Here is a 72,089-nt window from a genome sequence, read left to right on the forward strand (position 1 = left end):
GTGGATGAAATTAAGTCGGAACTCATCAAATACAGTGGAATTTCAGGTCTTAAATGACTATACAGGATAACTGAAATGGCCTGGGAGTCGGGACAGGTTCCATCAGACTGGACAAAAGCAGTAATCACACCAATCTTTAAACATGGAAGCAGAAAGGATTGTAACAACTACAGGGGTATCTCTTTAATCAGCGTTGTGGGTAAAATCTTCTCAGGTATTGTTGAAAGGAAAGTGCGAGTATTAGTTGAGGACCAATTGGATGAAAATCAGTGTGGGTTTAGGCCTCTTAGAGGTTGTCAGGACCAGATCTTTAGCTTACGGCAAATAATGGAGAAGTGTTATGAATGGAACAGGGAATTGTATCTATGCTTTATAGATCTAGAAAAGGCATATTACCGGGTTCCTAGGAGGAAGTTATTGTCTGTTCTACGAGATTATGGAATAGGAGGCAAACTTTTACAAGCAATTAAAGGTCTTTACATGGATAGTCAGCAGCAGTTAGAGTTGACGGTAAATTGAGTTCATGGTTCAGAGTAGTTTCAGGGGTAAGACAAGGCTGCAACCTGTCTCCACTGTTGTTCATATTATATATGGATCATATGCTGAAAACAATAGACTGGCTGGGTGAGATTAAGATGTGTGAACACAAAATAAGCAGTCTTGCACATGCGGATGACTTAGTTGTGATGGCAGATTCGATTGAAAGTTTTCAAAGTAATATTTCAGAGCTAGATCAGAAATGTAAGGACAATGATATGAAGATTAGCATCTCCAAAACGAAAGTAATGTCAGTGGGAAAGAGATATAAACGGATTGAGTGCGAAATAGGAGGAACAAAGTTTGAACAGGTGGAGAGTTTCAAGTACTTAGGATGCATATTCTCACAGGATGGCAACATAGTGAAAGAACTGGAAGCGAGGTGTAGCAAAGCTAATGCAGTGAGTGCTCAGCTACGATCTACTCTCTTCTGCAAGAAGGAAGTCAGTACCAAGACTCAGTTATTTGTGCACCGTTCAATCTTTCGACCAACTTTGTTGTATGGGGGCGAAAGCTGGGTGGATTCAGGTTACCTTATCAACAAGGTTGAGGTTACGGATATGAAAGTAGCTAGGATGACTGCAGGTACTAGTAGATGGGAACAATGGCAGGAGGGTGTCCACAATGAGGAAATCAAAGAAAAACTGGGAGTGAACTCTATAGATGTAGCAGTCAGGGCGAACAGGATTAGATGGTGGGGTCATGTTACACGCATGGGAGAAGCAAGGTTACCCAAGAGACTCATGGGTTCAGCAGTAGAGGGTAGGAGGAGTCGGGGCAGACCAAGGAGAAGGTACCTGGATTCGGTTAAGAATGATTTTGAAGTAATAGGCTTAACATCAGAAGAGGCACCAATGTTAGCACTGAATAGGGGATCATGGAGGAATTTTATAAAGGGGACTATGCTCCAGACTGAACGCTGAAAGGCATAATCAGTCTTAAATGATGATTACGATGATGATGGTTTTGAACGGTCCCTTGTGGTGTATGCGGGAGCAAAACTGCGACCGCGCTGCACTCCAGAGGGGTCCAATCACTTTCAATAGGGATGCAGCCCCCCATGTCCTTCGGGAAAGGTAGGACAGCAGTGTCAAAGATTGTCAAGAACGCCATCCTGTTGCTCACCACACTGCGAACAGTCATTTTCAACTGTGGAATGTATGGGAATCTACGCCGCAGGTAAAGTGGTGGTTCCATTAACGGCCATTCTGCCACTGCGTGAGGCCATTCCTTGCCAGTTCTGAGCGGCGTTATGTCTTTAATTTTTCTCTTGGCCACTCATAAGAAAAACGCGTGTTTTCAACGCTGGGTGTCGCGGTTCTAACCTCAATCGCAGTGGCATCAAAAGAATGGTTGAAAGGTGCGTAAGAAGGGTTTTGATGACCTTCGCATCATGTGACCCGTCCACGGTGGCGTTGGGCAGAATTTTGGTGACGTTCGGTGCCAACATGACATAATTAACCCACCTTACACGTCATATGAACTTGTGAGCTGTGGCCTTTCTTTCACGTTTGTCGAGACCTTCCTGTCTGAAGTGTCGTCACAGGGCACGTCTTTGCGGCATGAGAAAGGAGCCAAATTTAGAATGTATGTATGGAATGGGAGACAGTTATGGGATTTATAAAAAGTGATTCTTTAATCCTGTTGCACAAGGTGATCACTTCCCATATATGCTGTACTTTTTAAAAGTATTTTCTAGTTTTGAATAAAGTTATGTATTTCTATGGCTGACTGTACCTATTACTAATGCGACGTGTCTTTTATCTTGGACACATTTTAGTATAGGGACGCACTGGCCATTGCGTTTATTTAGTGGTACATATGGTGTATAACCATCCACGATTGTGGATTGACATGACAAAAAATCGTCTTTTGTTAGGAAAACACGCACTCGTAGACAGCAGTCTCTGGAACTGAATATACACCAATCTCGGCACTGTCAGATAGGTGCGTGGACTTTTGGAACTTCCGGCACACTTTCTACAGCTGTGAGGCGGAAACTCCACGCAGCAAAGGTCACAGGAGACGTTTTGGCGACCTATTACGAGACAAAATGTCAGGAACTTTCGCTAGGGTGCAGCCGATCCCGAAACCAGGCAGTCTGCTTGAATGTCTGTCTGGTGTGGAGGCGGGCCGAACCACAGCCGAAAGCGTCTGGCACTGTGTCCACCCACCCGCCAGGCGGGTGTGGGCTCGCCAGTTCGCGTTCTTTCTCTACCCCCGGCGGTGATGTCGAAAACAGTGATGACTTGCCGAAACCGATAATCAGCACGTCGGTAAAACACACACAATCACTCGCGTGCGCGCGCGCGCGCGCACACACACCCACACACACACACACACACACACACGCACACAGACACACCTACACAGACGCAAGCGAGCACTCCCCCTCCCCCCATCCAACATAAACACACACACACACACACACACACGCAAAGTGCAACTCGTTGAAGAGACCATTAAGAAAGCCAGACACTAACGCAACATTCGACTAAAGGTCATATCGTAAACGATTAACTTTCCATTCGTCAGAATTGATTTGCAATCGAAAAAACTGTAATTTGTTTCGTTACAGTAAGCTTAAATGACATCAGATTACAGTTTGTTGCGCTCCTGAAATCCCACCTGCCACACTGTTAGAACTCCAACCTCCATCTTTTTTTCCTATAGACAGCTAGATATACTAATAGTTCACTTACCGAATGACCTCTTGGTATACAAGTGGTAAAATGGAAATGAACGTTTGGCATCATTGGCCGGCAGGCCCCTTACGGGGCAGGTCCGGCCACTTTGGTGCAGGTCTTATTACATTCGACACCACATTGGGCGACCTGCGCGCCGGATGGGGATGAAATGAAGATGAAGACGACACAACACCCAGTCCCTGAGCGGAGAAAATCTCCGACACAGCCGGGAATCGAAACCGGGCCCGTAGGACGGCAATTCGTCACGCTGACCACTCAGCTTTTTTTTTTTTTTAATGTCATTTTGTTCGTTTTTGTTCGTTGCATCTGCTCGGGACGGACGTCGCAAGACATACGTTTAAGTTCGTCGTTGATCAATAATCCAGTTTTTTTATTACAGAGGGCAGATAACCCTCTGACTGAACGCGCTGAGCTACCGTGCCGGCTACTAGCACATTTGTTATGTTCTGCAGAAATGTTTCATTTCAAACGAAAACACCTTCATTTCAAACAGGGGAACTATAGTATTGACAAACAAAGGAAGTATCACACAGATTGTAATTATATAAGAGAAGTGGAAATGTTTCGGGACCATCGTCTTTCCACTAAAAAAGACATGAGGCACGGCATCTGCAGCTATGATGGTAGCAAATTGATTAATGTTCCACCAATTTAACAAACTTCACAAAACCTGTGCATGTAAATGGCTTTAGACCCCTGAGTACTGCTACGATAAAATTTGTGGATTTTTGAGGAACCACACCAGCAAAGACACATACTTTCACAGAAATAAAAAAAATAGTTTTATCGTCTACGTGGTCTGATTATAAAGGACTTGGCTGAAGTCTTGGTTGGTAAATTTCTATCTGTTTCAGGCGCAATGATTTATCCATGTCTGTACGAAGATGTTGTCGGAAGATAACCAAGTGCTTTGAATTATTCGGTAGTATATATTTCTAAATGTCGAGGGAAAAAGACCAAGAGGAAGACCACGACTGAGGTACATGGATCAAATCGTGAAAGATGTGGGATGTAACACCTGTGAAGAAATTAAGAGAAAAGCTGAAAGACGCACAGAATGGAGACAAGCTGCCATTGTAGCTGTTGCAAACCAATCCTTGGATTGACCACTACAGAAGAAGAAGAAGAAGAAGAAGAAGAAGAATATATTTCTGCAAAAAGGAAAAATAGCTTTCAAAATTACATCATCAGAATGTCTTGCAACAATTAAGTAGGGAATAAATCAAAATAAACTGCAAACTATTAATTACATAGTTATCCATTAACATAGCTATACCACGAAGGCGCCATGCAACAAACGGCAAATAGGCATGGCTTGTGCTACGTATTTGGATGTGCAAATGACTAGGACTTGGACGAAACCACATAATGTAGGTAGTAGTAACTATATCTAAGTTCTGTACGTAAGGAAATATTACATAGTGGATTCTTCAGTCAGAAATCATATTTGAATGTCGGTTGTTTATGAGAAGATCGTGTTAACGTCGGGAATAGGGATGAGAAACATTCAACAGCGGTAGGATTGTCGACTATTAAGACTGCATTTTATCTTTCTACGATATTTCTGCTCGCATTGGTCAGGATCACACGATTTTCACGCGAATGTAGACTCGGTGTGCCCAGGAGGATCATACTCAGCGCCATGCAATGTATCAATGGCCTACGTGACTAATGCCCGAGAGGACGGACATGATGTTCGTTTGGCTGTGCGGCCTTCGAGCGATGTGAAGGGAGATTGTAAAAAGTCACTCGTGAGTTACAAATTATTACGAACAGGACAATAACTGTGTGTAGGAAGCTTTTAAGCACCATAAAGGACCACATCCTAATGACAAGAACAACATCGTTATACCGTACCACCACCTCCTACAGAAATGTGTGCCTTATGAGGAGCTGCACGTTTCTGTAGGAGGTGGTTGGGGGGGGGGGGGGGTTGTTTTGTGGAAGGAGACGAGACAGCGAGGTCATCGGTCTCTAGGAGGTGGTGGTACAGTATGGGGTTGGTTTTTGTGGTTAGGGTGTAGTCCCTTATGGCATTTCAAATCTCTAAATGCAGAAGGAAATGAACACATGTCACAGTATTGTGTAGAGTGGACAGTAGACGATAATGATGATGAATGGTTTGTGGAGCGCTCAACCGTGCGTTCATCAGCGTCCGTGCAAAGTCCCAATTTTGACACAGTCCAATCTATCCGCTGCCACGAATGATGATGAAGCTGATGTAATGATGAGGACAACATAAATACCCAGTCCTCGGGCAGAGAAAATTCCCCAACCGGCCGGGAATCGAACACAGGAACTCGTGCTCCAGAGGCAACAACGCTAGCCACTAAACCACGAGATGCGGACGAAGACGATGATGGTTTGCGTCAGAGTGACAATCACCCTGTCGTAAAGCAGCATCTGTGGGGCAACGGTGTGTGGACAATAACATTTCTCTAAGGAACTGTGGAACACCTTAGGGTTGAGTTGGAACGTAGAATTCACTTGCGACTCCAAGGTCCGATATTACTACATTCTCTGGTTTCTACTCTTGAGGAAGAATAGGCTGCTATTTCTCCACATATATTCAGTTACCGCAGTGAAAGTGTCCGCACCAGAGTTCAAGCCCTCATTAAGACGAAGGTTGACACGTGGCATATTAGTGCCCTCTTATAGAGTCCGGATACTCTTGGTCGGATGATGTACGTGAATGGTCTGGAGTCCACGGATTGTCACCACGGCGACCATTGTTGCGGCTTCCATTGAGAGTATCACGATGGACATATCCATGTGTAGATGCTCCGAGGAGAATGAACTTTGTCCGTTTACATGTTATTGTCACACAAGTCCAGCAGGTGGCGTAAAGTTATGAGGTGCCATTGGATACACAATCCGATCACCATTGGTTCACGTCGCTGTTATCTGGATAACAGGCACTGCTTTCCGAGTTGTTAAGGCCGATGGCTGTGTCTTCTCTATGAGGTCTCTGAGGTGTTGTCTTCCAAGAAGATAACAGAATATTGCCCATGCTGTACTTACTTACATCGCCACATACAATATTAGTCTTTTGCCTTGATCAGCACGTTCTCCATGTTTCTCACTCACTGATAACACTTGGTCGTGAGTTGTCGTGTGACTGGTGCTCACCCACAAATGAAGCAGTATGGGCAGCATGGAGTCCCTAAACCGCTCATCAATGATGCAAATGCCCGCAGCAGGAATACGTGGTGTCGGCCAAGGCAAGTACGACTCAGTGCCCAGACCAATTAGAGTCTTGTGCGCTAAATTTGTCACCCTGTATACCTCAAATCATTTACAGGTTTAATGATTTTCTAACTATACTATACGTAGATAATAATTAAAATTTCGTTATTTGCTACCGTTCCTGTTATTGAAATTTTAACGGCCATAAGTGTTTTTTGCGCCAAAAGAGATACAAACATGTACAGGGATTGGACAGAAGTACGGAAACACCGCATGAGATAAGTGCTGCATCTTTGTATCTGGCCACGTGTGGCACATGTGGGATTTTCGCAACACGCTGTGTCACTCGTGTGTAATTGTGAGTGCATTAGGTCGAACCGATGTGAATTAGAATGTGGGTAAATTGTTGGCGTTCGTATGTCGGATGCTTCCGTAACCAAGGGAGTTGAAGTGTTTGGTGTTTCAAGAGGCACGGTATCGAAAATTTACACTGCATACGGGCAAAGCGGAGAAACATCGCCCGCTAAGCTACAACGCGTGATGGAGACTCAGTGAAGAGGATTGTGACGAAAAGTAAAGGGACGGTTGCTGCAAACGTCACTGTAGAACTGAATGTCGCACTCGCCAAACCTCTCAGCACCCCAACGACAGGAAGGGAGCTCTGTAAGGGCGTGATTGCAGGGAGAGCTAGAATTCCAAAACCACTCATCAGTCATGCAGATACCCGTCACAGGAAAACGCGGTGCCGAAGCCATAAAACCTGAACTGTAGAACAAGGAAAGTAAGTCTTGTTTCGCAACTTTTCAAACTTCTGGCCAAGTTTATGTCACAAGAGTGAAACAGGGCGTGGTTTCGGTGACGATTTGGGCAGCCATATCGTCATATTCCATGGGCCCCTTGGGTACTCCGCAAGGCAGCGTTACTGCCAGGAATTATGTGACCATTTTGCTGATGTGGTCCATTGCATGATACAGTCTTTGTTCCTCAATCGTGATGCTGTGTTCCATTACGGCAGTGCCCCTGTTCACACAGGACTGGTTTTGTGAGCACGAGGACGAAATGGCGCATCTCCTTTGGAAATCACAATCACCGGATCCCAGTATTATTGACCCTTTGTGATCTACTTTGTAGAGAGGGGTGCGTGGTTACTGTCCACCTCCATCATCGTTATTCCCTTGAAGACCACACAGGACCTGTAGTTATCCATCTCGAGACGACTGAAAGCTGCTCTGAAAGCCACAGGGCTCCCCACACAGTATTAGGCTTAGTAATGTGCTGTATTTTTTGAGTTTCCATATTTTTGTTCACTCTCTGTACCCTGCGTTGCTTTTGAAGTATTATTGTCTCAGTATCTAACCATATCTGAAACTTTCTGACACAATGAAAAATTCAAATGCCTGTCCATCTACCTTTAGGTCACAGGTAGTACGCAAATTGAGCGCTGTGATATCCTCGATGTTTAGAAACGTTTGAGGAAGACTGAGTGTTTTTGGGTGTACACAGATAGCGGCTGAGGTAGGCAACGCATGCCTGTGCGATGGAGCTCAACTGAATGAGTGTATGTGGCACTGAAGATAGTGATCGTCCGTCGGATGGGTACGTTAAGCTCGGAAACCCCCTTGGTGCCATTCGAGAGGCGTAGGTTATGTTCCGGCACCGGGTTTCACTATCTCCGTCTCTCATTACCATCATACAATGCGATCATAACACTACAGTATACGCACATCCATTACACTCACCTGCACTCTACAAATACACATACGATACATCTCTCCCATGTCCACAAAGAAAGTGGCTACAGTGTGTGGATGGGTAACACACTACCCACTAGGCAGCTGAACCCATCCCTCGAGATACGTCAGCCAACAAAGCCATACAACTTTGGCATTTCCTTTTACCTAGATGGTGCAAGTCAAGGTAGATGTTCGGGTTCAGTCTCCTACGAAATTTAATTCTCCCTCTTCCTCAAGAATGAAACCGACATACTCCATTCTACAGCATAGCGTCCAATCGCTTGCACTGTGACCATTCTCTCTGTTATACACACATTAAAAATGTTTTGCATCACTCTAGGATCCCAGAACTCTTGAAGACAGACGTTGACTGTGGATACTGCATCACAGACACTGTCCCATTCACTGTTCAGAGATGTGGATACTGCATCACAGACTCATTCCCTTTGACTGTTCAGAGATGTTACTAAGTCCACCCAAATATGTAAAAAACTATGCATTAGCAGTGTCTCTTAGACGGAGGGAGTCAGACAGCCGATCAGTTCCAGTCATTCCACCAGGAAGGAGGTCCACTGCTGGTGTTGTCTGTAGTTCAACCGTGCTTAGACGGTCAATACCGCGGTTCGATCGCTTCCGCATTGTTACTTTGTGCCAGTAAGGGCTCTCAGCAAAGGAAGTGTCCAGGCGTCTCGGAGTGAACCAAATCGATGTTGTTCGGACATAGAGGAGATGTAGAGAGACAGGAACTGTCGATGAAATGCCTCGCTCAGGCCGCCCAAGGGCTACTATTGCATTGGATGACCGCTACCTACGGATTATGGCTCGGAAGAACGCTGATAGCAACGCCATCATATTGAATAACGCTTTTCGTGCAGCCACAGGACGTCGTATTACGACTCAAACTGTGCGCCATAGGCTGGATGATGCGCAACTTCACCCCAACGTCCATGATGAGGTCCGTCTTTGCAACCATGACACCATGCAGCGCGGTACAGATGGGCCCAACAAAACGCCGAATGGACCGCTCAGGATTGGCATCACGTTCTTTTCACCGATGAGTGTCGCATATGCCTCCAACCAGACAATCGTCGGAGACGTGTTTAGAGGCAACCCAGTCAGGCTGAACAACTTTGACACACTGTCCAGCGAGAGCAGGAAGGTGGAGGTTCCCTGATGTTATGGGGTGGCATTTTGTGGGGCCGATGTACGCCGCTGGTGGTTATGAAAGGCGCTTTAACGGCTGTACGATACGTGAATGCCATCCTCCGACCGATAGTGCAACCATATCGGCAGCATATTGGCGAAGCATTCGGCTTCATGGACGTCAGTTCGCGCCCCCATCGTGTACGTCTTGTGAACAACTTCCTTCAGGATAACGACGTCGCTCTACTAGAGTGGCCAGCATGTTCTCCAGACATTAAACCTATCGAACATGCCTGGGATAGATTGAAAAGGGCTGTCCGAGGGATCTACGCCGAATTTCCGTTGAGAATTGGGACCATCTAGAGCAACTGTGCCTTGATGAACTTGTGGATAGTATGCCACGACGAATATCTTCATGCATCAATGCAAGAGGACGTGTGTACACCTCTGAACGTCTCGCTGTAGGGTGGTACAAGATGCAGTGCGTGGATTTCGTGAGCAATAAAAAGGGCGAAAATATTGTTTATGTTGATCTCAGTTCCAATTTTCTGTACAGGTTCCGGAACTCACGGAACTGAGGTGATGCAAAACTTTTTTTGACGTGTGTAATATTTGCATTTACACCCAAAATACGATGGTATCTATCATCCATGTAAAGGGGTCTTTGTGCAGTATCATATCTCATGGGTTTTATTTATCGAATGCCTGCAATAACACAATATAAGAGAGATTTGAAAGGTGAGAAGAGCAGACTGGTACAGTCAAATGGCAGTTTCCACTAAAACAAATGGTTTTCGGTTACACCGCTTTTTTTCGTCTCCATTTCAACTTGAACGCTAAAACCGCTCAAAATAATCGGTTTCTCAAGTAAACGATTGTCGGTTTTTTATTGGCTACTTCCAGTAATAAAGGTAAATTTCGAACAAAGACTGAAAAATTCTAATGAAGGTGGAGGAGAAAGAGTTTACGATCAATATGTAAATTTCGAACAAAGACTGAAAAATTCTAATGAAGGTGGAGGAAAAAGAGTTTACGATCAATATGGGGTTGAGGTTGCGGCAGAATTCGGTCTCGTTGTCTCCAGCAAATATTGTGGAGGTGAAGGAGACGGGCGCGGCGACAGCGAGAGCGGAAGTTAACAAGTTGACGACTTCCCTACATCCTCGATATTGGATGGTATCAGTTTTCTCCGTGAAGAAACCACAAAAATTAAGGATTCAGTTACTATCCCAAGTTTACAGCGCTTCAATAAAATTATGGATATATCGATCAAATTTACCTTCTCTACCAAGGAATAAGAAATGGCTCTGAGCACTATGGGACTTAACTTCTGCGGTCATCAGTCCCCTAGAACTTAGAACTACTTAAACCTAACTAACATAAGGACATCACAGACATCCATGCCCGAGGTAGGATTCGAACCTGCGACCGTAGCGGTCGCGCGGTTCCGACTGTAGCGCCTAGAACCGCTCAGCCACCACGGTCGACTACCAAGGAACATTACGGATGTTTTCTTCTTGTATGGTGTCGCAAATTAATTACGCCTAGTTCCATTTTCAGTCTTTTAAAACAAATGGAGCGTTGTACTTTACTGATATCACACTTCTTAAAAATACTTCCACAAACTAGGAATGGTAACATTCTCTAAGAATACCGATGTCTGAGGATGACAGCTAGTTCTATAGATCAAGCTTGATCTATAATCAACTGAGGGCAAGTATTGCACACTACACATACACACGTACCGTCTAATAATCCATGGCACAGGGCAACATGTACATTATTGTCTCTGCAATGCTCTACCAATTCTTATGTAATGTGCTTATTGCTGGTTTCTGACTGCAGGAAGCGTAAAATAAGACTGATCGCTTTTCCCAATTTCTACAATAGTCAAATATTTTAAATCAATGGAAATTTTATGAATAAGCATTCCTCCTGATTATGCTCATCACGGGTATGCTGCCGTATATGATCGTCTTCACTACAAGATATTTCGGTGATCCATCTGGTTGCCATGTTCAGGTGCAGAGGAAATTAGACAGGAAGTTTCTTATCATCTTCGTCGTGCACCGCCACCACAGAGTCATATTTCTTCCAGTGAAAGGAAGGGCATTCAGTCATCGAGGAAAGATAAGGATCTTTTAGTTCTTCCTGCTGATAAAGGTAGTGCCACTGTTCTTTTGTCTCATGACGTTTATTTGGCTAAAATGTCCTGTTTATTGGCTGATTTTGCTTACCGTAAACTTCGGAGCGATCTTACAGACCGGATAAAGTGGAGGACCATTTCACTTATTAAGAAGAGCTCCCTGCCAAAGGACACCATCAAAAAACTTCATCCAGGGGCGGCAGTACCACACAGATTCTATGGTTTACCGAAGATTCATAAACCTGGAACTCCTCATCGTCCCATTGTCAGTAATTTGGGCTCTCCTACTTATAATTTAGCTAAATATCTAGCTTCCGTCCTCAGCCCTTATTTTGGGAAACGTGAACATCATTTATCCAAGTCGACTGATTTTATTCAACGTTTGAAGTCTTTATGCATTGGAATATCTGACCTTTTAGTTAGTTTTGATGTGGTTTCTCTTTTCACCCAGGTACCTTTGGAAGAGTCCCTGTTGTTAATTAGTCAACTTTTGGATGATAAAACTACTGAGCTTTGTCACCATTTGTTGACATCGACATATTTTTCATTTAATGACGTATTTTTTGAACAAACCGACGGTTTGGTTATAGGGAGTCCTTTTTCCCCTATTGTCGCCATTCTTTTAAGGAAGATTTTGGAGATACCACACTCAGGACTTCTTTTCTTCAACCTACATGTTTTTGTAGATACATGGATGATATTTTCATTGTTTGGCTACATGGAATGGAAGCTCTTAGTCGGTTTTTAGATCATTTTAACTGTCTTCATCCATCCATCAAATTTTCGATAGAAATTGAAAAAGATGGCAAATTACCATTTTTGGGTATCGTAGTACACAATAAAGAAAATGGTACCTCTGGGCATGGCGTATACTATAAAATCACACATATGGACCGCTATCTTCATTCTACGGGTTGTGATTCATCACATCAGCGCATGGAAGTTCTATGTACGTTGGTGAATAGAGCTTATGCCATTTCTGATTCCGAAAACTTGACACAGTAACTGGATCATCTTAAAGCTGTCTTCATGCTCAACAGATATACTGATCATTAAATTAATCATGCTTTTCAGCTTGGACCATCAAGTGAACCAGCGCCGGATACTACTAAATCAGTTGCTTTTCTACCCTTTTCTGGGAGTATTTTTTTTTTTTTTTTTTTTTTTTTTTTTTTTTTTTTTTTTTTTTTTTTTTTTTTACTATGGGACTCAACTGCTGTGGTCATAAGTCCCCTAGAACTTAGAACTACTTAAACCTAACTAACCTAAGGACAGCACACAACACCCAGCCATCACGAGGCAGAGAAAATCCCTGACCCCGCCGGGAATCGAACCCGGGCGTGGGAAGCGAGAACGCTACCGCACGACCACGAGATGCGGGCCGGAGTATTTCTTCAAAAATTTCTAGAATTCTCAGGAAATGTGATATTAAAAGTGTTCTTTTGACTTTGTCCAAGACTAGATCCCGTTTCGATCTGTTAAATACGATTTGGGATTGAGAAAGCTTGGAGTTTATAAAATTCCCCGTCGTTACGGAGAGGCCTGTATTGGACAGACTGTTCGCACTGTTCATGACCGATGTGTGAAACATCAGCGTCACATACGTTTTCTCCAGTCTGAAAAACCTGCCTTCGCCGAACAGTGTCTGAATGAAGGGCGTAACATGTCGTTTAAAGAAACGCAAATTATTGCTCCGGCTTCTCGTTACTGGGATTGTGTGCTCAAGGAATCCATCGAAATACAATTGTCTGATGACATTAACAGAGATAAAGTTTTTCCTTTAAGCAAGGTATGGAACCCTATTTTATCTGATATGAATCAACGACGGTCTGGTTTTCGACCCTCTACGTCTTGATTTGCAATTTATCACTTTCGCCAGTTTCTACCGCCGGCGGCGCTGCTATTCTTCGCTTCGCTGGGGGCAGCTCGTCCGCTTCTCGCGCAGGCGCAGTGGAGTATAAAGGAGCCGCCGTTTCTGATATTCTTCAGTTCGGGGTGATTGTAAACATGGAGGCCGGATTGATCGCCGAAATATCGAGTAGTGAAGACGATCGTATCTGGCAGCCTACCCGTGAAGAACATTGACATATAAGACAGGAATAGAGATGGGCAAACTGAAACACGTAACAGTTTCGAAACAAATGAAACAGTACAATGCCAGATTGATCGCCGAAATATCGTGTAGTGAAGACGGTCATATCTGGCAGCCTACCCGTGAAGAACATTGACATATAAGACAGGAATAGAGATGGGCAAACTTAAACACGTAACAGTTTCGAAACAAATGAAACAGTACAATGTAATGTTTCGATACGCTGTTTCGAAACAGTGAAACAATTTGTGTTTCGTTATCTAATAAACCTACACATTTTATCATCTTGAATGTCTACTGTCTAACTGTTTCGAAACAAATGAAACAGTACAATGTAATGTTTCGATACGCTGTTTCGAAACAGTGAAACAATTTGTGTTTCGTTATCTAACAAACCTACACATTTTATCATCTTGAATGTCTACTGTATAAGTATGCCCATATAAACACAAATGAGGTGCGAGAGGGCTAATCATATCACAGAAAGTATGAAACTATCACTTAGGCATATTGGCAGTTTCGTATTTCCTGCAGCAAATGCGCTGCTTTCGTGTCGTGTGACTTGAATACTTTTCAATTGGCTGAGGACAGCCATAGCCTAAGACAGAAGAACAACCACGACCGGAACTGGAGGTGGGAGCAAACTGCAGAAACAGCGGATATGCTACTGGGATTCCCACATCCCGTTAGTATGGGTAATATACCCATCCTGCTAATTTTCATGCACACAAAGGAAATCATTGTGGATAATAGGCACAGTGACTATAGTCACAAATAATGCCAAATAATTCGAATAAATAACAAAATATAACAGAAAAAAATTTTGTCTTTCAAGGTGTTTCGAACCATTGTTATAAATTCACCTTCCCGTTCACCATTACACTATCCTTTTTTTTTTTTAATCTCATTTTGTTCGCTTTTGTTCGTTGCATCTGCTCGGGGCGGACGTCGTAAGACATCTGTTTAAGTTCGTTGTTGAATGGCTCTGAGCACTATGCGACTCAACTGCTGAGCCCGCCGCGGTGGTCTAGTGGTTCTAGGCGCGCAGTCCGGAACCGCGGGACTGCTACGGTCGCGGGTTCGAATCCTGCCTCGGGCATGGATGTGTGTGCTGTCCTTAGGTTAGTTAGGTTTAAGTAGTTCTAAGTTCTAGGGGACTGATGACCACAGAAGTTAAGTCCCATAGTGCTCAGAGCCATTTGAACCATTTTCAACTGCTGAGGTCATCAGTCGCCTAGAACTTAGAACTAATTAAACCTAACTAACCTAAGGACATCACACACATCCATGCCCGAGGCAGGATTCGAACCTGCGACCGTAGCGGTCACGCGGTTCCAGACTGAAGTGCCTTTAACCGCACGGCCACACCGGCCGGCAGTTCGTTGTTGATCGATTGGCTCAGTTTTTTTTTTTATTATTATTACAGAGGGGTGCTAACCCTCTGACCGAACACGCTGAGCTACCGTGCCGGCACACTATCAGTGATATGTCAAACAGATTGCTTGCAATTATACCTACATCAAATTTATGTATATGTCTAATAACTGTCACTCTACGCCTTTTTTTTATTCGAGATGTTGTAGGCTTACTTGCGTTTCTTAATATGATTACTGTACATGAACAGAGAAGCGTATGTTATAAAAAAGTGTAATTTAACTGAATGATTTTCACATATTTATTATTTTGAATGTGAATAGTATGCGTTCTTTTATTGTTTGGTTAGTGTTTATAAAGCAGATGTTACGCCATTTCGGAATAGGACAGTCAGCTAGAAACGAAGCTTTATTTTCGGATATCTTAGGCTTCATGCTATTGCTTGTCAAAAAGATTTCGACACTCTTGAAAGTGTTTCACGAAGTGGTATGTACTGTTTCAGTACCTGTGCCGAGCCCGAATCTCGTCCGACACAGAGCGGAATGAAACATCACTGTTTCGATACAATTAGTCCGTTCCATGCACAGGTGGACTGAAACGGCCTTATTCTGAAACAACGATACAGTTTCTGTGTGTGCCTCGAGATCGAATCTGCTCCGGTTATCCGAGACAGGGGCGGAATGAAACACCACTGTTTCGAAATAGTGAACCACAGCCGTTCCGAAACACTGAAACAGCTCCACGTATCGATACACTGTATCGAAACATAGAAACAGTGGCCAAGTCTAGACAGGAATCACAAGCATTCCTCCTTTTTTAAAAAGTTTTATTTAAAAATCAAAATTTTAACAATGGTACTATGGCAACTTTATATGCCAGTTTGTAACTGAGACCAAACACATATCGAAAAACACCGGTTATTCAGAGCTAAAATACCGGTATTGGTTTTAACCGGTCGGTTGTTTCCATGCCTATTAAGCCAAGGTTGGCAGTGGTCAGGAAGAGCGGTCCACACGACTCGATGGCTCCACCGTCGGATGACGAGAAGCGAAAGTTGTCGCATCAGGTCCAGCTGCTCTGGCGCGGAGGCCAGGTTCAGTGACTCGTCCAAGTGCAAGGCTAGCGTTACGCAGCCTGCTGCTGCTGTTCCCTCTCTCCATGTGTGTCAGCCAGCGGCCTTCACAGCACGCGGAAGTTTCACTCCGCTCTGGGCGGTGTAGGCTGCCGCCGCTTCGCAGTTCACGTTCTCTCGATGAGAAACCCGTCACTTTCCTTTATTTATCCCCACTAATGGTGGCTGAGTTTCGTGTCTGTGGACTGAAATATTTGAAGAAATACAGCAACCACCTGGCTGGTGCAATATTTATTCAGTATTTAATATATCACTTTCTCTCGATGTGTGTGTGAAGGGAGCCTCAAACGTTCAACAATATTAGCAAACCGTCAATAAACTGACCATCTAAGGGCGCTTATTGACGTATTGTCAATACTGACTAGCAGTATCAATGCCATTTAAAACATTCTCAGTATTGCCAATACGTACTGAATGGGAGAGATCGAGTATCGACGGTTTGAGAGTACCTGCATCCAGATGTTGACAGAGCTTCACGAAAAAGCTACACGGCGTTAGTGTGCATTGTTTATGTTTCCATTTCGCCTTTGGGTATATCACACCTCAGAATCAAGTTTTCAAGTAGTCTTTTAACGCAAAACAATTTTAATGGGCCTATGGTAGAGTAATCATAATACACACATAAAAAAAAGTTTTGTGTCACCCTGGTTCTCAGGTCTCCTGAAGCTAGACGTTGACTGTGGATATTGTATCACAGACACAGTCCCTTTGACTGTTCAGAGATGTCACTAAGCCCGGCCAAAGATGTAAACAACCATGCATGAGCAGCGCCTATTAGACGGAGGGGGTCCGACGCCCAATCAGTTCCAGTCATTCCACAAGGAAGGAGGTACACGGCTCGTGTTGTCTGTAGTTCAACCACGCGTAGACGGTCAATAACGCGGTTCGGTCGCGTCCACATTGTTACTTTGTGCCAGAAAGGGCTCTCAGCAAAGGATGTGTCTAGGCGTCTCGGAGTGAAACAAAGCGATGATGTTCGGACATGGAGGAGATACAGAGAGACAGGAACTGTCGATGAGATGCCTCGCTCAGGCCGCCGAAGGGCTACTACTGAATTGGATGACCGCTGCCTACGGATTATGGCTCGGAGGAACCCTGACAGCAACGCTACCATGCTGAATAATGCTTTTCGTGCAGCCACAGCACGTCGTGTTACGACTCAAACTGTGCGCAGTAGGCTGTATGATGCTCAACCTCACTCCCGACGTCCATCTTTGCAACCACGACACCATGCAACGTGGTACAGATGAGCCCAACAATATGCCGAATGGACCACTGAGGATTGGCATCACGTTCTGTTCACCGATGAGTGTCGCAAATGCCTTCAACCAGACAATGTCGGAGACGTGTTTGAATGCAACCTGGTTAGGCAGAACGCCTTAGACCAACTGTCCAGCGAGTGCAGCAAGGTGGAGGTTCCCTGATGTTTTGGGGTGGCATTATGTGAGGCCGACGTACGCCGCTGGTGGTCATGGAAGGCGGCGTAGCGTCTGTACGATACGTGGATGCCATCTTCCGACCCATAGTGCAACCATATTGGCACCATATTGGCGAGGCATTCGTCTTCATGGACAACAATTCACGCCCCCATCGTGCACATCTTGTGAATGACTTCCTTCAGGATAACGACATAGGTCGATTAGAGTGGCCAGCATGTTCCCCAGACATTAACCCTATCGAACATGCCTGGGATAGCTTGAAAAGGGCCGTTTATGAACGACGTGACCCACCAATCACTCTGAGGGATCTACGTCGAATCGGCTTTGAGGAGTGGTACAATATGGAGCAACAGCGCCTTGATGATCTTGTGGATAGTATGCCACTATGAATACAGGCTTGTATCAATGCAAGAGGACGTGCTACTGGGTATTAGAGGTACTGGTGTGTACAGCAATCTGGACCACCACCTCCGAAGGTGTCGCTGTATGATGTTACAATATCCAATGTGTAGTTTTCATGAGCAATATAAATGGCGGAAACGATGTTTATGTTGATCTCTATTCCAATTTTCTGTACAGGTTCCGGAACTGTCGGAACCGAGGTGACGCAATACTTTTTTTGATGTGTGTATATACCGCTTTAGGATGCTCAACAGAGGATTCTCTGTGCCACTGCTAACTTTATTAATTTCAAAATATAGTGGAGCTTGAAGAATTACGTAGCAGTTTGAAAAAACGCTTCCACCTCGAAAAATACCATATATTTCTGCCATGACTGATAAAAGATCTACGAAATGCGTTTTCAGTTTCACCAAACTATCACAAAACGTGAAAAAATGTTTTATATTAATTTCCTGAACATATACTTGCCGGGCAGGTATAATTACTTCTCAGGTGTTCATACAGTTTTATTAAATGTGTTTACTGATATGACAGAGCTAAGCTTAAGGCATTCGAGTTGCCTGCCTGTGTCGAAGTTACTCCTAATCTCTTGTCGACAGCGAGTGATCCCTCATTAATACGCTTTATTCTCTCTTTTTTTCCGCATCAACATGAATAATCTTTAGTACGATGCAGCAGTGATCCGAAAATAGTTAATGAAACCTTTCGCGAATGTGATTCTGGCAGTGTTGCTGTCAACGGAAAAGAGTGAACTAGTGTTAATTGTGATGTTTAAACACGTAAACATGTGTGATCAAACTATCTAGATGTAATCACTTCGGTTCTTTGGGGCTGCAGTGCAAAATATGTCTTTTAATGACGTGATTATTATGAATAACAGCCAGCCACACTGCTATGTAAATTGTTTATATTTTATATCATTCACGATGAGCGCATTTCGGTAAACTGGCATCGTCAGGTGCTCTGTAAATACACTCCTGGAAATTGAAATAAGAACACCGTGAATTCATTGTCCCAGGAAGGGGAAACTTTATTGACACATTCCTGGGGTCAGATACATCACATGATCACACTGACAGAACCACAGGCACATAGACACAGGCAACAGAGCATGCACAATGTCGGCACTAGTACAGTGTATATCCACCTTTCGCAGCAATGCAGGCTGCTATTCTCCCATGGAGACGATCGTAGAGATGCTGGATGTAGTCCTGTGGAACGGCTTGCCATGCCATTTCCACCTGGCGCCTCAGTTGGACCAGCGTTCGTGCTGGACGTGCAGACCGCGTGAGACGACGCTTCATCCAGTCCCAAACATGCTCAATGGGGGACAGATCCGGAGATCTTGCTGGCAAGGGTAGTTGACTTACACCTTCTAGAGCACGTTGGGGGGCACGGGATACATGCGGACGTGCATTGTCCTGTTGGAACAGCAAGTTCCCTTGCCGGTCTAGGAATGGTAGAACGATGGGTTCGATGACGGTTTGGATGTACCGTGCACTATTCAGTGTCCCCTCGACGATCACCAGTGGTGTACGGCCAGTGTAGGAGATCGCTCCCCACACCATGATGCCGGGTGTTGGCCCTGTGTGCCTCGGTCGTATGCAGTCCTGATAGTGGCGCTCACCTGCACGGCGCCAAACACGCATACGACCATCATTGGCACCAAGGCAGAAGCGACTCTCATCGCTGAAGACGACATGTGTCCATTCGTCCCTCCATTCACGCCTGTCGCGACACCACTGGAGGCGGGCTGCACGATGTTGGGGCGTGAGCGGAAGACGGCCTAACGGTGTGCGGGACCGTAGCCCAGCTTCATGGAGACGGTTGCGAATGGTCCTCGCCGATACCCCAGGAGCAACAGTGTCCCTAATTTGCTGGGAAGTGGCGGTGCGGTCCCCTACGGCACTGCGTAGGATCCTACGGTCTTGGCGTGCATCCGTGCGTCGCTGCGGTCCGGTCCCAGGTCGACGGGCACGTGGACCTTCCGCCGACCACTGGCGACAACATCGATGTACTGTGGAGACCTCACGCCCCACGTGTTGAGCAATTCGGCGGTACGTCCACCCGGCCTCCCGCATGCCCACTATACGCCCTCGCTCAAAGTCCGTCAACTGCACATACGGTTCACGTCCACGCTGTCGCGGCATGCTACCAGTGTTAAAGACTGCGATGGAGCTCCGTATGCCACGGCAAACTGGCTGACACTGACGGCGGCGGTGCACAAATGCTGCGCAGCTAGCGCCATTCGACGGCCAACACCGCGGTTCCTGCTGTGTCCGCTGTGCCGTGCGTGTGATCATTGCTTGTACAGCCCTCTCGCAGTGTCCGGAGCAAGTATGGTGGGTCTGACACACCGGTGTCAATGTGTTCTTTTTTCCATTTCCAGGAGTGTACATAAGTAAGCGATGGTCTTAATATAATGGTCTTGCAACTGTCGTCTGAAAAGCTGTAATATACCATTAGGCGTTTTTACTTTACATGCAACATCTTTGCTGTCATGTCCTGTTTTTTTTTTTTTTAGGATTATTACTTTCTCCTAGGTGTACACCGGAGATGTATATCGGATTACGTAGTTCCCATTATAAATAAGTCATGTGTGAAATTCAGTTTTTTTAATTGTTTTTATAGGTTTGTTTCTAACTATGTTTCTACCTAGAGTTTGTTTTAGTTTATATTGTGCACATTTTGTCTGGATATTTTGTGTGATGCTTATATTATTATTACTATTATTGTGGTATAATTTATTTAGAGTAATTTTTAGTAGTGTGACGTTCCACCCAATTATTCATATCCTAATTTTTTATACATATCAGTTAACGAAGTGCATACTCATAGTATAGGAATGGAAATATATAAATCAGATTTATGGCTGGTTTGCGATGGCCAAATGACAGTAACGTGAAAAGAGCCTAGTTGGTTTTCTGTTATCATCTGAAGAAAACTGCTGCAAATTGCATCGAATGCTTGTCGAAGCTTTTGGCAAACATGCTCTTGTGAAATCACAGTTTTTCGAGTGGTTCAAAAAATTCAAAAGTGGTGATTTTGATGTGAGAAACAACGTGCTCGAGAAACCACCGAAAAAGTTCGATGACAACGAATTGCAGGTCTCATTGGATGAATCTGATACTCTAACTTAACAGGAGCTCGCGGAACAATTGAACGCCACGCAAAAAGCTATGGTAAAGGTGCATAAAGTGGGAAAATGGGTTCCGCATGAACTGTATGAAAGACAGCAAGTAAATCGAGAGACCACTTGTGAAATACTGGTCGCCAGATACAAAAGAAAGTCGTTTTTCAATCGAGTAGTGAAAGGTGACGAACATCGGATATATTCTAAGAATCCTAAGCGCCGTAAATCATGGGTGAATCCAAGCAAATCATTGACATCCACCGCAAGACCAAATCACTTTGGAAAGAAGAAAATGCTCTTTGTGTGATGGGATGAGAAGGGTGTCGTCTATTATGAGCTGCTAAAACCTGGTGAAACCGTTAACACAGATCGCTACCAACAACAAATGATCACATGGTTCAAATGGCTCTAAGCACCATGGGACTTAACATCTGAGGTCATCAGTCCCCTAGACTTAGAACTACTCAAACCTAACTAACCTAAGGACATCACACAGATCCATGCCCGAGGCAGGATTCGAACCTGCGACCGCAGCATCAGTGCGGTTCCGGGCTGAAGCGCCTACAACAGCTCGGCCACAGCAGCGGGTACAAATGATCGATTTAAATCGAAAATTGCCTGAAAAATTACCATAATATGGAAAAAGGGAACACAGCGTCATATTACTCCATAATAACGCCCCTTCACACACAGCAAAACGGGTCAGGGAAACGATCGAGGCGTTCAGCTGGGAAATACTAGGGCATGCAGGTTATTCTCCAGACTGGCTCCGTCCATTTATTTGCATGATTGGGACACGCTCTCGTTGAACAACGCTTCAATTCTATGAAAATGTACGAAAATGGCTCACTCACTGGTTCGCTTTAACCGTATAAGGTATGTTTTTTTTTTGTTTTTTGTTTTTTTTGTTTTGTTTTTTTTTTTTTTTTTTTTTTTTGCCGTGGCATTCATAGCCTGCCGGAGAGATGGGAGAAATATATAAATAGCAATGGAGATTATTTTGAATAGAATATCGTTTATCAGTTTCAAACAACAGACGTGTAATTATTGCAACCAATTTCCGGTTTCACACTTATACATCCGGTAGTTGAACGCTGGAATCTACCGCGAAGTCAACTTTCTAACTCGTCCCAAAGGCGTTCCATTTGGACGAGGTTGGGACTGTAGACAGGCCAGTCCATTTCGGGAATGTCGTTGTCCACAAACCATTGCCTTACAGATGCTTATGGCAGAAGGTATTGCTGTGCTGATATAAACAATAGTCGTCTCCGAAATGTTCCTCCGCTGTTGTAAGCAGTGCACAACGCTATAAAATGTGTTCACACCCTTCTGAATTTAGCGTTTTCTGAGGCACAATAAGCGGATCACGCACTAAGCACGAATAACGTACCCTTACCGTAACACCACGTCGCCCGCCGCGGTGGTCACGCGGTTCTAGGCGCGCAGTCCGGAACCGCGCGACTGCTACGGTCGCAGGTTCGAATCCTGCCTCGGGCATGGATGTGTGTGATGTCCTTAGGTTAGTTAGGTTTAAGTAGTTCTAAGTTCTAGGGGACTGATGACGACAGCAGTTGAGCCCCATAGTGCTCAGAGCCATCTGAACCATTTGAACTCCACGTCCTCCGTTCGCTGCTGGCATTACATATGGCGGCAGGTAATATTCTCCAAGAATTCGCCAAACCCAGACCCTTCCAAATGATTGCCACAGGGTATAGTGGGATCCATCACACCAAATCACTCGTTTCCAGTCATCCACTGTCCAGTGGGGTGTCTCTATACACCATGTCAAGCGTCGCTTAGCATTGGCTACAGAAACGTGTGGTTTATGAGGAAATGCTCTACCAATGTATCTCTTTCTTTTTAACTCCCTACTTACAGTCACTGCGCTAGTTGGACTGCTTGTAGAACGTCGGAACTCACAAGTGATTCCTTCCACTGATTTCAAACGATTTCTTCCAACGATTCTATGCACTGCTCGATTTGCCTGTCCGTCCGTACATGAACTCTGCCTAGTCTTGAATTAGCTATGGTTATTCTTTTGCGATTCCACTTCAGGATTGCATCACCAACAGATGTTAGGGTTGTGATGTCTCTGGTGAATTTATTACTCAGGTGACATACAATGACTGGTCCACATTCGAAGCCACTGAGCTGTCCTGAGCAGTCTATTCTTCTGTTACTGCTTCTCGACTGACAACACAATTTTTGTTCTGCCGCCTCCACCTTTCGTGACACCTAGTGATCGATTCCGCATTACGTAGGGGTGCCTGGAGACTGAACAGATAGTGTGGGTTCCAGGTGGTACCAGATGTCTTCGACAGCACTGAAAATCGGAGCCGTTAACCGCTCCTCCCTGAAGAATAACCTACAACGTAGGTAGACAGCCGTTCCCAACGTTGGGTAATTACCCCCTGAAGGGTAAAATGAAATTTTCTGAGGGGTAAAAACAAAAGGTTTTGATTGAGTTTGGATCAAGAATCTAAATTTTCAAATGATCTTTATTATTATCACTATTTCTTAAGACTGAAACTGTGATTACATAAATTGCCAATGATTACATTTCTTCAGCGCGTGACAAAATGTGGTTGAGATTACACCTCTTGAAACAAATGTATAAACATCGTCCGAACATAAACCCACTACACACTCACTTTGCATATATGACAGTAAAAATGAGACATATACATTGCATATGCTTAAATCTATCTTGAAATTGCCTTCTGCAGAGGTCCCACAATTGCTTCGTTATTTACTTTGCACCATTAATCGAACTAACTGACAGTACAACACAACAGTAAAAATGTGATTACTACTACACTGCTGTAGCGCCTACGCATTGTTTTTTAATTTTCGTACTTATCAACTTAATTCCTCTTCTTTCCTTGTTTTTCTATTTTTCCAGTTCTCCTCCATCTTCTCTCCATGTAGTCTTTTCCTTTCTTCTGTGAACGTTGTCCACGATTTATTGTTTCTCACGCATTGAAAGCCTCCTAAAGTTAATATTTTATTCTTAAAAAGATTGCTGTCTGATATTTCCGATTCTTTGATGCTGTTTCTTTCCAGAACTCTGCCATGCTGGGGCCTAAAGGTTCCAAGGTTGCCTGTCAGTAGCCAGATAAAGGAGGAGTGATAGAGGAGTAACATCTCAAAAAAAACTCGATTCAGCCGGCCGGGATAATAGTACCACGTAAGAGCCCCTTGCTAGGGTTACGGTGAAGACCTCGACGGCAGCGAAGACGGAGAAGATGGATTTCGGTACGGCGGAGATGGCAAAAACGGCAGCCTCTTGTCCAAGGCTAAAGTTGCCAGAGGGCACGACTGTTCCACATACGAGGTACCCCGACAGTGTCTGTTCCGCATGTTGGTGACGGCTGACTCAGTAATATTCCAGGCTAACAACCTAGTCTTATTTTGAATATTCAAGGATAACTCTAGATTTCCTACTCTCTACAATTATCAACTACGAATCGCCTACCCATTATTATTATTATTATTACTGTCATTCTAATTATTAATGGCAGTGGCGCTTTGTTTTAACTCAGAAGGAAAGGTCCAGTAGTTAAGTTATTTACACAAGTAGGCCAACGTATAGTGCACACATTTTAATTTTGTTAGTTTTAAATTGGATGTGTAGAGTGTGGGCGAAGCGAGTGGCGCTAGGGAGATGAGTGGTGCAAAGGAACACATTTTCTAGCAACTGTCTACCCTCAGTGTGGACAGTTAACATTGCTTTCTGAGAAGAAGTTATAGGTAGCTCTCGCGATGCACTGAAAATTACTTCATCACTCTATAAAAAAAAGTATTAGAAACAAGCATTACCAATTATCTGATTGACTCACTAATTCGTGATTTTATAAAACTTCTAAGAACTAAATCTTATTCATCCTTGTTACTTTAAAAATGAAAATGTTCAAGGGAAATTATTTTTCAGTCTATAGTTTAGTTAGACCCTAACTTTGATTAATGTTGATAATGATGGGAGGAGCGGACGACGCATCACGTAGGGGTTGTGCAAACTGATCACAGATTGATATTCGTGCAGGTATTGACAGAAAATGCAAAATTGTAAAATTTGGCGGCCGAAGGATGAATGTGTGGCGCTGCAAGGCAATTTCACCGAGCAGCTGACAAGAGTAGTAAACAGGGTATAAAGGCACATTTGCATGCCGAGCGTGAGTTTCCGCGGAAACGCGAAATACTAATTAAATAAATGATCAGTGACAAATAAATAAAGCCTATGGCACACAACTGCAGCGCTGTGTCGCTGATAAAACAAAAGCACAATTACGTTACTCTTATGTTTGATTAAAAAAGGAGAGCTCTGGTTGAAGTGGTGTGAGAAGCACGTATTTTATTTTATTGTCTGGCACACCGCCATATTTCATGTTATAGAAGAATACTGCGAGTTGCAACCACACTAGGCACTCGATTCTGCAAAGAATTTATATTTATAAAAGTAAGTAGGATTATGAACTGTAGGCTTATTCATTGAATATATCTGATTTAACTAACTGTGTAACTTTTTTATGTTTAGTAGACAATCACCTCTGTACGACGTATTGGCATGGCTGGCAAATTATTGTATTATTGAGATTTAGATTATGAGTCCGCACCTACCGCAGCAGTCTTTGGAAACGATTTAATTACGAAGTCCGATTATTCAGTTTTATTTCACGGTCAACTACGAGTAACATTGCCTTTACGAAAAAGCCATTGTCAAGCGTCTGATACCGAATAATTAAACGTCCACGTTCCAGATAAGCAAATACAATTGCAATCACAATCACCATCATACAGATAGAATAATTAATATTTAAATAACAATATATTTTTTTATTTATTTTATTTATTTTATATTGGCGACCGTGACAGGACTTGTTATTTTGTCATTTGTTACATTGTTCTCTTTGTTTCATGTAAAAAATCAACTTTCTGGACCTGGACGTCAATGTATGAGAGATAACAAAATCTGAAGATATTTTTCAATTCTGAAATTTTGCGGGAAGACGCAATGAAACTTCCAGCAAAATAAGGTAAGACGCAGCATCTTTGCATTGGTAGGCTTGACCAGACGTATAATTCAGTGTATTAGCTTTTCAGTAAATTCTGTAGTGTTTCTTTTCTGCATAACAGTTTCAGTGATAAATTTCATTCTCAGTACTTTTCCCTAAACAATAACGTATGCAACAATACCAATACACGAGTGTACAATATGGCCGACTTCTGTACGATATCATGTAACATGGCCAGCAGCCATTACCAATAATCTCAAATTCAGTTTATATTTTTAAATTAACAGACAGCCATTGTTGCTACGAGCGATTCATGCTCAACTACATTTTATTTTAAAATCAGTGTCAAAAATTTTCTTGAAACATATATCACGTGTGGCATGGTAATAACTAGAAAACAATACGCAAAAATGGAACAGCAAGGACGTACTATTCAGTCGCAATCCGACTCGGACGTGAGACAAGTGTTAGAAAATGACTTTACGACAGCAACCGGTAGTGACGATTCATCAAACATTGACGCAAGCGTTGACGAAAATTTTGACAATAGGCCGTCCACTACAAAAATTTAAAAATCTCAATCAGAGCCCATGTTAATGCATGACGTCACGTCTAATGACGCGGCGGGGGCAGAGACCTTGCAAACGGTAAACATTGCCGACATGTTACAAATGCTAATGAAACAAAACGCAGAAAATATGGCAACCATAAGGAAACAGAACGCCGAAAACATTGCAACCTTAAAGGCACAATTAGAGACACAAAATGAACAGTTAAAAACACAAAATGACGAAATCAAATCTGATCTCTTAGCAATCAAGATAGGTAATGACACTTTGTGTAAACGTGTGGAACTTATGGACGCCACACTGACCAAACAGATGACCGAACTCAGTACTAAATTTTCCCAGCTCAATACGAGACAAGAAAAGACTACAACTGACGTAGCACTTTTACAGACACAAGTAAAAAACCTTAATGTCACGTGTGAAGTTCTTACTGAACAAATTCAAACATATCCTTCAGTACATGACAACCTTGAAAAACGAATTACTGACGTACAGAATAAATTTGACAATGTTGAACAACACCTGACTGACATCTTACAATCAGATGCCACAGCTCATTTTCAAAATATTAATAAAGAATTTCATGATTGGGTTGAGAACAAAGACAAACATTTTGATAGATGCTTACGTGAAAATTTACCAACAATTGTGCACGACTCCGTAGCGCAATACATTACTAATAACAAACAGCTGATCAGTGACGCAGTACAATCCGTCACTGCACCCATGAGACAATTCACCGATCAACTACAGTCTGAATGTAACGAAAATATCAGTCAAAATGTACAGTTCAGAAACCAATATACATTCGAGTATGATACACACATTCCGCACACGACAAATACACAAGAACAAAACACACCACGACTACAACACATACCGCGATGTGGAAACACAAACACAAGCTACACTCCTGGAAATGGAAAAAAGAACACATTGACACCGGTGTGTCAGACCCACCATACTTGCTCCGGACACTGCGAGAGGGCTGTACAAGCAATGATCACACGCACGGCACAGCGGACACACCAGGAACCGCGGTGTTGGCCGTCGAATGGCGCTAGCTGCGCAGCATTTGTGCACCGCCGCCGTCAGTGTCAGCCAGTTTGCCGTGGCATACGGAGCTCCATCGCAGTCTTTAACACTGGTAGCATGCCGCGACAGCGTGGACGTGAACCGTATGTGCAGTTGACGGACTTTGAGCGAGGGCGTATAGTGGGCTTGCGGGAGGCCGGGTGGACGTACCGCCGAATTGCTCAACACGTGGGGCGTGAGGTCTCCACAGTACATCGATGTTGTCACCAGTGGTCGGCGGAAGGTGCACGTGCCCGTCGACCTGGGACCGGACCGCAGCGACGCACGGATGCACGCCAAGACCGTAGGATCCTACGCAGTGCCGTAGGGGACCGCACCGCCACTCCCCAGCAAATTAGGGACACTGTTGCTCCTGGGGTATCGGCGAGGACCATTCGCAACCATCTCCATGAAGCTGGGCTACGGTCCCGCACACCGTTAGGCCGTCTTCCGCTCACGCCCTAACATCGTGCAGCCCGCCTCCAGTGGTGTCGCGACAGGCGTGAATGGAGGGACGAATGGAGGCGTGTCGTCTTCAGCGATGAGAGTCACTTCTGCCTTGGTGCCAATGATGGTCGTATGCGTGTTTGGCGCCGTGCAGGTGAGCGCCACTATCAGGACTGCATACGACCAAGGCACACAGGGCCAAAACCCGGCATCATGGTGTGGGGAGCGATCTCCTACACTGGCCGTACACCACTGGTGATCGTTGAGGGGACACTGAATAGTGCACGGTACATCCAAACCGTCATCGAACCCTTCGTTCTACCATTCCTAGACAGGCAAGGGAACTTGCTGTTCCAACAGGACAATGCACGTCCGCATGTATCCCGTGCCACCAAACGTGCTCTGGAAGGTGTAAGTCAACTACCCTGGCCAGCAAGACCTCCGGATCTGTCCCCCACTGAGCATGTTTGAGACTGGATGAAGCGTCGTCTCACGCAGTCTGCACGTCCAGCACGAACGCTGGTCCAACTGAGGCGCCAGGTGGAAATGGCATGGCAAGCCGTTCCACAGGACTACATCCAGCATCTCTACGATCGTCTCCATGGGAGAATAGCAGCCTGTATTGCTGCGAAAGGTGGATATACACTGTACTAGTGCCGACATTGTGCATGCTCTGTTGCCTGTGTCTATGTGCCTGTGGTTCTGTCAGTGTGATCATGTGATGTATCTGACCCCAGGAATGTGTCAATAAAGTTTCCCCTTCCTGGGACAATGAATTCACGGTGTTCTTATTTCAATTTCCAGGAGTGTATTATCATGGTAAACCACAGCAACATTATCGTAATTACTCGCCAGCTGAACATACCAGTAATTACAGTGGAATAAATCCATATCACAATGCGAAGGAAGATGAAAGCTTAATGAAACACAGGCAATTTCAGATTTTTATCCCAGAAAAACGAACCATTCATCCGGTGATTTTTCTTAAATCTTTTAGTAACGCATTTCCACGCACTTGGAGTGACCGGAAAAAGATTTCATATATTGTCGGTTACATCCAAGGCGATGCAGCTGTCTGGGCATACAGTCAAGCTGACGTATGTACCACGTACAGTGAGTTTGAGCGTGCTTTTCTGAACAAATTCTGGTCGCAATCCGTCCAGGAGCGACTCAGAAGACAAATTTTAGAACCTGAAACTTTTAACAGTAAAAATGGTAACTTACGCAGATATTTTGAAAAATACTTGAACATGGGACATTTTTTAGACGAACCAGTCGCAACGCGTGATATACTCCGAGCGTTGAAGGCCAAATTGCCTTTCAACATTAAGGAAAAACTTCTACATATCCCGGATGACGATTCAGATTATTTTTTAACAGCTTTAGATTCGGTTGACATGTTACTTGAAGATCAGCGCTTCGCGCGGCAAAACAGCAGCCACAATGTTTACACTAGTGGTATGCAAAACATGCAGGCTTGCCAACACAATTCTGGCGCGCCCACAGTTGGATACGCGGTACAACAAAAACAGCAAACTCACATGCCGTCTCAGCACGGAAATCAAAATCAACACGCGTATTCCAATACAAACAATAGTTACAACAGTAATAACATTTCATGCGGCAATCCATACAAAAGGCACCGCGGTAATAACTACAACGGTAACAACGGATACAAAGGTAATAACAAAAACACAAACAGAAATAGAAATAATAATAACTACGAGCCAAGACAGCATCAAGGTTGGACTCGTAACGATCAGTACTTTCATTCAAACTCTGCTTTACCACAGCAGCCACCAGGTCAAAATTGGAGCATACTTTACGACCGACAGGTAAGTTATAATGCGCAACAGCAACAACAACCGCAAAAGTTTGGAGATCATAATAGGCAATATCCGAATGTGAATATAATAGAAATGACACCTGATGCACAACCTCAATCTGTGTCAGTACCTAGTACAAATGCTAATCCAACTATGTATAATTACTTATTTTTTTAACTGATGTATAGTGTAACTGTTACTATGTAAAAATTTGAACAAAACGAGTGCCAAAAAGACATTGCATAGTGAACCACTGTTCACGGACATTAACGAACATTACTAACTCTGCAACTACGCGGAAACCTATGTGAAAGAAACTGTTAATGCCATTCATTATGCAGCGTATCTATGTAAACGCGATGAACGATTTCCTTGATTAATAACTACGAACATTTAGGTGAGCTATATTCAGCAAAAAACTGAAAATGTGAAGTGCATAATTCGTGCATCGTCTAGTGATATTACTACAGTACCCAACTTCAAAATGTTAACTGGATTAAATGGACACAAAGTGCCTGTCCAGAAAACAACACGACGGGTGGAAGAATTTTGGTTGGAACTTCAGGGAATGAAATGTTCTCGAAATGTGACGGACACTCTTACCTGGACTGTCCAAGGATCGACGCCAGCTATGTGCCATCCGAGGTTCTGCAACCAAGCTTCCACGGAATGTAAAAAACGAACTGCACGTGGACCAATTACTCGACGGGTCACGTCTGATCTGTAATAAGCAATGCTTTTAGTCACAACGAACTGCATCACTACGACTATAATGGAAATGGGAAATGGACACGCTTATGTATTAATCACGTTGTTATACAACGATGTTACTGTGATCAAAAAACTTTACCACGACGATACTAACCTGTAAAAAATTATTGTGCAGCGGATGAATATGAACTGTGATAACGACACGATGTGTATAGGTCAACGCACCTGAAAAATACGGACATTTTTCTTTGAAGTATTTCAAAACAATACTATGTAACTAAGGACATTCAACAATCTAAGTTGTATTGTGTTATAACAAATATTGTAAATTTAAAATTAAGTTACCTGTCATAGAATGTAGTCTTCATATGTAATCTTGGTTGAATATTTTCTTTGTGCAACGACTGAAAAACGCGCGCACACGAACAATATGATCTGCAATACTGTGCCGCGTGATCTAACTGTACGATATAACGGCAGTGCCGCAGTTACACAGACGCTTCTGCGCATGCGCGCACTATATCTGCCAACATAAGAACTTTTACGGCGCACCTGCGTCATTCAAATTTTGTATATAATGTGTATAATGTGTAATGTAAGTCATGTAAATAGTTGTAGATAACTTAGATTTTCTTGTGCCTTTAGGTGAATTGCTCGCCTGCAGGTGTGTCCTTTCGCCTCGCAATTCAGGGGGCAATATAAAGGCACATTTGCATGCCGAGCGTGAGTTTCCGCGGAAACGCGAAATACTAATTAAATAAATGATCAGTGACAAATAAATAAAGCCTATGGCACACAACTGCAGCGCTGTGTCGCTGATAAAACAAAAGCACAATTACGTTACTCTTATGTTTGATTAAAAAAGGAGAGCTCTGGTTGAAGTGGTGTGAGAAGCACGTATTTTATTTTATTGTCTGGCACACCGCCATATTTCATGTTATAGAAGAATACTGCGAGTTGCAACCACACTAGGCACTCGATTCTGTAAAGAATTTATATTTATAAAAGTAAGTAGGATTATGAACTGTAGGCTTATTCATTGAATATATCTGATTTAACTAACTGTGTAACTTTTTTATGTTTAGTAGACAATCACCTCTGTACGACGTATTGGCATGGCTGGCAAATTATTGTATTATTGAGATTTAGATTATGAGTCCGCACCTACCGCAGCAGTCTTTGGAAACGATTTAATTACGAAGTCCGATTATTCAGTTTTATTTCACGGTCAACTACGAGTAACATTGCCTTTACGAAAAAGCCATTGTCAAGCGTCTGATACCGAATAATTAAACGTCCACGTTCCAGATAAGCAAATACAATTGCAATCACAATCACCATCATACAGATAGAATAATTAATATTTAAATAACAATATATTTTTTTTATTTATTTTATTTATTTTATAAGGGGACATGTCGATACCAAGCCTCTGCGAATTTCATTCCGTGTACTCGGCTGGACAGTAACTGTGCCTCGCAGTCTGGTGCGTGAACAATACACGCAGATGTCAGCATTTGAGAGAGGACGGATAGTCGGGCTCAGAGAAGCAAGCTGGAGCAATTGGCTCGACATTTGAATAGGAGCGATGCATCTATTTGACGATGTTGGCAAGAGTGGGTCAACAGTAGCCGAACACTGCGTCAAGAAGGAAGCGATCGACCTAAAGCTACGACACAACATGAGGACCGAGCAGTCATGAGAGAGGCAGTCAGAGCCGCGGATTCATCATTGTCGATAATCCGATGTGCAACAGGTGCTTAGGTGACCACAAGCAACTACTAATACGCGTCTCACAGAAAGGAAACTGAGCTCACGGCGCCTCTTGAGCCGACGACCACTGTCCTCTGTACACCAACAGCCCTGTTTGCAGTCGTTTCGGGCACATTCGGCCTCAGATCTTATAACCTGGAATAGAATTGTCCTCGGCGATGAGTCCCGCTTCAGTGACCAGCGAAGACATGTCTGGAGATGCCCCGAACAGCGGTGGGCTTCCAACCTGACTGTTGCCCGCCATACGGCCAGACAACCAGGAGTGATTGTGTGGGGTACCATTTCTTTTCATATCAGCATCCCTTTGATTGTCCAACCGTCGCATACTTACCGCACAGCGGCACGTCGACGGCATTCTACGCCCCGTTTTGTTGCCCTTCATAGCAAACCATCGTGGTCTTACATTTCAGCAAGATAATGTCCACCCGCACACGGCGAGAGTTTCTACCCCCGAATCTCTCCCCAACTGAGAACGATTGGAACATTATGGACAGGGTCCTCCGACCAGCTCCAGATTTTGATGATCTAACCCGACAATTGGACAAAATTTGGCACCACATCCCTCAAAAGGACATACAACAGCTCTGCTAATCAATGGCAATATGAATGACTGCTTGCATAAGGACCAGGGGTGAACCAACGCGTTACCGACTTGCTCAATTTGTGAAGCTCTTTCTCTTGAATAAATCATACAATTTTTTTGGAATTGTAATCATTTGATTTCTGTACACGTGCATCTGATCTACCGATTTCCGTCCTATTTGGATAATTCTTTCGTGGTGCGACGATTTTCTTGTCTCATTGTCTATGTAATGTGTTTTATTAGACTACATAAAATAAGGAATCAATTAAATATATCACATACCCGGCATTATTTCAGTTATCAGTATTAGTAAGTATCGATACTTTTGGAGTTCTCATATGATTGGTATCTCAGGACGACTTGAGTATTATTCATTTGAGTAGGTATCGATTCTTTGATGGCATCGGAAGATCCGTAACAGAAGGGACACAGTGTTTCAGTAAATAAATAATCAGAATTCTGCACACGAAGATCTGCATGAAAAGTCGGAGAACAGGTGGCGAACACTGCACGATCATACTCAGCCAGTAAGAGGACATCTTTGAATGCTCTCACAAACAAGATTATTAATCCAAAATGAGATTTTCACTCTGCAGCGGAGTGTGCGCTGACATGAAACTTCCTGACAGATTAAAACTGTGAGCCGGACCGAGACTCGAACTCGGGACCTTTGCCTTTCGCAGGCAAGTGCTCTACCAACTGAGCAACCCAAGCACGACTCACAGCTTTACTTCTGCCAGTACCTCGCCTCCTACCTTCCAAGCTGTGAGGAGAGGCCGTGAGTCGTGCTTGGGTAGCTCAGTTGGTAGAGCACTTGCCTGCGAAGGCAAAGGTCCCGAGTTCGAGTCTCGGACCGACACACACTTTTAATCTGCCAGGAAGTTTCATATCAGTGCACACTCCGCTGCAGAGTGAAAATCTCATTCTGGAAACATCCCCCAGGCTATAGCTAAGCCATGTCTCCGCAATATCCATTCTTTCAAGAGTGCTAGTTCTGCAAGGTTCGCAAGAGAGCTTCTGTAAAGTTTGGAAGGTAGGAGGCGACGTACTGGTAGAAGTAAAGCTGTGAGGACCGGGGCGTGAGTCGTGCTTGGGCAACTCAGTTGATAGAGCACTTGCCCGTGAAAGGCAAAGGTCTCGAGTTCGAGTCACGGTCCGGCACACAGTTTTAATCTGCCAGGAAGTTTCAAGATTATTAATGCCAAGTTCGTCAAGTCTCCAGTAGCGTACAAGGACAAATGTATGCTCTGTATTGCTTACCTCGCACTGTCTACTCCGGAGGTATGTTTAGTGGGCGTGTGTGGAGAACAGTGGGTGGAGATCTTTTCTTCAAGTGGTGCTGCTGGTACTTGTAGATCCACTTTCTTCGTCGAGAATTACCTGTTACCTGCCCTCAATTACCTAACCACACTCACCACTCTTGAAGCTCCGTCTGCTACTGGTGAAGGGCAGATACGTCTGTAAACGTCGTAGCGCATCCCAGTTACCAGGAAGTGTTTGCCTGCTGTTCTTGTTGGGACGTTCAAGCCCAGCTGTGACTCTAAATGGCTGCTTCGTCTTAGTGTTATTAGTGTATATCCTGTGATTTCTCTATCTACCGTATGTACACCACTGACCATTAAAACTGCAACACCAGTAAGGATACCAAATACAAATAACGAAAGTTTACTTATCGTGCGTACACTGTACAGCAGAAAGAAACCAGTATTTTTAAACATTAAACAAAAACGGACAGTCCACGTTGAATAATCAATTAGAATTAAAGCACCATAGCATTCTGGCTAATTTCGATTGTTTATACGTTTAAGTATTAGGATGTAATAAAATCCAGTATTATACTCGTTTGTAAAGGGAGCGACACTGCTCTCCTAGTCACGAATACATGACATCACGCCGTCCGCCAGCCTTTTAGTCCGCCCTAGTCTCTTGTGCGGGCCGCTTCTACTGTTCCCAACGCCGAGATGCTCTCCCGCCGCACCGTTAAGAAAGTGCCGCCTTATACCATTCCACACAGTAATTTGCATTGTGCTCCGACTAATCACGTTAGTAGTGACTATGTTATTGCCAATACGGCTTTAAAAAATTATTTCCAGTTCTTCCAACAATTTTTTTTTCTTTTTTTAGATGCACGCAATTTTTAAAACAAGGGTGTATAACTGCATGATCTACCTACCAGCAGTTTTAATGAAATTAATGGATCACATCTTCGTCACCATTCGTTTGCCAGAGTAATATAGACAATATTCAATAAATAATGTGCCGTGACTACCAGCAATGGGTGCACATATGATCTCCTGTGAGTATGTTTTGGATTTACCTTTCTTAATTTTAATGTCTTCAAAGTCGAGACATTGCATATTAGTCTTTACCACGTAGGTTGCATCTGGTGATGCAGCTTTAGGTCGCGAAATCGGTTGTGGATAAATAAAACAACAATTTTACCAGCTGTCAGCGGAATTCTTCTTAACATAAAAAATTGTTGTTACATTTGTAGGTGACTTAGTGGTACCCAGAGTTGCCATCTCTGGCAGAAACAACAGTTCTAACCCGGCTGGGAATCGAGTCTAATTGAGCTTGGATGACAGTTACGGGCACGTCATTCCATGCTACTTCAGTTCTGTGCCAGGGTTCATCACTCGTAGCGACCGGCGAGTAGAGGTGCACCAGTCTCTTCGCAACTGATGACCACATGTTTTTAGTGAGCGAAGGGTGTGGAGAACGCGCTGACCAGATAAACTGTTGAACACCCTCTGCATCTTAAGGGCAGCTCAGGCAATACACTGTCTTGCGTTATCTTGTTCGACTGTAACGTCACAGGTACCTCGAAGATAGAGCACAATCGTCGGCCTTAAAATACAGGGTCTATCAAAAAGAATCATACGATTCGGCACGTCTATATTTCTGAAACTAATAAACACATACAATTAATGTCGTTTCTCGATGAAAGGGAAGCTCAAAAGTTTTTTAATAGCTTTTCATAGGTGTTCAATATGTCCATCTTGAGATGCACGGCACATGTCAATGCGGTATTCAAATTGTTCCCACACTGCAGCGAACATGTCTCGAGTTACAGCTTCCACAGCTGCTGTTATGCAATGTGTCATTTCATTCATTGTTGTTGGTAACGGAGGCACGTAAACAGAGTGTTTTACAAATCCCCACAAGAAATAACCACATTCAGTCAGATCTGGTCACCTTGGAGGCCAGGCTGAATCATTTGGTCCAGTGTGACTGATCCATCGTCCAGTACTTCTTTGATTTAAAAATTTCCAGGTGCCAGTGTGGTGGTGCCCCATCCAGTTGGTAAATAAAGTCTTTCGAATCACTCTCCAACAGTGGGAAAAGGATGTTCTCAACCAGATCGAGCTATGTGCTTCCTGTAACAGTATTCTCGGCAAAGAAAAATGGGCTATACACCTTTTCCCGTGGAACTGCATAAAACACATTAGATTTTGAAGAGTCACTCTCATTTTGTACAACTTCATTTGATTGTTCCGCAACCCATATTCTCACATTACGACGGTTAATTTTTAGTGACGAGGCAACATTCCATTTAAAAATTAAGCGTAAAAGAAAACTATCATCCTCCACCTTGCCAAGAACGAAATTACAGAGATTCACACGTTGTTGTTTGTCACCTTCAAGAAGAGCTTGTAGTAGCTGAATGTTGTGTAGTATCATGTATAAACGTCGACGGAACACACGCCAGACGGACATCGGGGGCATGCTGAGTTGTCGAGCTGCACGGCGAACGGATTTCAACGGCCTTGTGAAACTATGGCGGATGCATTCGACGTCTGTGTCAGACACTCGTGACGGCCCAGCGATATGCCTTTACACAAACGACCTGTTTTTTGGAATTGTTCAAGCCATCGTTTAATGCTCTATGCTGTAGGAGGATCCACACCATACCTAGTAAGCAAGTGAAGCTGAACAGTTATTACTGACCCGCACTGCGCAGAACGCAGAACACAAAACGCTTTCTGTTGTCCCGACACCTTTCCTACCAGAACTGAAATGGGCGCACACTGCTGCTACCTTGCGGGAACCATGTAAAGCTCGAGAGTTTGCTCTTACCAACAGGACTTTGTTCGCGCACATATATCAAATAACATAATAGTTACTATTTTTTTTAATCAGATGATTCTTTTGGAAATACCCTATATAACGGTTGCTATCCAAATTAGCGGCCATTCAAACCACAGGTGATCGTATTGTCTACGCAACGGCAAGCTTTACCCTCACACCAACTGCTGTGCCCTTGCAACCTGTCAATGTCTGATCTCATCGAAGGCTCCAGGCAAGACTGCGTCCATCACGATGCTGCACACAGAACAAGAACACGCCCGAAAAGATGTCCGAGTGCTTCGTCTTAGAATTGTGTCCATTGTTGTCAATGGGAGCATAACTATCGGCACGCAACTTCCTGCTTTCGGGTCAAGAAAATCCGTGACGGTATTCTCTGGGCTTACAACCCATGGTGCTCAACACGTTGTCGCTCTGCTGTTGGAAACTTGTCTTGCTGCAAAGAAGTCCATTTCCTGATTCAAGGCGTAGATGGCTGTACGATGTTCCACAGCTGAGCGAACAACGTCTGGTCTCTCGGGAGCGACTCGTGTGGGGCCGTTGATATCCTGCAGGACGTTGAGTGTTCCCGAGAGATGGGTCGTTTGCGAACTAACGGGTCCAAAGGATCGGTTCACCAAGATGAACGGAACGAGTGAGGAACGAATTCTAAGGAACAGTCTTTCATAGTTCACTTCGGTAGCGGCTTCTACTTATAATTCTCAGGAACGGGAAACGGTCGTCTCGTTCCCGAACGGCACTTCGGCCGGTCTCGTTCCAGCCTCGACCCCGTTCCCGTCTGTCTCGGTCTCGCTCGGCCGGACTCGTCCTTCTTCACGTGGCCACTTGTCGCAGTTCCACTGTCGACTGCTCATAGTTCAGTATCGAGTTGTTGATCGTTTCGTTCGCTTCGCTCGCCAATTCTAGATCTGTTTCAAACCTTTTTTGAACTCGGAACTTCTGGTTCTTTTCCTATTCTATTCAGCGTCCACGACCGGAAATTAAAATGTATTTTATAATTACGCAAATTACATAAAAATTACGTGGTGTGTAATACATACATCTTTTCAGCTAACAAAACGGCGTATCAGCTTACTTCACTATTTCTATAAACAGCAGAAAAAACACTTGTAAAAAGGTAAGATATTTTGTTATTACACATGCAAAGGACGTCGGCTCGGCACACACTAGTCGCCATTTTCCGTCTTTTTCTGATCCAAGGTAAAAGAGCATGTTCATTGTTATGGAAGGCAGTCTCTGACTTACAACCGTTGGAAGCCTGCTCTTCGTAATCGAGTTTATGGTGTCACATTTTGTAAAGAGAATATGATAACTCCTACAATATTACTCCAGTGGTACAGTGCGGCGCACGAAAAATCGTCCCCGAGTACTAGACAGCTCATTGTCGCTTACCAATCGTCATGTGTTGTTTCTAAGTTGTTTGCAATAGCTTATTTGTCATTTCTTCACTGCCTAATTATTACATGTTTATCTATTCTGCACGTAGCGGTCAACAAAAAAATGTGTATTATCGTATGGCATTGTTGACAGAGGAAGCCTCCATTCGCGGGAGTTCGGCCGCCGTATTGCAAGTCCTTTCAAGGCGACGCCACATCGGCGACTTGCGAGCCAATGATGATGAAAATCACACAATACCCAGTCCCCTGCAGGTAAACGAACCCGGCCACCCTGCGTCGTAGGCGGTAACACTACCGCTACACTACGGAGGCGGTCAGCGGTCAACAAATCGTACGTAATTGGCGAGCAGTCTGTACTCGGGGCCGGACTTCGTGCGCCACCTATATTATTTCACTGCGATCAGCCACATAACGCTACAGTTGGCTAAACGAGATGTTTTACAGAATCACGAAAATTACAAGTGTGTGAGAATTCTGTTATGAATAAAAACTCTGTACTCCAGGGGGGAGGCAAGTGCCCACTCTTGGCACCTTCCGTCTTCAGTCACCTATGCTACTAATTTTCAGTTTTTCATTAGAACCATATACCAAGCACAGCGAACGGTGAACGAGTAAAAATGAACGGTTCCCAAAACAGAGCGATGACCAGTGAACTAGTTCCCAAGGATGAACGACTATGTCCATCTCTAGTGTGGCCCACTGAACCCATCGATTCCGTTTCGCATGACAGTCATGGCATCCTGACAAATGCTAGCAGCAATATTGTGGAACAATTAGCTGCTATCTCTTTCAGCCATGATCTGGTGCTGTCGTCTTTCGACACGTGCTGACAGTTGGTTTCCCCTCTTACACAAGTCATAACATTATCTTCTCACAACCAATTACCATCAAATGCGATACTGGAAGAGAAATCCTCAGCGCAATCTTTGCTTGTGTACAGAATGTAGATCTTGTAATCCTCCCTGCCCTGTGTGGTTGCGCTGAAGTACAAATAGTTCGAAAGCCCATGACCAAAACTTTTGAGTTATAACAATACGGCCAATACTGTTCAAAATCTATGGACTCGATTACCATACCTTAAACTAATTTCAGAAATTTCTCCCTTAGTGTCCCATCTGACTGTGTTTTCCAAAAATATCAACAAATTTTACCGAGCAGTGTAACAGCTAGGGACAGGAAAATGTCACGAACACCATAACGCAAAAAAGAACGCGAAATTGACGGATTCTAGCGAAGTCGGATCTTTACGAAAGATAGTGATATTTATCATTTTCCCGAATAAAAATGGTACAGATCTGAGGGTAACAGTTTAACAATACTCGTTACTGATATTTATCGAACATTGAAATTGGATTTTCCCTTCCCTTTTTCTCAAAGCAGAAGTTCATGTGTAATCTCAAAATGACAGTCCATTTCCCGCATAACGAAGTACGATGGGCGTCAAAAGTAGCACTGAAATAGGCAAAAAATATAACAACGAAATTGGCAAAAGATAACACCGAATCTGACAAAAAAAAACAATGAAATTGGCAAAAATCGCGGAATTGGCGATAAACTCATCGAAACTAGCAAAGACATAACACCGACTTTGATAAAGAATAACATCAAATATGGCAAAAAATGACACCGAATTTGGCAAAAAGTAGCAACGAATATGGAAAATAACCACAAATTTGGCAAAAATGACACCAAATTTGGCAAAAAATACATCGTAATTTGGAAAAAATAACTCCCCCCATGAACCATGGACCTCGCCGTTGGTGGGGAGGCTTGCGTGCCTCAGCGATACAGATAGCCGTACCGTAGGTGCAACCACAACGGAGGGGTATCTGTTGAGAGGCCAGACAAACGTGTGGCTCCTGAAGAGGGGCAGCAACCTTTTCAGTAGTTGCAGGGGCAACAGTCTGGATGATTGACTGATCTGGCCTTGTTACAATAACCAAAACGGCCTTGCTGTGCTGGTACTGCGAACGGCTGAAAGCAAGGGGAAACTACGGCCGTAATTTTCCCGATTGCATGCAGCCTTACTGTATGATTAAATGATGATGGCGTCCTCTTGGGTAAAATATTCCGGAGGTAAAATAGTCCCCCATCGGATCTCCGGGCGAGGACCGCTCAAGAGGATGTCGTTATCAGGAGAAAGAAAACTGGCGTTCTACGGATCGGAGCGTGGAATGTCAGATCACTTAATCGGGCAGGTAGGTTCGAAAATTTAAAACGGGAAATGGATAGGTTAAAGTTAGATATAGTGGGAATTAGTGAAGTTCGGTGGCAGGAGGAGCAAGACTTATGGTCAGGCGAATACAGGGTTATAAACATAAAATCAAATAGGGGTAATGCAGGAGTAGGTTTAATAATGTATAGGAAAATAGGAATGCGGGTAAGCTACTACAAACAGCATAGTGAACGCATTATTGTGGCCAAGATAGATACGAAGCCCACACCTACTACAGTAGTACAAGTTTATATGCCAGCTAGCTCTGCAGATGACGAAGAAATTGAAGAAATGTATGATGAAATAAAAGAAATTATTCAGATAGTGAAGGGTGACGAAAATTTAATAGTCATGGGTGACTGGAATTCGGTAGTAGGAAAAGGGAGAGAAGGAAGCTTAGTAGGTGATTTTGGATTGGGGCTAAGAAATGTAAGACGAAGTTGCCTGGTAGAATTCTGCACAGAGCACAACTTAATGATAGCTAACACTTGGTTTAAGAATCATGAAAGAAGGTTGTATACATGGAAGAAACCTGGAGATACTAAAGGGTATGAGATAGATTACATAATGGTAAGACAGAGATTTTGGAATCAGGTTTTAAATTGTAAGACATTTCCTGGGGCAGATGTGGACTCTGACCACAATCTATTGGTTATGACCTGTAGATTAAAACTGAAGAAACTGCAAAAAGGTGGGAATTTAAGGAGATGGGACCTCGATAAACTGACTACACCAGAGCTTGTACAGAGATTCAGGGAGAGCATAAGGGAACAGTTGACAGGAATGGGGGAAAGAAATACAGTAGAATAAGAATGGGTAGCTTTGAGGGATGAAGTAGTGAAGGCAGCAGAGGATCAAGTAGGTAAAAAGACGAGGGCTAGTAGAAATCCTTGGGTAACAGAAGAAATATTGAATTTAATTGATGAAAGGAGAAAATATAAAAATGCAGTAAATGAAGCAGGCAAAAAGGAATACAAACGTCTCAAAAATGAGATCGACAGGAAGTGCAAAACGGCTAAGCAGGGATGGCTAGAGGACAAATGTAAGGATGTAAAGGCTTATCTCACTAGAGGTAAGATAGATACTGCCTACAGGAAAATTAAAGAGGCCTTTGAAGATAAGAGAACCACTTGTATGAACATCAAGAGCTCAGATGGAAACCCAGTTCTAAGCAAAGAAGGGAAAGCAGAAAGGTGGAAGGAGTGTATAGAGGGTCTATAAGAGGGCGATGTACTTGAGGACAATATTATGGAAATGGAAGAGGATGTAGATGATGATGAAATGGGAGATACTATACTGCGTGAAGAGTTTGACAGAGCACTGAAAGACCTGAGTCGAAACAAGGCCCCCGAAGTAGACAACATTCCATTGGAATTACTGACGGCCTTGGGAGAGCCAGTCCTGACAAAACTCTACCATCTGCTGAGCAAGATGTATGAAACAGGCGAAATACCCTCAGACTTCAAGAAGAATATAATAATTCCAATCCCAAAAATAGCAGGTGTTGACAGATGTGAAAATTACCGAACAATCAGTTTAATAAGCCACAGCTGCAAAATACTAACACGAATTCTTTACAGACGAATGGAAAAACTAGTAGAAGCCGACCTCGGGGAAGATCAGTTTGGATTCCGTAGAAATACTGACCTTACGACTTATCTTAGAAGAAAGATTAAGGAAAGGCAAACCTACGTTTCTAGCATTTGTGGACTTAGAGAAAGCTTTTGACAATGTTGACTGGAATACTCTCTTTCAAATTCTAAAGGTGGCAGGGGTAAAATACAGGGAGCGGAAGGCTATTTACAATTTGTACAGAAACCAGATGACAGTTATAAGAGTCGAGGGACATGAAAAGGAAGCAGTTGTTGGGAAGGGAGTAAGACAGGGTTGTAGCCTCTCCCCGATGTTATTCAATCTGTATATTGAGCAAGCAGTAAAGGAAACAAAAGAAAAATTCGGAGTAGGTATTAAAATCCATGGAGAAGAAATAAAAACTTTGAGGTTCGCCGATGACATTGTAATTCAGTCAGAGACAGCAAAGGACTTGGAAGAGCACTTGAATGGAATGGATAGCGTCTTAAAAGGAGGATATAAATGAACATCAACAAAAGCAAAACGAGGATAATGGAATGTAGTCGAATTAAGTCGGGTGATGCTGAGGGAATCAGATTAGGAAATGAGACACTTAAAGTAGTAAAGGAGTTTTGCTATTTGGGGAGCAAAATAACTGATGATGGTCGAAGTAGAGAGGATATAAAATGTAGACTGGCAATGGCAAGGAAAGCGTTTCTGAAGAAGAGAAATTTGTTAACATCGAGTATAGATTGAAGTGACAGGAAGTCGTTTCTGAAAGTATTTGTATGGAGTGTAGCCATCAATGGAAGTGAAACATGGACAATAAATAGTTTGGACAAGAAGAGAATAGAAGCTTTCGAAATGTGGTGCTACAGAAGAATGCTGAAGATTAGATGGGTAGATCACATAACTAATGAGAAAGTATTGAATAGGATTGGGTAGAAGAGAAGTTTGTGGCACAACTTGACCAGAACAAGGGATCGGTTGGTAGGACATGTTCTGAGGCATCAAGGGATCACCAATTTAGTATTGGAGGGCTGCGTGGAGGGTAAAAATCGTAGAGGGCGACCAAGAGATGAATACACTAAGCAGATTCAGAAGGATGTAGGTTGCAGTAGGTACTGGGAGATGAAGAAGCTGGCACAGGATAGAGTAGCATGGAGAGCTGCATCAAAACAGTCTCAGGACTGGAGACCACAACAACAACTCTGAATTTCGCAAAAATGAACATAAAAATCGACGAAAAAGCAACACGGGAATTAGTAATAAATGACACCTAAAATTAAATAATTAACACCAAAATTGAAAAAAAACAGTACCGAAATTGGGGAAAAATATTACCAACATTGGAGAAAAACAACACCGAAAGGAAAAAAATTGGCTCTGAGCACTATGGGACTTAACATCTGAGGTCATCAGTCCCCTAGAACTTAGAACTACTTATACCTAACTAACCTAAGGACATCACACACATACCCGAGACATGTATGACCGTAGCGGTCGCGCGGGTCCAGGCTGAAGCGCCTAGAACCGCTCTGCCACACCGGCCGGCAGGAAAGAAAAAAAATAACACGGAATGAGACAAAATAAAATGACAGAGAATTTGACAACAAAATGAGCCCTTACTGTGTCAAAAAGTACTATCGAACTTGGCAAAATTACACCGAATTTGGCAAAAAATAAAACAGAATCTGGCAAAAAATGACACCGTACTTAGCCATTAAATGAAGCGATTCTTTCCTGGCTCTATTAATAGCAGTGCGACTGATTTTTGCAATATAGTTGAGTGATTGATCCAAGACAACGAATACACGTTTTTCAGCCGTCTGTAACGTAACGCAAACCCAAGGAAGCAATTTAAAAAAAAATTGAGACTGAAAAATATATCATAGCAAATCGTCTATAAACATGTTTCACTACTAGATTTGGGACAATTAAAGAGAAAAACTCATTTTTAGAAGAAAATGGGAGCGCCTTCCGATTCTGACATCGTTTTCAAAATGTTAAAAAAATTTACCGATCGGTAACAAAGCATTACATCGGAAAACTGTTTTGCATGATAAAATAAGTTGCTCATATAAAGAAAAAATTATCAAACAAATTTAGTGCAGCGCGTTACAATTAGACATCTTTTCTACACTCAAAAATCATTCAAATATCGTATTGAAAGTGCTGTAGCAAGCCAGTGATTAAGTTGCAACCCTCAAATTCTAAGATGGTTAATAAAGATCTTACTCGAAAGCGTCGTACCCAGTGTAAAATACTTTTTAAATAAACTGTACAAAATGGAACTGGGATAAAACCTGAAACTTGCTGTTTCTTTGAAATGAAAGAATATAAAGGTTTTTCATCACTACCTGACTCGATATCACTATCGTTCTTAACAAAATCACTCTCCATGTCACTATCAAGCTCTTCAATTTCTTCTTCTGGATAACAAATATAGTTAGTCAAAATTACGCATTGCTGTATAAAAAAAGTCTCGCAATGAACTTCATGTCAACTATACGATTTGCTTAATATAACGTCACTCATTCCTGGTGGGTGCATGCTGGATAACCGCGAAGAAACGTATACCACACCATCAGAAATCCGAGGCTTTAGATCTGTTAAGTTTTTCGTATGAGCACTGCTCCATATTTGGGCAATATATTTTATTCTCAACAACTGTTCTTCCGATTTTGTTTTACACGGCGATTGATTGCAGGCGTCGTAATTAAATAAATTCATATTTAAAATTCTAGAATAATATTTTCATTTTATATGTTGCAAGACGAGTATACTTCTATTGTCTATTGTCAAACCACAATTTATGAAAGATGTTTATATTTCATTAATAGGATTAAGTAGGAATAATTAATATTTGTCATGTTGGAAATAATTGTGGTAGCAAGGAATGTCTGCACCAAACTATTGTTGGCAAGAGAGACCGCACTTCGGTAGTAAGCGAGATGTGGAGCGAGTCGGTAGCAGGTCTGAAGCGAGAGGTTGAGAGGAGCGGTGTGCCTGCCAGCCACCAGCTATGATTTACAAGAGATTATAAACGGATGTACAGAGACATCAGCTAACTATTATCATAAGAGGAACTAATATTATTGAATTATTTTTTTGAGAAACTCAAGCCTACTGAAGGTATGTTTGCGCAATGCTAGTTGTAAGATTATTGTAAAAAGTAAGTCCCTTTTGAACGTTTGTAAAATCATTTCATTCAGAATATAAATAATTTTTGCCAACAATATTGTATTACTGATTATAATCCATCCTAAAAACCATCAACCTAAAACTTTGCAAAATTTTATTGTTGTCAAGAAAAAGTTTAACTATGAATTCCGTAACGTCAGTCAAATTAATTAAAGAATAACGTCAGCTTTGCTATTGAAGAGTAACGTCAGCTTTGGTAATAAATACAGCCACTTATTATGACAGCCCACCAGCAGCTAATAAAGTATAGTAAAACAGAGTAAGTATATTCATGTCGCAGTTCGATGTAGGCGTCAGATGGCGATCCAGTAACAGTATAAAGTTAAGGAACAGTTTTGGGTTATTGCAGATAACGACTGAGGGCCACGACGACGACACATTCCATGTTTCGTCAAAATAATCAGAAAATAACTTTTAATAAGTAGCATTTAAGTTTGTATGCGGAGATTGAGAAAGAGAATTAATTTCAAAGGGATGATTTCATTTGTTACTATTAAGCAAGAGGTAGAAATCCTAAGGGAATGTTTCATAGGTTATTGTAGAAGGGAACGAAAGAGATATAGAGGAGACGGGAAGGTTTCAATTTTTTGAAAAAATGTTTAATCTAGTCGAATCGCCATCATTAATTTTTCTTGTTGTTTAATCTGCATATGAATTCTTCTAAGATTTCGAAACATTCATTGTATCAGAGGTATATCTGCTTAAATCTGTGAAAACTTTTGATAGCGTGTAGAACTGTTCAGCATTGTCAGTTGTCTTTGCCTCCCTTGTGATTGAATCCGGAATTGTAATCGCAGCTGGTCATAGCTTGAAAAGTGGATAAGGATTTTACTAGAGACGATACTAATGTTTCACACAGACGAAAATCGTCAGTGTAACTGCGGGAATTACCAACGGTAACATCCATCCAAATCCTTCCTAAACTTTTTAGGATTCCCATCGTCCCAAGCATTATAACTAAATATCAGTTTCAGAACTTCGGATAGTTACTCGATCTTGTTGACTAATTTGACAGACATGTAAACAAGCTTGGTATATGCCTCCTCGTGTTCTCGCAAAGTTAGATCTTCATTAATTCATGATCTGTGTAGTATCCTATTGTGACCAATTGTTACTTACAAGTTTGACCAAAGATTCCTTAAATTTTATATTTTTCAATCCGTTTGCGAAATCTGAAGGTATAAGTCGTCGCGGTAAATAGATGTGAAAACCTACCGATATTATGCTTTCGCACAATCCATGCGCGATATCCTTGATAGAAAGGCAGAAATATCTGTCAAATATTAGATTGGTCCTCGCAATATCATTTTTACACAAAATGTGCAAAATTTTCTTCGAGAGTATTCCGAATGCTCGTGGAATGTTTCTTACGGCGGGAAGTGAAAATAACCCACCAAAGATTGAAACATCGGAGTCCGGGTCACTGATTTCTGTTTTCTTTTCAAGATCTCGCATCAACGTCGTTTTGTCGGTTTTATTTATTGTTCTGTCCATGTCACAAAGTGATAGCGGCAGTGGAGTTATCGGATAACACAGCACGTTTTCAATACTTACTTTTAACGCTAAAAGCCGCCCAGGCAAATAGCAGTTCTAAACACAAGAGCCTAACGAGCACCGGAATATTCATTTTGTTTTTCAAGCTTTAGGTGTCATCGAAAATACCTGAAAACATTATTTTGGCAATCCTGATAATCATTCAAAAGGATTTTAAGAAATTGAACTAGGTGGCTACAATACAGTTCAGTAAAATTTGTTGACATTTTTTAAAAAGTGCTCACGCCAAAAGCTTTGCACAAAATGCTTAAAAACAAACATTTTGTTAATAAAATGTGCATTTCAAATATCAAACATATTCTGATAATACCATCCGCCTTTTTTTTTTTTTTTTTTTTTTTTTTTACTAAGCAGAAACGGAGTTGTGACATGTTTAGCCCCAACAGTCGGGTTCAGGATCATCTAATCTAACGATTTTATACAGCTTTGGCCACAGAACAATGGGACATAGTTTTGGTTGTGGGCTCTCGTACTACAACCATTTGCAAGCCGAAGAGTATTGTACACTTAATGACAATTTGACGTTTGTTTCATGCCGCCTTCTTGGTGTTGCAATTTTATTGTCGACCAGTCTGTATACGTAACGTAACAATGATGCTTATACTCATAATATCGAGTACTTTTCCTATATGCTATAATATTTGAGGTGTCTTCCGAATTATTTCTGGAATAAAAATCGTAACGAAGATCTAAGTGGCAGCTTTTTCTGTACTATAAATGCGGCCCTGAACAGGAGCAAGTAGTTATTTATGTGTCTCATTATTAGCTTTGACCCAATACTGAGGTACACATCATGCTGAGGTGGAGTGTCACTCTTTACTTGGCGCAATTTGTAAAGCTTGCGTTTTTGTTCCTTGGCGAGTGCTTCCACTGTGAAATTTTATTTTTCATTCAAAGAAGCTTTGGTAGGTACAGTTGTTATTTCGTTGAAACTGAAGTAGACGGTCGTCATCTTAAGAAATTTAAGGTATTAGTGCCTAGACAGAGTTACAAGAAATCAGTTTCTATGGCCTACAACTACCCGCGGTTGCAGGTTTGGCAAGTGGCTTCATTTTCATGAGTGGCTTGGATCGCACCTCCGTGGTTCACAAATTAAACTGTAAGTTCAAGTTTAAAAGCTAACGTGGTCTCGGGTTCTCTGAATAAACACACATCCAGTTTGCATACAGGCAGTACACTGCATGAAGGATGATACAATGCAGCTGGTGCAATACAAAAGAGGGTACTGATGGCAAGAACTCGAAAGATCCTTCAGGATAACGTTTAATTTGTAACTAAACATTACGGAGACACAGTTAAGGTGGTGGAGCTAACGGATTAATTTACGCACTGATGCCGGAAGTCGACCACCTATCCGAAAGGATCTTGGAGTGACCCCACACCAAATTGCAAACAGAATAACTTCCCTATCCAGAGTACCTTCATATAAGCCACATTCGAGAATGGTTACGAAAGAGCTTAGCAACCTGAAGCAGAATGCACCAAACGGATCAGAGTATCCCAGAGAATTCACGTTCGTGAGATCAATGCAGCATTCAAAAAAATAGAGGAAAAAATACAAAGCTGCAGGATTTGAGGGGATGCACCTCAAGGATGCTCATCACCAATTGTGGAAACAAGACTAGCAAGTGGCTTGCGAGCTCCTTCATCAATATTAATATCCCCGGCACCCTTCCTAAGGACTTCAAAAGAATAAAAATCATAGCTATATAGAACTGTGGTAAGCCATCGGATAAAGCTGTTGTCCATCTTTCAGTCGCCCTCCTTAGCTGCTGTTACAAACTTTTGGAGAATCTCGTCCTTGACAGAGATTTTCCAAACATCCATGAAGTTTTTTCGCAGGGCTATTGGAAATAAAAAAGGATACACGAAAACTTTCAATCAAATCATTGTGGTATCTACGTTTATAACTAGTATATTAGACTGAGATGACAGATGTCATGGGACAGCGATATGGACGCATACAGATCGCGGAAGTATCCCATATACGAGGTTTAAAAGGGCAGTGCATTGGTGGAGCAGTCATTTGTACTCAGTTGATTCTGTGAAAAGGTGACTGACATGATTACGGACGCGCGACGATAATTAACAGACTTCAAACCCGGAATGGTAGTTGGAGCTAGACGCATGAGACATTCCATTTCGGAAATCGTTAGGGAAGTCAATATTCCGCGATCCAAATTGTCGAGACTATGTCGAGAATACCAGACTTCAGGCGTCACCTCTCACCACAGACAACGCTTTGGCAGACGACCTTCACTTAACGACCGAGAGCAGCGGCAATTGATCAGCGTTGTCAGTGCTAACAGAGCAGTGACTCTACGTGAAATAACCGCAGAAATCACTGTGGGACGTATGAAAAACGTATCCCTCAGGACAGTGCTGCGAACTGCGGCGTTTATAGGTTATGGCAGCAGACGACCGACGTGAGCGCCCTTGCTAACAGCACGACATCGCCTGCAGCGTCTGTCCTAGCCTCGTGACATATCGGTTGGATAGTAAACTGGAAAACCGTGGCCTAATCAGATGAGTCGCGATTTCACTTGGTAAGAGCTGACGGTAGGGTTCCAGTGTGACGCAAACCCCACGATGCCACGGACGCAAGTTGTCAACAAGGCACTGTCCAAGCTGGAGGTGGCTCCATAGTGGTGTGGACTGTCTTTACATGTTTGCTGGTCTAACTGAACCGATCATTGACTGGAAATTCTTATATTCGATTACTAGGAGACCATTTGCAGCCATTCATGAACTTCATTTTCCCTAACAACGATGTCATGTCACCGGGCCACAATTATTCGTAACTGGTTTGAAGAATATGCCGGACATTTCAAGTGAATGATTTGGCCACCCACATCGCCCAACATGAATCCCATCAAACATATGTGGGACGTAATCGAGAGGCAGTTCGTGCACAAAATACTGCGGCGACAACACTTTTGTTATTTTGGTCGGCTATAGAGGCAGCATGGCTTAATATTTCTGCAGGGGACTTCGAACGGCTTGTTGAGTCCATGCCACGTCGAGTTGGTGCACTACACTGTCGAAAAGAAGGAGGGACAGGATATCAGGAGGTATCTCGCGACTTTTGTCTGCTCAGTGAATGTGACTTATGGAGCAATGGACGAACGAGGATGATAGTGACTGTATATTATTGCGATATGTTGCATGTGTGATTAACACTGAGTTTTTGTATGTGCATGGTTTTTGAAATTTCATGTTGCAAAACAGTAGATGGTTCTCGGTCATCATTGAATGTAGTGGCGTGCCACGCACATAAAAGTATATCACCGGGTATTGGTACAGGCGACTGGTGGTGCGGGATCGTGGCGGGAGCTAGGCTCTGAGGACTCTCTGTGAGGCGGGATCCCGAGCCGCTCGAGCCAATGGCCTGTCTGACTGCCTTGTTATCCGTACATCAAAGGACAAAGGGATGCCCGGCCAGCTGGGCGAGTGTTGTGGAAGAAGACAGGGCTTGATCAGTCGCCTCGCTGCACTCGTTATGTTCGGTCTTGTTTTTTATTTTTTCCCCTCTGTGTTATGAACATTGTTTTTCTTTGAAAAAAAAAATAGAGTGGACCGAAGATTTTACCATTTAATTCATAAATATCTAGTTATCTGAGCGTTAGTGCCAACTGTTCAGCAACTGGTATAGCTTTCCAAAATTTCTAAATTTTTTGGTAATGTTTTTGGGAAGCAGCGATCTTGTAAGCTATATAAAATCAGTGAAAAAACGCTCTTGATCGCGATGGTTGTTTTATTAAAATGACCGGTTTCGGTCTACTCTTAAGCCATCGTCAGTCAGCACCATCAGCTTATAATAGTACAGCTTTCCAAATTTCAAGTCAGCATTACGATATCTGTCCAGCATTATATACTGTCTGTTTAGTTAACTCGGTATCGTACAGTTCTATATGTCCCTAAAATCTAAGTAAGTGTAACGTTCCGGATTCGTAACTAAGTACATTCGTAATTGTTAATTGACTGACATCATTAATCAGAACCTGTGCTTAAGACAAATTAGTCGTCATTTCGTAAAATTGTAGTGATCACTCTCTAACAGTAAATAATTAGAGACTGCAGAAATGTTAGTCTGAAAAATCAATTCGTCTAATTAACAAATGGTAATTTAAAAATCCGATAACAGAAAACCTCATTACCTAGTGAAATAGCTTAGTAGAAATTGCTAAGCAAGGTACTTTTATTCGTTATTTATTTTTGTGTCATCCCTTGTGATTAACTTTCTATGTAATTACATTTGGAAATGCAGTTTATATCATGTGGAGAACAAATAAACTACGATGAAATTGAAAATACACCTGAATCTTTTATTTACATAGTTTCTACATGCCAATCCCGATCCAGGTAAATTTTAAAAGAAGAACTAGCGAAGGTGGAAGCAGCAACAAAAACAACAGGTTATGTATTATTTTATGTAACTTCCACTCATCTCCCGTATCAGTCTGACTTTTGAATATTTATTGTTAAAAATATGGTGGTACAGTTGCAAGCTGAAGATGACCATGTGTAGAACCGTCAGTTGACCTCAGTCGCCGAAACTGCTGCAGCAAATGCTGCTGTCAGCTGGAACTGATGGGGCACCTTAAAGACACCGCCCGTTGGCAGAATAACGTGGGAATGAAAGAAAAGTACCCGTAGCCAAATTCGGGCCAGGAACTTCCCGTTTTTTAAACTAACCGCTTACCCGGTCACCTGCTGTCTCCTTCGTGTAAAGATAGCATACAAAGTACAGGGTGACAATTATTGCACTATATGAAAAAAAACGTAAATTAGGTACTAACTACCACGTGCACACATCTCTTTCAAAATGTAAACGTCACTACAGATATTCAGATTCAGGTAACGACATTTTCGATATGCCTGACATCATTGCTGATGCTGTGCGGACGGATAGCGAAATTCTGCGTGACCCGCTGAAGTGTCGGAACATCGATGCTGTTGATAGCCTCCTGAATGGCTGTTTTCAGTTCAACAATGGTTTTAAGGTTATTGCTGTACACCTTGTCTTTAATACAGCCCACAAAAAGGAGACGCGTGTGTTCACATCAGGAGACTATGGTGGCCAATCGAGGACTATGCCGGTGGCTTCTGGATGCCTCACAGTCCCCAAAGTGCGCCTCTCCTTCTTCTAAGGGGTCGAGCTCCGTCTTGCGTGAACCACATCTTGTCGAAATGTCACTTTGGATAATGGGGATTAAATCATCTTCACGTACCGTTCGGTAGCCATCGTGCCATCAAGCAATATCGCACCTGTTATTGCGTCACTGGACGTTGCACACCACAGTCATCCGCTGAAGATGAAGAGACTTCTCGATAGTCTCAGACTCCTAAAAACAATGGCTCTGAGCACTATGCAACCTCTGAGGTCAGCAGTCGCCTAGAACTTAGAACTAATTAAACCTAACTAAACTAAGGACATCACACACATCCATGCCCGACGCAGGATTCGAACCTGCGACCGTAGCGGTCGCTCGGTTCCAGACTGTAGCGCCTAGAACCGCACGGCCACTCCGGCCGGCTCAGACTCCTAATTGCGCCAATTTTGCTTATTTAAAAATGCATCCAAATGAAAATGCGAATACCAATTTCCATCATGCCCCGCTGCCAACCGTGCAGTTTGTACGTCCTAACGCAAACAATTCAGAAGTTATGACGATTTTTTTCATATACACTCCTGGAAATTGAAATAAGAACACCGTGAATTCATTGTCCCAGGAAGGGGAAACTTTATTGACACATTCCTGGGGTCAGATACATCACATGATCACACTGACAGAACCACAGGCACATAGACACAGGCAACAGAGCATGCACAATGTCGGCACTAGTACAGTGTATATCCACCTTTCGCAGCAATGCAGGCTGCTATTCTCCCATGGAGACGATCGTAGAGATGCTGGATGTAGTCCTGTGGAACGGCTTGCCATGCCATTTCCACCTGGCGCCTCAGTTGGACCACCGTTCGTGCTGGACGTGCAGACCGCGTGAGACGACGCTTCATCCAGTCCCAAACATGCTCAATGGGGACAGATCCGGAGATCTTGCTGGCCAGGGTAGTTGACTTACACCTTCTAGAGCACGTTGGGTGGCACGGGATACATGCGGACGTGCATTGTCCTGTTGGAACAGCAAGTTCCCTTGCCGGTCTAGGAATGGTAGAACGATGGGTTCGATGACGGTTTGGATGTACCGTTCACTATTCAGTGTCCCCTTGACGATCACCAGTGGTGTACGGCCAGTGTAGGAGATCGCTCCCCACACCATGATGCCGGGTGTTGGCCCTGTGTGCCTCGGTCGTATGCAGTCCTGATTGTGGCGCTCACCTGCACGGCGCCAAACACGCATACGACCATCATTGGCACCAAGGCAGAAGCGACTCTCATCGCTGAAGACGACACGTGTCCATTCGTCCCTCCATTCACGCCTGTCGCGACACCACTGGAGGCGGGCTGCACGATGTTGGGGCGTGAGCGGAAGACGGCCTAACGGTGTGCGGGACCGTAGCCCAGCTTCATGGAGACGGTTGCGAATGGTCCTCGCCGATACCCCAGGAGCAACAGTGTCCCTAATTTGCTGGGAAGTGGCGGTGCGGTCCCCTACGGCACTGCGTAGGATCCTACGGTCTTGGCGTGCATCCGTTCGTCGCTGCGGTCCGGTACCAGGTCGCCGGGCACGTGCACCTTCCGCCGACCACTGGCGACAACATCGATGTACTGTGGAGACCTCACGCCCCACGTGTTGAGCAATTCGGCAGTACGTCCACCCGGCCTCCCGCATGCCCACTATACGCCCCCGCTCAAAGTCCGTCAACTACACATACGGTTCACGTCCACGCTGTCGCGGCATGCTACCAGTGTTAAAGACTGCGATGGAGCTCCGTATGCCACGGCAAACTGGCTGACACTGACGGCGGCGGTGCACAAATGCTGCGCAGCTAGCGCCATTCGACGGCCAACACCGCGGTTCCTGGTGTGTCCGCTGTGCCGTGCGTGTGATCATTGCTTGTACAGCCCTCTCGCAGTGTCCGGAGCAAGTATGGTGGGTCTGACACACCGGTGTCAATGTGTTCTTTTTTCCATTTCCAGGAGTGTAGTTCAGTGACTATCACCGTGTATATGAAAGCAGACCTAAAATTTTCAACCCAGTCTTCTCGAAAACGTCTTCCTGTATACATATGTTGAAGTCCGAGCTATGCCTAGCAGACGCTTTGAATGTGAATGAAATCGTTGTGGGGAAGTTTGTACCGTCCCCTTGTAACAAATTGGATTCGCTTTCAGGAAGACGCCGGTACAAATCTACATCCGGTCATCCCGATTTAGGTTTTCTGTAGCTTTCTTGAACCACTTTAGGCATAAGCGGGGATCCCTTAGCAGGTAACAAGCAAGGTGCGTGAACCAAATATCGTCCTTGTGCCTAATATAACACACAACTATTTTGAAGGCAGTATGCAGATTGTCTTTGTATTCATACAGTCCATTTTAAGCTTTGAAATTCCACGGCGCTAGCTAACATAGAACTTGTTAGCAATGAGACACAATACAATGATCGAACTGGATAATTTTTGGCCTCAACTATATGGCATTCATTATCATTGATTAAAACTGATTTTAGCTCAAAAAAGTGCATCACATTGTAGCTAGAATCTTTGCCGAAATCGTACGGAAAAACTAAATTTGAAAGTAAATTAAAAAGGTCCCATCTAAATTACTCTTTCTATTAAGTTATTCTTTCCTCTTACGTCTACTCATCTGTAAAGGGTCAGAATTCAGAAATATGTATTTAGTTAACTACAAGTAAGTTGCTCGTCCCATACTATTACGACCAACGGACCCACGGAACACACCACTTGTTAAAAAAAATATTTCACGGGCGGTGAACTGTATCCTAGTGGTAGAGTATTTTGCTGCAACTCATGCTCGTAGATTTTCCTTATTTTTTCAAAATATTGAAGGAACTAACATTTTAAAATAGAGCATCGTGCTTGCTTTAACCCCATTTCGTGGCTCTTGAAAAGAGTTAAGCACGTTAGTCAAAGTTCTTGTCGAAGTGCTAAATATAGGACACAAATCTGTCAGCACGGTGTAATTTCAGTGTCGTGTGAATACAGGTGACTGAGCCATACAAGGAGACGTTGGTTACGTTACATACATTTTAATAAACGTGTAACCTCCCCACAAAAATTTGAAAGAAAATATTTAAATGAGAATAGACATCGTGCTAAGTGTAACTCCCCCGTAATTATTTTTAAATGATATGAATTGAATGAAAATGCAAATAGAGCCAAATGTTAGCTTCCCACAGTAATAAAACTTAATGATATTAAAAATGTGCAAAACTGTTAAGTCCCCACAAAATTAACGTTATGCTGAGCCTGATAAGTTTTATAAGGCCAGCTGCACTGACCTTAGGCCCTGTGCAATAATTAACCTGATAAATTGATTATGGGAGGAAAAGCATAGGAAATATTGTTTCAATTCGAATGATTCTTTTCTTAAAAACGATTGCTTTGAAAACAAAATTATTATTGGGGCATTTCTTGAACAAATTAATTACATTTAATATACATTACATTATCAGATGTGCGTAATGCTGCTTCATTACCTTATTTAACAATATACCTCGTCCCGAACCTTGACCAGAGACCCATGTCGACCCCCGCCGACTCCTCACACACAACTCCGACAGGCAACTGCTAACTCGCAACTGAACTACATGCTCTCGCGACTCGCTACGTACAACTACTGCACTCACGCGCGGTCAAGCGCAGACTAGCAACGATAAATAACTCTCTGGTCAGAGATTCTGTCATGCCTCGCCATCGCTGCTACTGAATACATACGTGTTTCATAACCCTCCACTGGGGGGGGGGGGGGGGGGGGGGGGGGGCAAAAATTTGGCAGCGATGGTGAGTCATTTGGACTTGCCATGAGCAACAAATTTTTTCTTAAATAATTACAATCACAGAATATTCAGATGTAGAACATGAAGTAAATGTGGTGCACATGCACCGAGTACAAAATATATATACAATGAGTACAAAACATATGACATAAGTGCACACGCACTGAAAAACTCTTTAGCATTTTCACAACAAATAAACATAATGGCAAAAAATCATGTTGACAAGTGACATAAGTGCACATGCACTGCAGTTCAGAACATATCAGCAAATCAAAATGTACATACAATGAGTAGAAATCATGTTAGAAAAATGACAAAAGTCCACTCGCACTGAAATTCACAATATATCGAAAAAAAATGTATAGGCCATGAATACAAATGATGTTAGCAAAAAAATGATTTTCACTATGTTACAAGAATTAGGATAGGAAAAGGAAGGATTGCATCATGGTTGTAGCACTTCAGGTTGCACGCAGCTGCACTGAAAGTCCATATCTTTCCACAGAAGTACAACACCAAGTCAGACAATCTGAAGTTCTTCTCCCAGAAGTATTTATCAGCGTACCAAGACACTGAAATGTCGTAGTAGTATTCCATGTTATCATTTTGGCAGTACATCAGGTACACCAAACAGTGGGACCATAATAACGTCTCCATCACTCACGGTGGTGGACAGCATGTCGTGTCGACACCACGCTCTTACAAGGCACACCAACGTAGAATTAGTGTGAAAACCAAATATAGTGCTCCATGATCAAGAGGATATACAGGACAAATGGATATTGCAGTAATTCAGGATAGTTAAGTCAGAAAGTGAAGCACATTAGGTCACATACTAGTCTTCATTGGGAATTACATTAGTAGTTTGCGGCATTCATAGCCCAGTTATTGAACATTTCTGTACCATGTATGTAGTATTACAGAAAAATGTTCATTAATTGATTTACAGACAACATTGTCATTGGTCATTTCAATACCGTAATCAGTAGCGTTCATTTCCAAGTTACAAAGCATAATCAGTAGCATTCATTTCTTTGTTACAAAGCATAATTAGTAGCATTCATTTCCTAGTTACAAAGCATTATTAATCATTGGTCATTTAAATACAGTAATCATCTCAATACAGTAATCAGTAGCATTCTTTTCCCAGTTACAAATCATAATCAGTAGCATTCATTTCCTTGTTACAAAGCATAATTAGTAGCATTCATTTCCTAGTTACAAAGCATAATTAGTAGCATTCATTTCCGAGTTACAAAGCATTATTAATTGATCATTGGTCATTTAAATACAGTAATCATCTCAATACAGTAATCAGTAGCATTCTTTTCCCAGTTACAAAGCATAATCAGTAGCATTCATTTCCTTGTTACAAAGCACTATTAGTAGCATTCATTTCCTAGTTACAAAGCATTATTAATCTTTGGTCATTTAAATACAGTAATCATCTCAATACAGTAATCAGTAGCATTCTTTTCCCAGTTACAAAGCATAATCAGTAATTAGTAGCATTCATTTCCTAGTTACAAAGCATTATTAATCTTTGGTCATTTCTATACCGTAATCAGTACCATTCATTATTCAAGTGACATATTATTCATAGCTGATCAGCATTACTCTGAACTCTCTTAAACTGGTATCATTATTTGGGACTGGTAATACATTTTTTTGTTAGCAATGCATTGCTTTGGGAAATTATAGGGGAAAGCAAGAAAAAAAAATTGCTTCTGGGTTGTTGCTGTAAATGAAAATGTGTAACGTCATTCGTCATGAGTCCGCAGTTGCAAGATTTTGAAACAAGTAGAGTATATGTAATCACATTCATAAATGACATAAATTTAATGAACAACTGCTTATAGCACATTAATTTCATAAATAATTTCTCCTGCAAAAATATACAAAAATGGATTATTAAGCTGAAAGAAGAAATGCATTTTATGCTGAAAAGTAGTGAACTTCGAATTAACAGGTAGTGAAATGTGTATAAAAATGTGTTCCATAGCTGTCCTTTCCAAAACCTTCCGTCATTCTACTATGCAATATAACACCTGCTGTCAAAGCAAACTGCAACAAATACTTAAATAACTACATAGCATAAATACATAACTTCAACAATATCCTCATCTGTAAAGAAAAAACTTCATTATCCATCACTTCATTGTCATAACTCCATTATTATCATCACCTGTAAAGAAAAACTTCATTATCCATAGTAGCATATTCTTCATCATTATTCATCAGCATTCATTATCATCTGCAAAAAAAATCACTTCATTACTCATTACACAACTATTCCTTATCTCTAGCGTATTTCATCACTAAAACTAAGATGTGTAGTTCTGTCTGACAGCCTGCATCAATCGCGTTGTATTCTGAAAGAAAAAATTAGTTAAGACTGTTATTCCACGATGTGTATAGTATATTCTTGTTAATGTTTGTTAATCCTGATCCATTTACTCTTCCTCACGAGCTTTGCATCTTCTTTCGATCATTTCGAAGGTGAAATTCCCATTTCTGTTTAATTTATTTTTTTCACGCATCATTTCTTTCTGAAATTGATGAACAGAGATTAATGTCTTGCATTTAAATCATATACTCATTAAATAATGCCTGGTTTATGGTAGCATAATTAAGCATACAGCATAACATGACAGAAAACGTAATGTGTGGAAAACTTATATAGTGTTCAGAGGCAAAAAATCTACTCAGTGTATCACAGTGTAATAGCAAAGTAGTCACGATGTTGAGATATCATAAGGCAAAATGTCAAAGTTAACTTGTGTTTGCTATATTTTAACCATTTCATAGTGCATACAAACAAAACATGAAACAATCATATATACCTAAGAAAAACAAAAAAAATGTGACGTTCGTTGTGTTCAGCTTGTATGTTGTGTAGTTAATAGAGGCGAGAATTAAAGACTTAAATGGAGAGAAAATTTAATAGAAATTAATATGTCACTAGATAACATTGCATAATTATTCATAAGAAACGTAAGTTTCTCTGGAAAAAATGTGCACAGTCTGATATGTAACGACAAGAAGAGCGACCTGCTAACCTTACCTTGCCGGGCACTTGCCAAGAAAAAATACGATAATCGTCAGTAATTAGCCATGTGAATATAATTGCATAAGTGATCATAAAAGTTAGTAAGTGGCATCACATAGTATGTTGAATCATAAAGTGTCTTCATTCAATAAGGGGTTTAATATTTGAGACATGGTGGTTGCCTTTACTTTTTCTGGTTCTCAGAGTTTCGACGTGTACAACATTGGGGTGAAGAATGCTGCGAATCCGATATGGACCTGCGTATAGAAGTTCAAATTTACTGCACTTACCTTTTATTCTGCTGGATAAATAGTGTGTACGTACTAATATCTTCTATCCAATGAGAAAGTCACGGCGTATACAAACCTGTTTTTGCTGTCTTCTCCGGCGCTCTGCGGCACGTTTGATGTTGTTCAGCGCAATGTTAATTATTTCATGGTGTCGTAGTCGACGAGATGTAGGAAAGTTTATTAATTCTTTAATTTTGTTAGATGGTTCAACATTTTTCAGTATAACAGACGGAGATAGCATAGTGGATTCATTTGATATGGAATTAATTACTTCTTGGAATGAGAATATGTGTGTGTCCCAATCAATATGTCTTTTGTGGCAGTATATTCTACACAGTTTACCAATTTCTTTCATTAATCGTTCACAAGGGTTCGAAGAAGCATGGTACTTGGATATATAGATCAGAGAAATGTTTCTAGCTCGTAACATACGTGTCCATATAGCAGAACGAAATTGTGATCCATTGTCAGAAATTACTTTCAACACATGCCCTACATGAAATAGAAAATGCTTAACAAATGCTTTCGAAACGGTTTTAGCAGTAGCTTTGCGTAACGGAGTGAAAGTAACAAATTTTGAAGTGAGTTCAACAGCGACAAAGATGTAGCAGAAACCTCTATTAGTTGTCGGAATTGGACCAAAAATGTCTACAACGGCCATATGTCTCAATTTAACAGGTACAATGGGATATAATGGAGGAATATGTGAAGTTGTGTCTGACTTAGCTTTCTGGCAAATTTTACATGACGCTAAAACTCGTCGTATACGTTTCTCCATGTTGGCAAAATAACAGTTCTGTCTCAGTATAAGAAAACATTTTCTGGCTCCGTAATGTGCGTAACTTAAATGAGTGTACCAGATTAATTTGTTAACCAGTTCGTCAGGAATGCATAATAACCAATTGTTGCTGTCAGGATGAGAGCGGCGAAACAGAATGTCATTGCGTACAGTGTAATGATTTCTAATCGTAACATTATTCTTATCTTGCCAAAGGTGTTTAATTTCTTTCCACACGTTGTCTTTATTCTGCTCTTGTGCTATGTCCTGTAATGTCGACGAAATAAAATTTTCAAATGCAACTTGTTGAATGTACATAACGCTGAAATTTGCTTTACAGAAGTTGGTTGCGATGGCTTGCTGATTGTTGCTGAGAGAACGAGATAGTGCGTCTGCTACAACATTTTGTGTGCCGGGAATGTGAACAATTGTGAAATTAAATACCTGTAAATAAAGTTTCCACCTGCTTAATCTGTCGTGTGTAAATTTAGCTGAAAGTAAAAATTGTATAGCTCTGTGATCTGTGTAAACGGTGGTATGTCTGCCATAAAGAAAATGCCTAAATCTCGTAAAAGCCCAAACAACACATAATGTTTCCAGTTCTGTAACAGAATAATTTCGTTCAGCAGGTGACAGAATGCGACTTGCAAATGCGATGTTTTTAATTACTGTTGAGCCATCTTCTTCAATTTCCTGAAAAATGTGTACGCCTAAAGCGGTGTTGGAACTGTCGGTGGCAATGGAAAAATTTCTGGTAAGATCTGGGTGCGATAAAAGTGGTGCATTCAACAAAGCATGTTTCAGGTTCATAAATTCAGAATGTGCTTGCTTATCCGAAGACCAAATAGTGTTTTTACCTGTCAATTGGCATAATCTAGGTGTGTCTAAAGCAGAGTGATGAATAAATTTACGAAAAAAGTTAATTAAGCCCAAAAAACTGCGTAGTTGCTTCTTCGTTGTAGGAACAGTAATGTCACGTAAAGCCTGAAGTTTTTCCGGATCAGGCGCAATGCCTTCTGCTGAAATTACATGTCCAAGAAATTTTATAGAAGTTTTACCAAAGTGCGATTTACTAAGATTAACTGTGAGTCCTTGTGCATGAAAAGTTTGTAACAGACGTTCAAGAATCATATTGTGTTCAGACCAGTTAGCTTCTGCGATAAGAATGTCGTCTACGTACGTCGTGATTCTGTCTTTAAGTTCTGTCGGAAGTATTGTGTTCAAACCGCGAATAAAAGCTGCAGAAGAAATAGTTAAACCGAATGGTAATTTGCAAAATTGATAACAGTCGCCAAAACAGAGAAATACTGTGTACTTTCTGCAGTTCGGATGGAGCTGAATTTGCCAAAATCCCGATTTTAAATCTAGTGTAGAATAAATAGCAGTACCGTGAAATTTCTGTAGAAGTTCCTCTAGTGTCTGTGGTCGATCTGTTTCATTAATAATTATGTCATTGATGTGACGCGAATCAAGCACGAGGCGAAGTGAGCCATCTTTTTTTCTTAACAATATGTAGCGGGTTATGTACGGACTAACTGCCGGTTCTATAATTCCTTGGTCGAGCATATCTTGCAACTCTTTTTTAACTTGTTCTCTGTGGATATATGGAATGGGATAATGCTTTGCTTTAAATGTGTCGTGCTGTTTGACTTGAAATTCATACATAAAACCGGACGTAGTACCAGGAATGTTGTCAAAAACTGGAGTTTGCTGTAAAATAATTTTGTGTAGTTGCGTGGGTTGCCGTCTGTATTTGCACTGCTTTGTTTAACTTTGTCAGAAATCATCTGCATTACATCATAGTCAGCTTCGTCTGGAGTATTATAGTTATGTACGTACGTATCCGTGAACAATGTGGAATTACAGTCTATGCCACGAGATACGGAAATGACCTCTGTACAATTAATTGTTTGTTCTTCCGCAGATAAAGAGTGCTGAAATTCTAAAGCCAATTGTACATTTTACATCCTTCAACATTAAATAGGAATTATGAAAATCGATAACTGCGTCGTGTTGTACCAGAAAATTCGTACCTAAAATAATGTCTGTTGTTAATAAAGGAATAATCCAAAAATTTGAGTGAAATGTGTGACCTGCAATGCAAAACGATAAATGTGTCTGTAATTTAACGTCTACTCCTTTATTCGATACTGCTCCTTTTACTTTCGTTTTGCCTAATGGTAATGTAGTATAGGTATTCTCTTTGTTACACTCGTTAAAAGTTTCTTCATTTATAACTGACATAGGTGATCCGGAATCGATTACTGCTGAAAATTTCGATGAACCAATTTTAATTTCGATGACAGGGTGTGAAATAGTTTTCTGAACAACTGGTCTTTCCTGTAAAAGAGTGTCTCTGATGTCGTCAAAAGTAATAACATTTTCGTGAACAACATTCTGCGTGTCAAAAGTAGTGCTTGTGTTATTGGAAGATGCGACCTGTACAGTATCTAGTCAGATTCTATCTGACGTGTTATTATTTTCTGGAGGATGTTGTGGCATTTCGACTATTTGAACTGTTCTTTTATTTCTTCCAGACGTATTACGTTCTGGATGATACCTACTGTCGGGTTCATTCATGAGAATATGTTGTTGCTGATCATTCTGCTGTTGGTAAGACCGACTGTTAGTAAACGTATGCTGAAAATTGTCCTCATTATTTTTACATCTGTCGTAATACTCATTCCTATACGGTGCATTGCGATCGGAATTGAAATACTGTGTTTTCTGTACGTACCTAGTTGTTCCTTTGCTGCCGTGCGTTACTATTTGTTGTACCAGGGACTATACGTCCACGTGGCGAAAATTTTGACGATATTGATAATTAGAATTTTGTCTGTTATTAAAGTTCTGTTGGTTGTCATTCCTAAAGCGTCTATTACCTTTACTATTGAAATTACGTGACTGAACGTAATTACTGTAAGTTTGTTGGCCTTGGTTATTATATGACAAATTTTTGTTTATAAAGGAATAGTCTAATTGCTGCACTTCTAAAAGCTGCAGCAGATCCCTGAATGCCGAAATATTTTCTTTTTGCTGACCCGTTAAAAGAGACACACATAATGATCGTGGCAATTTAGAAATACATAATTCAATGAGTGCAGATTCACTGTACGGTTCACTTAGGTACTGGTTTTGTTGCACCATGTGCTCAAAAAATTGCGTCACACTGGGAAAATTTGAGTTCTCATAATTTGGTAAACTAATTAACTGATCTTTAATTCTGCGCTGTGTCGTCTTCAACCAATACACTGACAGAAAAGCATTCTGAAACTCTTCTACCGAGTAACATTGTCTCGCGATCGGTCTCATACGAGTTGCCAGTTCCCTTCCAAAAAACTACAAATAAATTCAAGTTTATGTGTTACGGGCCAAGTCGGTGGAAAAGCAAAGCTAAATTGTTGTATCCAATCTAGTGGGTGAATCTGTGTTCTGTCATTTTTAAACACTTTAAATTTTCTCACTGACAGAAAATGTTTGTAGTCAAAATTATCGTCTCTGTATGATGGAACAGGTTCACGATTGTAAGAGAATCTATTTGTCTGTGTCTGTTCGGAATCTAAGTCGCGTACTCTCTGTAGATTACTCAAATTATACGCGTTGTGTGAGTCTGACAAATGTTCGCAAAGTGGCTGTGATGTGTTATTAACTGAAATATTTTTCATCTCTGTTACTTCTTGCTGTAAACTTGGCAACTTTCTACGTAATGTATTGTTAGATGAATCGATCTCATTAATTGTCTGCTGTAAATTTTAGAATTCAGGTGTTTGGTTAAACGAAATCGGTGCAGTATCGTCTGATTTGCTGTCACTATTACTTTCAATAATATCAATACGACTGGCCAATTCATCACATTTTTCAGTCAGTATTTTTGCCTGATCATCGTTCTTAGTGTCAGAAGCATTAATCTGTTTTTGTAATTTACGTGTGGTTTCGTTCAATTTTTTAACGTCAGCTTTGACGACATCAGAATCCTGTGTTAGTTCTAATTGTTCGAGTCTGTCGGTCACTGTTTGAAAATCTACTGAGTGTGTATCTGTTTTTGATTTAAGGTCAGAAATCTCATCACGTAATTCGGTGTTCAACTGTTCGATGGTATTAATTTTGTCCGAAACTGTAGCAATATTGTTGTCTACATATGTTTTTGCCTACGCAAACATTTTACGTTTGTCTTCTTGTCTCTGTGCAGTGATTGTTTCCATGACTTGACGTTTTTCTTTGTTTTGATCCTGAATAAATTTGCGGAAACGCATATCACTGTTTTGTATGTGGTGATTAAAAACGTTCGTCAATCTGAGTGTTCTGTTGGTCGAATTTCGCGTCTATCTTTGCATACATTGTGCGCGAAAGTTCTGCTGTCATTAGTTTAAACTCGTCGCGTAATTGTGTAGCTTTTTCAGAGCATTGTTTACCGACTGCACTTATTTCGTCTCTAAGTGTTTCTGTTGTGGCTGTTTGCATATCCCTTAATTCCTGAGCAACAGATCTAATTTCTTCGCTACTTTTCTTTGAACAAGCCTCAATTTCCACGCGTAACTGTTCCTTAGTATCATGACACTGCGCAGCAACATCTCTAATTTGTTCACTAAGCTGTCTGGAATTGTTGTCTAATTTTTCATTTAACTGTTCGTTCTGTTCACTAAGTTGTTGTTTAAGATCTTCTTTAAGGCTGTCTTATTTTTCATTCTGTTTTCTGACCTGTTCTCTAAGTTGTTTGTTTGATTAAAGAATTTGTAACAGTAATGCCGTCGTGTGATCCAAGCCAAAATTAGCGTTTCTATTTTCTGTGCTGTTTAATGGTGGATCTGGAATCGTCTCGCTTTCTGTAACCATTTGGTTATTCTGAGATTTACAAAAAGGTTTGCCAGTCAAATGTACACTGTCAGTCACTATTTCAGAATTAAATGAATCCGTCGTACTTTCAGTACACTGTCCATTTTCATTAGAAAAATTTGTCTGTACGTTACTTGAATTTTCCAAACCGGGTGTGTTAAGTTGGGCAGCGCTCATTACAATAGAGCGCCCCGCGTCATCAATTGTCGTCAAATTAACAGAGGAGACAATTGAGTTTGTTTATTCATCATTAAGATAAAAGTCATCATTAGTGGTTGGAATGCACTGATTGTTAGTGAACGGAGGATTGTCATCATTACACTGCGAGTCACAAGTACTATCGGTGAAGTTGTTTAAGTCGGTAATTTCATTCATTATACCTCGCGATACACTATTAATAGTTTTTCGCGGCATTTTTACAATAGTCGCAACTATTCACAAATGAAATAAGCACAATGCAAAAAGCAACAAACACAAATACAACAGAGCAACGAATTGCCGATGATTTGAGGAAAGAAAGTCATAAAATTAGTAAAAGCGTTACGCCAAATGCTAATTATATTAAGTAAATAAGAGCAGATATCTGACTACTTTTCAGAAGAGTCTCAAAGAAATACGATCCTGGCAGGGTCGCCAAGTGTAACCTCCCCACAAAAATTTGAAAGAAAATATTTAAATGAGAATAGACATTGTGCTAAGTGTAACTTCCACGTAATTATTTTTAAATGATATGAATTGAATGAAAATGCAAATAGAGCCAAATGTTAGCTTCCCACAGTAATAAAACTCAATGATATTAAAAATGTGCAAAACTGTTAAGTCCCCACAAAATTAACGTTATGCTGAGCCTGATAAGTTTTATAAGGCCAGCTGCACTGACCTTAGGCCCTGTGCAATAATTAACCTGATAAATTGATTATGGGAGGAAAAGCATAGGAAATATTGTTTCAATTCGAATGATTCTTTTCTTAAAAACGATTGCTTTGAAAACAAAATTATTATTGGGGCATTTCTTGAACAAATTAATTACAATTAATATTCATTACATTATCAGATGTGCGCAATGCTGCTTCATTACCTTATTTAACAATATACCTCGTCCCGAACCTTGACCAGAGACCCATGTCGACCCCCGCCGACTCCTCACACACAACTCCGACTGGCAACTGCTAACTCGCAACTGAACTACATGCTCTCGCAACTCGTTACGCACAACTACTGCACTCACGCGCGGTCAAGTGCACACTAGCAACGATAAATAACTCTCTGGTCAGAGATTCTGTCATGCCTCGCCATCGCTGCTACTGAATACATACGTGTTTCAAATGTTCTACAAATAACAATTGCACTTAACAATTTTGAAAATGAAAAATTGAACTAAACTAACTGTAATTCGGTGTAGCACAGCAATTTTTCTGAGTAATGCACTTGTTAACTTTTCTTTGTGTGTGTGTGTGTGTGTGTGTGTGTGTGTGTGTGTGTGTGTGTGTGTGTGTGTGGAGCGTGACGACGGCCCATTTTCTGGTGCGTACGTTCGCGATGGAAGCTCCATGACTTAAAATGCTATTTCGCGCTCATTTCCCCTTCTGTTACACAAGAGACGTGCGGCGCGATAGGTTTTTGTGTCTAACTGCGGTCAGTTGCGCTCCATTTGTTGCGTGGTCGGTGGTCGTGGAATAGGGTTTTTCGCAAGAAGCGTGACCACAACTCCTCGCCGACACTAGCTTTTCCGAACGTGTCGAAACGCAGCTCGCATCTGAATCTGCCATACGACTCCACTGTAGTAAACTAGTTAGATTATTAGTTAATGACAAACGGTGACTAAACAGGACCAGATAACATTAGATCAGAATCAAGGCACCACTGCCGGTCAGTGTGGCCGAGCGGTTCTAGGCGCTTCAGTATGGAACCGCGCGACCGCTCCGGTCGCAGGTTCGAATCCTGCCTCGGGCATGGATGTGTGTGATGTCCTTAGGTTAGTTAGGTTTAAGTAGTTGTAAGTTCTAGGGGACTGATGACCTCAGATGTTAAGTCCCATAGTGCTCAGAGCCATTTGGAACCAAGGCACCACTAGTGCAGTCTTCATTGCACACTCAAGGGGCAAGGCTACCAAAACTTTCAAAAAAAAAAAAAAAAATCTCATAATACAACAACGCGGAGTGACGTGTGGTCTAAAGCGATGGAAGCCTAAGCATGAAGCAGATGTTCATACAACCAATGATGTTTTTCAAGTCGCTTCTGTTCTACACCCATGTCCATTAATCACGGGCTCTTTGAGACATCCGAAATACCACGAATCACTATAATAGTATTTGCACTAACATGTGCAATAATAACATTGTATTTCTTAACACATTCACACATATACAATTTACATTGGAAAGCCGGCCATGGGGTGAATATGGCGCCTACTATGTATAGTGTTCCTTCACCAGTGTCACACGAAGCGTCAGTTCTTGGTGCTATAACCCCTTACAACAATATAAGATGGATAACAAGCGCCTCCCCCCTACCTATAGACTAGTGGTCCGGCATGTCTCTTGGTAACACCTCCTACTCTTGCACAACCGCCCTCCACAGGAAAACGATCCATGTTACCAACGTCACTGCTATAGTCCTTCGGTCTAGAGTGTACAGTGCGTAAGTAATTGTATTTAAATTCGGCATCGAGCTAGCCGCCCTGGAGCGCGGTATTCTTATATTACAGGTTTTGTTCCAACGATCCTGCCCTGTTTGGTAGCGCATTATCGTTCAACAGATGGAATACAGTTCCACCTGCTTAAAAAAACAACTCGCACTCATTGTTCCAGTTTGTCCTCTATATACCTGCAACGATTAGAGAGCCTTCTTCTCTCCATCTCCAAACACTCTATGACGTTTCCTAGTCTAATTTCCATAGTGTGTCTCTCCCAGATACTAAATCATCCCTGAAATCCACACTTTCTTCTGGCTATAACCTATCCTACCCATCCCATCTCAAATCAAGACTCCAACTCACCCTGCCCTTGATCACCTGCCATCAAGCTCGTCTCGTAATATCTCACAATCCATCTACCAGTTCCTTTCCACATAGACGTACCATAGCCTTTCCCACATAACGTCTTTACCAGTACTTCCCCCCTCCCAGTCCCTGTCCACAGTTACGTCGAGCCGTTATCATCTCATCCTCTTACTGGAGAAAACATGCAGCACTCATTTGTCACGAACATCTTATTTTACTGTTCCGTAGAATTTTCGAAGAACTACCGTATAGCTCTAACTTGCTGCCATGATATTTCAGTGCAGAGTCTTCTGGACACGTTCAGGTGTATCCCGCTGAGAATCCACTGAGCTCCCCTGGTTAAGGAGAACTTCGTGTATTCTCTCCACTATGCATCTGTCGATGGCCAGAAAGCTGTGCGGAATTATCGTGGCAGAAGGTTACAGTCATTTGGGAGTTCGCCCGAAATTTTATGGATCAAACTGTGCACTGAGATAGTTTTCCCTTTCACAAGACGTACGAAGACCCATTACAGATGATGCAACAAGAAAGAGAGTCCAGCTAACACAATGTGCACAAGGAAGTCTCTCTGTACTACTGCACAAACGATGTAGAGGAAGCTGCGACCAGGCAGCATCTGTGCAGAATCGTGTGGCGAAGTGGCTGCGAGCGCGAGTGGGCTAGGTCACTGCCGCCGTCCATCCTGTATTCCGGCGGCAGAGAGCGCTCGGAATACAGAGCCGCTGGAAGTATGTCTCAGTGGGAGCACACGATTGGGTCCACCGTATTCCGTGCGACCGCTATTGGCGTCCGACGGGAACTTCTATTTCCGTTCCTATGACATCCAAAGTGTTAATATTAGGAAAGTGAGTTGTCTTACACTACAGTCGACAAAAAAGATATTAACAGGGGTTACAGGCCGCTGGGCGTACAGAATGCGCCGAATGTTGGCTAAGGCAGAACATGTATCCGATAGCAGTTTCGCAATCCCTCCCCCCCCCCCACGGGGGGCAATAAGATTTGTAATTGTTCACTTTATGTCGACCAAGACTGAATATGGACAGTCTCATAGGCACTGACTTTAATTGGTGTCATGAAGTTATAATTTCGATTGTGACAATTCCTACGAGCACAGACGTTGGCAGTGTATATGAACGAAGTTACTGCGTGTCATTACGAGGGGCGTTTGAAAAGTCGGTGCAAAAATAAAAGCTACTTACGTGTTTGGGGTAAATCTTTTTTATTTTTCGACATAGTCTCCTTCTAGACTTATACACTTCGTCCAACGCTGTTCTACACTACTGGCCATTACAATTGCTACACGAAGAAGAAATGCATATGATAAACGGGTATTCATTGGACAAATATATTATACTAGAACTGACATGTGATTACATTTTCACGCAATTTGGGTGCATACATCCTGAGAAATCAGTACCCAGAACAACCACCTCTGGCCGTAGTAACGGCCTTGATACGCCTGGGCATTGAGTCAAACAGAGCTTGGATGACGTGTACAGTTGCAGCTGCCCATGCAGCTTCAACACGATACCACACTTCATCAAGAGTAGTGACTGGCGTATTGTGACGAGCCAGTTGCTCGGCCACCATTGACCAGACGTTTTCAATTGGCGAGAGATCTGGAGAATGTACTGGCCATGGCAGCAGTCGAACATTTTCTGTATCCAGAAAGGACCGTACAGGACCTGCAACATGCGGTCGTGCATTATCCTGCTGAAATGTAGGGTTTCGCAGGGATCGAATGAAGGGTAGAGCCACGGGTCGTAACACTTCTGAAATGTAACGCCCACTGTTCAAAGTGCCGTCACTGCGAACAAGAGGTGACCGTGATGTGTAACCAATGGCACCCCGTACCATCACGCCGTGTGATACGCCAGTATGGCGATGACGAATACACGCTTCCAATATGCTTTCACCGCGATGTCGCCAATGACGGATGCGACCATGATGATGCTGTAAACAGAACCTGGATTCATCCGAAAAAATGACGTTTTGCTATTCGTGCACCCAGGTTCGTCGCTGAGTACACCATCACGGGCGCTCCTGTCTGTGATGGAGCGTCAAGGGTAACCGCAACCATGGTCTCTGAGCTGATAGTCCATGCTACAGCAAACGTCGTCGAACTGTTCGTGGAGATGGTTGTTGTCTTGCAAACGTCCCCATCTGATGACTCAGGGATCGAGACGTGGCTGCACGATCCGTTACAGTCATGCGGATAAGATGCCTCTCATCACGACTGCTAATGATACGAGGCCGTTGGGATCCAGCATGGCGTTCCGTATTACCCTCTTGAACCCACCGATTCCATATTCTGCTAACACTCATTGGATCTCTACCGACGCGAGCAGCAATGTCGCGATACGATAAACCGCAATTGCGATAGGCTACAATCCGACCTTTATCAAAGTCGGAAACGTGATGGTACGCATTTCTCCTCTTTACACGAGGCATCACAACAACGTTTCACCAGGTAACGCCGGTCAACTGCTGTTTGTGTATGAGAAATCGGTTGGAAACTTTCTTCATGTCAGCATGTTGTAGGTGTCGCCACCGGCGCCAACCTTGTATGAATGCGCTGAAAAGCCAATCATTTGCGTATCACAGCATCTTCTTGCTGTTGGTTAAATTTCACGTCTGTAGCACGTCATCTTCGTGGTGTAGCAATTTTAATGGCCAGTAGTGTAATTTGTTGATCCCTTCCAAATAATAGGAATTGTCCAAGTCTGCAAAGTAGCTATTAGTTGCTGCAATCACCTCCTTGTTTGAATAAAATCTTTGTCCCGCCAGCCATTTCTTCAAATTGGGGATCAAATAGTAGTCTGAGGGAGCCAAGTCTGGAGAATAGGGGGGATGTGAAACGATCTGGAATCCTATTTCCATTAATATTGCGACCACAATTGCTGAGGTGTGTGCTGGTGCATTGTCGTGATGGAAAAGGACTTCTTTGCGGTCCAATCGTCGGCGTTTCTCTTGCAGCTCGGTTTTCAAACGGTCCAATAACGATGAATAATATGCACCTGTAATAACTGTACCCTTTTCCAGATAGTCGATGAGGATTATCCCTTGGAAATCCCAAAAGACAGTCGCCATAACCTTTCCGGCCGAAGGAACGGTCTTCGCCTTTTTTGGTGCAGATTCTCCCTTGGTAACCCATTGTTTAGATTGTTGTTTGGTCTCAGGAGTATAGTAATGTATCCTTGTTTCATCCACAGTGACGAAACAACGCTTAAAGTCCTCCCCATTCTTCCTGAACAGCTGCAAACCATCCTTGCAGCAGCTCACACGATTCCGTTTTTGCTCAAGCGTGCGCAAAGGCGGAACCCATCTTGCGGATAGCTTTCTCAAATCCAAATGTTTATGCAAAATATTATGTACCCATTCATTCGAGATGCCCACAGCACTAGCAATCTCACGCACCTTAACTCTTCTGTCATCCATCACCATATCATGGATGGTATCAATGATTTCTGGAGTTGTAACCTCCACAGGGGGTCCAGAACGTTCAGCATCACTTGTGCTCATATGGCCACTCCGAAAATTTTGAAAGCACTTATAAACTGTTCTAATCGAAGGTGCAGACTCACAAGGCCGTGGTTGCTGACATTGGCGTACTTCCTGCCCCTCCCCATATGGCGCCTTCTGCGCTGGCGAGTAAAGCTCCGACTGTTGACAAGGTTCTGCATTCTAAGCCCCCCAAGACAAAGACGCCGAAGCTTCTCTTTAGTCTCCTGAGGCGTTTTGCCTTTCATAAAGTAATGTTTAATCATCACACGAAATACTTTATCAACCATTTTTTGACAATCACTCGACTTCCTTGATTCACACGAATGCCAAACACAAAGAAATAGACCAATATGGCTGAAACTTGGTGCGGTTGTTTCCAAAGATGCTACTAACTAAACATGACCTCGATACCCGCCGGTGGTGCCATCTCTCGGACTTTGCACGGACTTTTGAAACGCCGCTCGTACGTCATCTCTCGTCTTGCTGTTGGTCTGTGGTTATTATTTGATTGTATCTCATTGTAACTTCGTCCATACATAGAAACAACTGCAACAGCATAGCAGAGAAGGTATCTGAAAGAAATATGCAGTGATATAAACAGAAATCACACTTTTATTCAAAGGCAATAATTACATTGAAGTCACCGCGATTTATGATGGTCCCCTGG

This window comes from Schistocerca piceifrons, chromosome 8, assembly GCF_021461385.2.
Source record: "Schistocerca piceifrons isolate TAMUIC-IGC-003096 chromosome 8, iqSchPice1.1, whole genome shotgun sequence".
In the NCBI taxonomy this organism is placed as follows: domain Eukaryota; kingdom Metazoa; phylum Arthropoda; class Insecta; order Orthoptera; family Acrididae; genus Schistocerca; species Schistocerca piceifrons.